The sequence below is a fragment of the Acanthochromis polyacanthus genome, chromosome 16, assembly GCF_021347895.1.
Source record: "Acanthochromis polyacanthus isolate Apoly-LR-REF ecotype Palm Island chromosome 16, KAUST_Apoly_ChrSc, whole genome shotgun sequence".
NCBI lineage: Eukaryota > Metazoa > Chordata > Actinopteri > Pomacentridae > Acanthochromis > Acanthochromis polyacanthus.
Window position 1 is genome coordinate 11,764,694 of NC_067128.1, and position 60,948 is coordinate 11,825,641.

The following is a 60,948-nucleotide window of genomic DNA, read 5'->3' on the forward strand; positions in this document are numbered from 1 at the left end:
TGACCTTTTTGGTTTTTGTCACAGCATTGAAGGCATGTTTGAAATGTCTGTCAGTACATTTCATTAGTTTTCTGGGGTTCTGTTTAAACCCTGACCCCAAGTTCCAATTCAGGAAGGTGGTGGTGAATTAGAACGAAGAAGCAGCAACAGTGATTATCATCGTGATCCTGGGTTCTACACGGTGCTACAACACTGCACGGCCCTGACTTGAATAAAAACGAGCTGATTTCCCAGCAGAGCGTATCTGAAGACAAATGTGGTTTCTGCTTCTTTTTTTTTTTCTCTTGTCTCAAATGAATGCTGGATATTTTTTGTTGTATATGTTAATCTAGTCTGGTTTGCTGCTGTCTGCAGTTGACTCAGCTCATTGTCACATTAACCTCCTGCTGAGGCCTCGGGGCAAAAATGTAGCTCCTCATTTGTGAATATTTGCTTTCAGTGTGAAAGCTCAGCATCTTTGACTGTTGATCAGAGCAAACATTTGAGCGAGTTCATTTGGGCTTCAGCAAAAAATTATTTTCTTTTTTCACTGTTTAGTGATATTTTATACACTGAACAGTCACTTCAATCAGAAAATAATTGTTGGCTGTAGTGATAATGAAAATAATTGTTGGTTCTTTAATGATAAAGTAATGAGAAAAATACAAACTAAACAATGAAGATCAAGAACGCGATGTAGAAGAAATGTTTTTTTGGTTTTTTTTAGCTGATTTGCTAATTTAATGGTGCAAATTTCTATCCGGTTTGTGATGAATCACATCATGTAGGCTTCACCTGCTGCACCCTGCAGACACCGTAGCATGCTGGGAAATAAATATCGTCATGCCCACAGTTCATAGATCTCTGTATCTGCTGTAATGAAGTGGAGTTCGTGTCCCCTGCGGTCACGTCAGCAGAGAATCGATCAAACGAAGGTTGTTAAAGAGTTAATTTGGTAGCAAAGAGGCTGCAGCAGGGTTTCATGTCAGCAGGACACTTCATTACTGTTTGTGTTCACTTTGATTTCTGCTTCTGCCAGTCAGAGGAGGTCCGACTGTCAGCTGACATCAACACTGATTCACTTCAGTACAACGCTGGAAACACAGCCGCCACCTGCATGCTAGAAACTCTGAAGATAGAGTCCAGATTTCCCCGACGCTTCTCTAACCGAGGACTATTTTAAAAGCTACCAAAACATCTCTATATATAGGATTGTTTATGTAGACAGGTGTAAGCAGCTCTGGTGAAAAATGGAATCTATTTTTTTTTTTAATTAATCTTTTTACCTAAAAACATTTAGATTGGGAGATATTTAGAATAACCAGCTTTGAAAATGATTATTTCCAGTATAAGTCCACTGTAGGATGATATGATTTACGGCACTTGGTTGTGTTCCTGGTGTAAATAAATCAACCACACTAACAAAAATGTTAGTTTTCAGACGTCATAATTTTAGTTTTCACTTTTCTAAAAAAGCTAGAGGAAAAAAAACATCAGCTTCAGTCTGACTTAATTTTAAAACTGCACTATTTACCATTTATCGCAATGTACACGTGTACAGCAGTCACATTTCAGAAAATGCACTATAAAGTGAAATCACTTCACTAAAATGCATCATGCTTTAGGTTTTTACTGTTTGATACAAGAAGAACTTGCAGATTCCTCCTTTTCCATGACTAACATACAAGAGAAGCCAGTCGGATAAAACATTGTGTATTCCTATTTAAGGGTTCTTGGGTTATTTTTGCTTTATTGAAACAACACAGAGTTTGTTTACTTTTAGGCTGAGCTTAGGAAAATCAGCAAGAAACAGAAGAGAGAAGATTTAGTTGTAAAAAGGAACGCAGAGTCAGTTCCTGGAAATATTTCAGCTACGGAAAAGATAATGTTGAGAAAAAACAGATGTCTTGTAGGTTTTGCCACCACATGAAGCAAGATAAGTTTCCCCATTTAAATAAGCACGAGAAAGCTCTGCGCCTCTGGCTGTGCTGGTGATCACGACTTATTGACACTAGCTGCGGTGGGTGCACAGCTGGGCCAGATAAACAATCAGGGGCAGATAAAGCCTGACTCGCCCCGTCACTTCATTGTTGCTGCTGACTCCTGTTCAGCCACCCTGCCTTGGCTCTGGTCTGCTTCTCCCCTCGCTCGGGCTCACATTTGTAAGTCGAGTTTTCTTTTGTTAATAAACTCTTGTTTTGAACACCAGTCTGCCTCCTGTGGTGCCTGCGTTTTGGGTTCTAGTCTACCTGCCTCGTGACACCGGCTGCATTAGTTCATAGTTTGGTTGTCAGTTTATAACGTTTCAGATGAGTCCCAGTGAGCTGTGAAAGTAACTTTTTGAAGCATTTTTAGCTGCTGTAGAGCTGATTTGTATTTAAAACAAGCCTCCAGGAACATGGTCCCTTATTTCAGTCAGAGAGATGGGAAACATGGTGGAGGATGGACAGATGATGTGAGGACATTGGATGCTGCAGCTGCTCAACGCCCTGCTGTCATGTGTGTGAATAGGACCAGATTTAAAGCTGGGAGAGCGACACTCTGCTGCTCCTCAGTCAGATGGTTGTTTAGTGTTAAAGCAGCTTCAGGATCTAACTGATGAAGGAAGTGATTAGAAAACTCCAGGACTTGGACATCACAGGTAACCTCCTGTTAGTTCTGACTTTTAGGACTTATGTTCAGATGTTTCACCTCTGAAGGTTATTTTGCTTTGTTTGCAGGCGTCCGTACTTCATTGGCTTGTTTCTGTATTTACAGTCCATCAGGTTGTGACTTTACAAGAGAGATTTAAGTTGAATCAAGCACAACATTAAAGCTTTTCTGTCCTGAAGTTGAAAGATGTTTACCTGCTCCAAACGTTTTGTTCTCATACTTGGATGTTCTGATTTGTCAGGTTCAGGTTGGTGTTATTAATCTGGAATGATGTGTGTCCCACATTTACACTGATTACATTATGTGACAGGTTCTGACTGGAAAGTTGTTTTGGAAAATTAGTGCTACATTTATGATAGTGATTTTAGAAGGCAGGTTTGTAATTAAAAATATTAATTTTCTTCCCCTTCCTACCATTTAACCTAAGTGAACTTTGTCCATTTTTCTTCTTTATCTTTTTGTATTTAATCTTCCTTCTTATCCTCTGTTCCTCCTTTATCTGTCTTCAGATGAATCCAGAGTTGAACAAGTGCAAGGATTCAATTTAGATTCAAAAGAAAAAGTTCAGATGCTGGTTTCAAAATAGAGTGCAGATGACGTGTTAGAATAAATCCTCAGTTTGTGACCTGATGGGTTCATCGTCATGCTGCTGAAAAATGACCAGCTGCTGTGCTGCAGAAACACAGAAGTTCAGAGGTCAAACAAAGAAGCTGTAAAAGTCTGAGTGAACCTGGAGAGTGATTGTTTCTGATGAAGCAGCCTGTTGTTGCTTCACACTGAAATTGACCTCCATGCAGTAAAACCAGGGTTCATCTGTGCAGCAAACAGAGTGCTTTATGGAGGACATAAAGACGTTAAGATGAGATGTGAAAGGAAAATAGAACACAGCGGGTTTAGTTTAACTTCATGATGCAGCTTGATGTTCCTGCAGAATCCAGAGTGAAGCGGAGGAGCTTCCGGAGCTACATTTACAAACTGCATAATGAGCTGTTGTAGAGGAGTCATGCTGTAGAACAGAGATGTGAGATGCAGGAGTTGTAATGTGAAACTGGCTGCTAAAGGAGGAGGATCTATGTTTTGTAGTTTTGTGTGTGAGGAGAAACAGATTTAATCAAGCTGCTGAGCAACACAAGTAAAGTTTGTAACTATAATCATTTTTTCTGTGCTGATTTCCAAAAAACTCAACCTCTGCAAACTACAGATGACATGTTAATGGGATGAGGCTTGGATGTTGCACTTACTGGAGTGGAAAAGATGTTCGTGAATGTGATTTTAATTACATTGTTGGAGTTTGGTGCTCATAATATGGGACATACAGAATGTGAAACTCTTATTTCACTGCATATGTTCTGTAGCTTACAGTGAAGTAGCAGCTGATTTTTATTTTTTTTAAATGGAAATTATGCACTGACCCCTAAAATAAAATCATTTAAGTTCTGCTGGTTACACTGTTGGAGGGTCAGTGAAGGCATCATATCAGAAACAGAACTCTTATATCTGCGCTGTTCCTTCATGGCATGATCCCGTCTGAGTCTCTGAGAACAGAATCTGAAGGTGCTCAGTGTCAGTCTGTCGCTGCTGCGGCTCTCTGGGTGGTTGTGATCCGTCTCAGTGCGAGTGTGAAGTTATCCCACACTGACACTTGTGCTGGGCGACGACCTCCATTGATGATCGGTGACTCGTGTCGACAGGAGGTCACATCCCGACACACCCGACTGTAAATCTGTGACTGGTTCCTCGGACCGCTGACAGGTTTTATGTCCTGCTGCTGCACAAGAATTGTTTCTGTGTGTGTTTGTGTGTCTGTGTGTTGGATTTTCCAGGCTGAGCAGCTGGTTGGTGATGGACCATGGATCAGTCTGTGGAAGAGTCTTTGTGGTGATGAGGAGAGAAAGTTAGTGTTGGAGGATGAATGAACTGAGCAGCTGCTGGATCATAAAGTGCCCAAATGTTCACATAACCAGTACTCTTTACTTTACAGCGACACCAGACGCTTTAGTTTGAGTCTTCTCTACAAAACCAATATGTTTTAATCAGAGGACATGTTAGTTGAGCTGAAAATCTCCTGAAGTGCACTAAAATCTACAAGCTGATTTGTTGTTCTTTGATTCATCTTTAGAGTCCCTGATAAAGCTTCTTCCACCTCCAGCAGGATTTGTTTCTGTGATGTGAAATTACACTAAATGTTTCTGAAGACAGTCTGGGAAGCTGTAGTTAGTGCTTTTACAATTTTCTGACATTTTACAGTTTAAAGGCTGGCAGTAAATGAATTCTCATCTGCTAATGGTGTGTAATCAACAGCAGGGGGTAAAGTGGCAAAATACCGTCCTCTAAAAGACAGTAAAGGTGGCATGAATGCCTCTTTAAGGTATCACTTTGTATTGTACTTCATATATGAATTACAGTCTCCTAATGTAGGAGAAGGCTGCAATTTAAAAAAAAGAAGGCCTTTGAAAATATAGATGTATACTGACAGTTAATAGAAACTTTGAGGTACAAATGTATGCAGAATTCTACTTGTAGGGGGGTTGTAATTATTCATTGTGGATTTACTGATGATCTAGTGCCCTGGTAGTTGAGATAATGATGAGTTGTCATTTTGTCATCATTCATTGCACATGGGTTGGTCACTTTGCAAAAGTGAACCAAATACACACCAAGCAATACTCAGTATCTGCACAATTTGAGAATGGGTTTTGAAGGCCTATATAAAGGCCCAAAAAAGGCCACCATTGTTAGTCCAGTGAACAGCATCATGCCGCGTCTATCACATGAACAACGTCTCCGGGCACTGGGTATGGTGGAGGCCGGTTCGAGCTACAGTGATGTAGCCAGGCGTACGGGCTGTTCCCAACCCACAATCAGAAGCCTGGTCCAAAGCATGCGCCGACGGATTGCTGCCTGCGTCGAAGCAAATGGAGGCCATACCCGGTATTGACTGTTGTGACTTTGTGTTTGGCAGGTGCCGTTTTCTTTTGTGAAATTCTTTATTTTGAAATCATTCTTGAAACTTTAGATTTTTGTTTCTGTATGCCAATATGCTAAACAAATGATTCATATGAAGAAAATCCAGTTTCGGGCTTCAAAATAAAAATTATGTTGAAAAATATGGTCTCAAAGTTTTTAATGACTGTCAGTGTACATTTATTTCAACCATTTCAAAGTTCTTGAAAGGCTTTCAGGCACTGTTCCTAAATCAGTGTGAGCCTATATGAGAACAAGACTCAATATGTCCAATCAAAGCTCTAGAGGTTATGGTGTAAAAAAACAACTCCTCAATAGCAGTATATTCATCAGCAGATTAATCATTTTTAAGATTTTGTCTTTTGGTGAGTTTTTGATGCGAGTTCTGTACAGATAGATTCGGTCTGATATAAATTTTTATTAAACCGAGGTGAAGTTGGAGAACACTGAATGATCTTAATCTCCCTGTTGTCTCTTTACCCCCCCAGGACCCTTCCTACGCCTCCTTCCTCTTCGATAAACTCCAGCGCCTCCAGCTGCCTCGTCGCGGCTGCCATGCTTCTGTCGACACCCACTGTGACGTGTGCTCCGCCTCCTTCCAGCAGCTGAGGCGTCTCGCTCTGCGTCGGGCTCTGGGCTTCAGCAGGGAGATGACTCCTCGCCCCGCTACCCCCAGCGGCCCCCCAACCTCGGCCCCCTGCACCCCGCTGGCCTCGGAGAGCTGCTGGGTGGGTGACGAGCTGCCGGTGAAGCAGCAGAGATGGACGTATGATGAGCAGCAGCAGGGAGGCGGTTGCTCAGGATGGGGTGGAGTACAGAGCACCTATCTGGGTGGGGGCGGAGCTAAAGGGCTCGCCACTGTAACGCCCCTCCCTCTGAATGCACACAACTACCTGGAGGGGGTGTGGAGGGTCTCCTGCTGCAGACCTGAACTCCAACACAGTACGGTAAGCAAGGAGGGACAAACTACTAGTAAGATGATGATGGTGCAGCACACAGACAGGAAATAGCTTATACATATTTGGGGTGTTGATAATGTTTTAGGACAGAGGTTTACATTTGATTTTCATTCATTTCATTTTGCGTGAAGTCCCCGGTTCCACTCCCGGATGAGCCCCCAATTGTTTGGCCGCAATAAAGAATCAAGATCAGTTCAGTTATCAAATGACTACAAGTCATAGAGCTCAATTCAAAGACATAAAATGACCAAAAAGGGATACAAACCACCAAAATTTTGAACAAACAGTCCAATGACCAGTCTGAGCTCTCACTGGGACGTCAGCAATAACAATACCTACTGACTACAGTCTATTGTTTAGGGTTTGGTTTTTTATGTTTTAATGATTTTTGATTCATATTTTTTGAATGGCAGGTATTCAGGGTTACTACAATCGTAAAAATCTGCTTTTACATTAAAGCACTACTATCATTAGTCTGATATAATAATCTAATGATAATGTTGACTCGTCCACTGATCTTTATCACAGTGTCCTCACTCGTGTTTGTCAGCTCTAGCCACTTCCTATGTCTCCCTGCTCAGATCAAACCTCACACTCAGATGAGACATCGATACTCCTCTCAGTGTGGAGGCGTTCGAGGTTGACTCGAATACGTAGCAGCTGCTCCTCTATAGATCTGCCCTCTCAGTACTGATTATAATGCCGCTGTAATGAGGAGCTGTGATCAATAGGACGTGATTAAAGATGCAAATATAATATGAGGTCACTGCAGGGAGAAGAGGAGGTTATCGATCAGAGCGATGGGGTCGCTTGCAGACATCACAACACACGAAGACAATGAGGTTGACAGGATCCTTCTCAACACCGCTGCTGGGAAGTAACTGAGGAAGGGAGGGGAGTGAGGAAGACAAACTGACAGTTTATAGGATGACATCAATGGTTTGCCTTTTAACTTCACATTATTGGTGCTTTAGACCTCCATCGATCAGTTTTTCCAGTCATATTGTGTTTTTTTAGGTGTATTTCTGTGCAGGAGATTTAAGTTCATGTCTGAACATCATGAAAATAACCAGCAGCGATGAAGTCAGCAGTGCTCAAATCAATTACAGCTCATCATGATGAAATGGTTATTGGTTTTTAGCTCTTCCATCAATAATGTACTCCAACAAATGTGGATTAATCCCACATACATTTTTTATGAATGAATATAGTCGGGATGTTAGGATAACATGTCTTTCAGGAGAAGTCAAATTTCTAATCTTGTCTTTTTGCTTAAGAAACACTTTTTGTGTCGTGAGAATCAGAGATGAAAGTGTAATTTTAAAGCAGAGAGGCTGAAGGAAATGTTAAAATGTCCTTGGTATCGTGTGTTCGCATTTTGAGAAAAAAATTCACTTTACAAAAACAACTCCCGAACTCGATTCCATTTTGCAAAAATGTCCTTAATTTATATAAAATGACCTCACATAGTAAAACTGTTTTAACTTCTCAAAGTGTCCTCGCTTTGTCTACAAATATCAATAGAGATAATTATTGGTCATCTTTAATGATCTATTTTCCACAAAGACTTAGGAGAAAAAGGTTTATTTTGAATCTAATATTAATTTAAATGAAACCACTTTATTAATCACGAAACATAGGTAATGATATGAAATACACAAGGCAATGAAACACAAACACACAAATATTTACAAACAAGTAAATCTAAATATAGATGAAGAAACATCTCACTTTCATACACATTAAACAAAGAAAGCAGGTAAAACCCAGAAGGGCACGGAGGGAGACCAGGGAAAGCTGCCACACTGAACTAAGATTTGGGTTCAGAGTGGTTGCTTTGGATTTGAAATCGGAGGTTTGACGGCCTTGACGTTGGTGGAGTCAAGCCCATCAAACCTCTGAGCAGCTGTCTGGAATTCGCCCTAAGGTGGAGGAAGTAGGGGACACTGGGGAGGTTGGTGTTTTTGAACCACAAATTTCGTCTCACAATGGAAACCACTCCATCAGGGAGGGCTGCAGGCAAGGAAGGGCCGAAACAAGAGTACTGGGCAGCCACAAACTAGCATGCCTCAGGAGACCTGCACAGCCGTCATCTTTACAGTGACGAGGGGTGAATCATGAAATGACATGACAGACTGTTTATGAACCAAGGAGGGAGCCGCTTTGAGTTTGTTCGTACAACACAGACTTCAATTAAAACTGTTGAACATTCTATCAAACAGGTTTCTTATTGTTGTGTCTACCGTTCTACAAATCGCTCTTTATAATGCTCAGGCCTCATCAGCTCACAGGGACTTTAGTGAGAAGCAACAGGACTCAGGCGTCAAGGCTTCAGTTAAATTCAACCTCTTTGTTCAGTGATTTGCATACAGAAGCGTCCCTCAGTCACACTTTAACAAATAAACTTGTGCAGTTGCTCCGGCTCCATTTGTGACCTTGTGTTGCATTGGTGCAGAGTTGTAGTCGCCCTGAGAATCCCATATGACCACTGTGACCTCCAGCGGCTCCTTACATAATTCATAAAGGTCCGTATGGATTCATCACCTCAACCGTGTACCTGACACCCCCGACCCGTCCTTACACCCTGACCGCCGTCACATCGTTATAGATGGAGTGTCAGTTCTGAAGCCGTCGCTGCTCACTGTGACCCCTGCTGAGTGCTAACAAGAAAACATATGTGGGTACTAATGTAAAAAAAAAAATATGGAGGAACAGACTTCTGATTCCATACAGGCACAACTGTGGGTATTTTTTTACATGGATCTGGAAGATTGTGGGCTCTTTTATTATTGGGAAATTCAGCTGGGATTATCAATGTTGTAGCGGCATGCCAAACATGCCTTGTCTTGAATTACTCAAATACAGAAGTTCGACATAACTAGTTATGTTTGTCCCTCATTTTTCAAACATCTTCTACCTGTGGAATAATGTCCTGACTTTCTGAAAATGACATCATTGTGATTCACGCTCAGCCTGCTTTCTCATTTCTCGGGGACTCCAGGTGAAAAAGATGATTTTCTTCTGTCCTGTGAGTCACCGGGTTTTTGATGGAGCAGCTGTTAAAGTAGGATGACGGCAGTTTTCTGCTTTCTCACAGCCGGTAAACTCTCCAACCGCTGCAGGAAGCTGCGTCTTCATTATCAGCCTCATTATCCTCCATCAGCATGCTGAGAGGAACCACAACCACATCAGATCCTCCACAACAGCTCCGACTCTGCAGACTGTAGCTGAGGCTGAAACCCAAACAGAAACCTGTTTCAGTTTTCAACAAACAGATGGAGATCAACATTGTGCTAAAATAACCCTGAAATCTGAGCTCTGATGTCTCACTATGACTGCAGTGGGAAAACAGTGAGACTTCAAATCAATATCTACATCTACTTTAAAAGAATATTCTGGATTTTTAATTTACATTTTTTTTTTAACATAGGACTTTGTTTTTTCTTTTGCCATCTATTCCGTCCTCACAGTTAATAACTAAAAGGCAGTCAGGACCAGTTGGAAACAAACATGCACAAGATTATCCAAACCACTTTATTTTGCGGTCAAATTGAAAATGAGCTCAATCCTGTTCATACATTATAGCTGTCAGTCATTTTCTGAGTAGGTGTGAGTGTTTTCAAATGGTGAAAATGTCATTTTAGATGCTGTACCATCCTTATCTCTGTGTTTCAGTGGCTGCTTCCTTTAGAGAAGCTTTGGAGGAGCTGCAGGTTTTCAGTTCAGAGAACAGAAAGTGAAACAGGAACAGGTGGCACTAAGCTGATTATTCTGCCAGCAGCCAAGAGGGAGCTCACATGACCTGCACTTTGGCAAGAAACAGCTGACTGACAACCTTCCTCACCAAAATGTAACTAACCCAAATCAGACACGTTAAGGCAGACAGTCAGGTACTAAAGAAGAACCATTTATCATAACAACCACATTAAACAAAGCTGAATCTGGTCAGCTAACTCTAACCAGCGTCTCTGAGTCTGAACTCAACGAAACAAAGGCAACTAAAATAATCCAAATGGACTACACCCCAAAACTATAATCAAACTAAGCAATGCAAATCAAACCAAAATAAACATTAACCAAGACAAATTACAAGCAATCAAACCAACCCCAACAAACTTGAGTTCAGAGCTGAACTAAACTAGCCCTCAGACGAAACCAAATCTGACACGCCTGTTAGGATCCTGCTCCAGGTCCTGCCCTTCTTCCCCCTTCTTTCTTCCTTGGTTCCTGATCTGTTTCTGTTTTGATCTCTTTTTGGCTTCCTCAGTCTGTTGTCTCTCTCTCTCACCCTGCCACTCGTCCTCCTGCTCTCCCTGCTTCACCTGCCTGCACTCTACCTGCTGATTACTGCAGGGAGTGTCAGCTCCCGTAATTAGCTGAACTCAATTCACCTGTTCTCCACCTCACCTCTAGCTATTTAAGCTCTGTGCGTTCAGTTACACTTCACCGGCTCATCAATTCACATCCCTTCAGAGATTCTGCTCACTTTTGGACTTCGTTTCCCTCTGGCTCCTGGATTTCCCCTTTTAGGACTCTGCTCCTCTTCACCTGGATTCCCTGAGCTTGCTTCCCTGTCTCATCCGTCTAGTTTTCCCCTGGTTTGTGAGTTCCCTTCCTTAGCTTAGTTCTGGTAATTCAGTTTAGTTTTGTGGTCTTCCGTTTTGAGTTCATAGTGTTATCATATTGTTTGTTAATAGTTGCCTGGTTTAGTTTGATTTCCCCCAGTTCAGTTCTCCCTGTATGTATTGTTTTAGTTTTCTGGTTAAAAAAAAAAAAATCCTTTCCTGATTTCACCAGTTTGCCAGTCTCTCTGTGTCTGCGCCTGGGTTCTCCAGCTCCCCACATAACGGCAACTAAAGCCTTGAAGTCTAAACTTTGCCAGTCTAAACTGTGTAAACCAATTCAAGACAAACTGCACCCAGCAATTTACCCTTTTCACCATTTACCTACTAAACACCAGAACGCAAAGTAAACTAAACAACAGCAACAAGTTCAGAGCAAACCACCAACTCAAACTTGAATCCTAAAACAACTGTAACCAAACTAAACCGTTAGTAACTGAATCAAACCATTGTGATCCAAAACAAATCAATATATTTCTAAAATATTTAAACAAATTTATTGAAACTGACCAAAGCACACCAGTCAAACATAGCTATACTAACCTTAAGCTAACCCCCCACAAAACTGCTATAACTGAACTGAACCAATATTAACCACATTATCTGAACAGAACTAAACTAAAATCAACATCATAAACTAAACTTTACCAAACAAATAAAACTTAATGAGGTACAAACTACAAGGACTGAATAAATTTAACCAGATACACCAAACTTAACCTACTAAACTAAGCTACCAACACAAACATAAGGAAACCAACAAACTGTCAAATCCAAACAAGTAGAACTAAATAAACCACTTAATTCAACCACGTCAAACCTGATAATTCAACAAAGCATGCCACAGCAAATCAAACTAACCCAAGCAAATTAACCCCCCCCCCCCCCCCCCCCCCCCAAAAATGGCGAAGGTGAGCCAAACCTCAACAGACTTAACTGAGGAACAGTGAAGCAAAACTAAATAAAGGACACAAATTCAGCCAGACTAATGAAATGAGAAAACAAAAACCCAAACAATTCAATCACAACAGTGTTTCAATCAAAAACAGACTAAGAAAAGTCAAACCAGACCATGTACGTGTGATTTACTGTAACTGGTTCAAACCAAACACGCCTGCTGTCCTTTGCTGCCGACGTTGTGTCCGTGTTTGATTTGTCTCGGCTCAGGTTTATGTTTTGGTGCCGGCGGTTGCCTCATCCTGCCGCTGGCTCTCTGTGTAATCCTGTTAGCTGGCCGAGCATGTCCCAGCCAAACAGCCGAATAATGGATCCTCCTGTTAGCGCTTCCGGTTCCCACGATAATCCACCATAACCAGGCCACAGATTTGAGCCCAGAGATGAACCACCAGAGAAACTGAGAGAATTGAAAGAGGTTCTGCTCCTCGAAGCTGCAACAAAAGGCTAATAGGTCATTGATACAGTTTGCAATTCACGTTTTGCTGGTGATAATAAACTGCGGTTGATACTCACTTTGTATGTGTGACATCATAGTACTGCAAAACTGAAGTGTAGCATTGCATTTTAGAATTAAACTTCACACAAAAGCTCAAAACAACTTGTACTGATGAGGAAATTAAACCAACAGCGAAACAAGCCTCCAGTGCCCTCCGGGCATTAGCGCTGCCCGGCAGGATTAGCCATTAGCTACAGCGAACCGGAAAAAAGCCTTCAGTTCTTGACTAAGCAGCCATACTGTGATGGAGCAGAATGAGAAGATTGGATGCCAGCGATCAGGCTAATGACCAGAGCTAATTACTTAATGACCTTCTCATCCAGAGCTTCCTCCCCCAGCAGCTAATAGCACGTTTAGCTAACAGACCACCAGCAGCCGCTATGTTTTCCTGCTGTGGATTCTCCGGTGGGACTGGAAGAGTTGCTGGGTGTCGTCTCAGTTAGAGGATGTTAAAGTGCAATTTGTAACCGATCAACAGGGTTTCAGTCAGAGAACTGAGAACATCCGGTTCAAGAGAACCGATTTATTGAAATGCGGCAACTTTTGTAATGTACACAGAGTAAAATGGCAAAATAAACGCCAATTCATGCCATCTGCACGTCTGTAGGGGTACATGTGGCATAAATGACTTTATCCACCTAACTTCAAAAGGGTCTTCATGGACCCTTCTGCAGACGTCTGCATGCAGCCCACAATTTGTTCCTATGCCGACTGTTCGCACTTGAAATGCACCAACTGCACATGCACTAGGAAAACAAAGAAGCTTAAAATAAATGCTAAGAGGAAATACTCTACAAGGAGATTGTCCTTCATCCACATTATTAAAATTCATAATTCAGGATTAGAAGACACTTTGAATTTGAACGGGTTTTAATTTTTGCATTCTTTCATCAATAATCCTCAAACGAGTTCTATCCACAGCTGTGCTCGACACACCTCAGAAATAATCGCATTGACACAGAGCTAGAGCATACACTGCTTCTATATCCTGGAAAAAAGTGGAGTCACAACCTTACAGACACATTCCTGGGAGCCCTGAGTGTTTTCTGTTTTCAGTTATAATACCATCTGTCTAGTAGGCTAAAACTAGAATTGGCCTTAAACTGTTACGTTCCCAGTTATAACAGATGTACAGATGTTTTAGGATAAAACACAGTTTTTGTAAAGTTGGAACCTAAATAGTCCGTTTATAATTATGGAGGTGTTTTTCTTTCATCTTCTAATGTATCCCAGCTAACAGTCTCCCACCTCTTCCAGTTTTCATGCTAAGCTCTTCACATGTTGTGGTCACCTCTGCTCCCTCAGTGGAAGTGACGTTAGTCCTCATGTTTCCATGCGCTGTAAAGACTTTGTCCTCTGTGTCTTACCTGACAGGGTCTGACTTCAGATGGAGGTCATGTGGCCACGAAGACTTCAACTCAGGATGTTAAACCAGCGGCTCACAGCATTGCCACCCAAACCAGCCAGCAACCGTCTGCTGCAGCTGCTTTCTTCATGAGGTCAGTGAATGCAACACTCCTTTAACTAATATCAAGAATCACATGGTAAAATGAACTATAAATGCACTGAAACTTCCCTTTATTGACCTCTTAAACATGTGAGGTGTGTCATCAGGTGAAACAGGAAGTATAGAAAGAATTACAGAATGTAATAAGATATTTAATGTCATTATTATCATTTAAGGGCATTTGGTGCATCAGCTGCCAACCTAATTTTACCTTCTACTTTTAATATATTAGCGTTTAAAAATCACAGCACTGCAGTTAATGGCTTTAAATGAAGAACAAACTTGAACCGTTAAATGTAGAAACATATATTGGTTCATTTAATTAACTGCATGAAAATACACAATGGTCTGGTAAAAACGTATTCATATTTTTGTTGCGAACCTACAGAGATCTGAATTATAAAGCTCCTTACATTTGACATTATTCCAGTTCCCACACTTCTTGTTCACCAGTAAACCAGATTTAATGTTGATGTATTAAAGTACTTAGTTTTAATGTCCGTGTGATACTCTCAGCTGTAATAAAACTAGAAGGGTGATGAAAGATGCTTCTGTGAATCACAAAATGGCAGCAGCACCTATAAATGTCTAATTTCACACATTTGCAGCTTATGAGTTGCTAATAATTCTCAGAGCTTTATGATGCTTAATGAGCAACTTGTTTCACAATAAAAACCGACTGTTAGACCCTTGAGTTCACACATTAGGAGCCGCTGCAGAAGGGATTCATGTAAAAAGTAAATCTATGTAAACACCTTAAGATTCATTCATTCCTTTTCTGTACTTTAATTGAAAAGACAAGGAAAACTTAGAACAGATTTTGAAGTAGGTTAATGCAAAAAGTCAGCAAAGTAGTGCAAGTTCAGAGACCAATTTCCTTTAACCACATCTCATGATGAATCCAGTCAGCTCTCCTTGTCTTTATTTAAATTCAAATTTCGAAACATCTCCAGCGTGTCAGGATGAAATGTGTCAAAGCAGCCGACTTGTAGAATATTTATTTTTGAATGTGATGGAAGCAAACTCAAAGAGTCTGTGGCTTAAATATTTCAAGTGTCATATCCTTCTCTACTTTAGAGGATATTAAGGGGAATATTGTGCTTTAAAGGCTTTGAGTTTGAATCTGAAAGCAACTTGGACACCCATATTCAACTGAACTTGTGTCAGCTTTCAGCAAAATGGGAAATATCCGTGCAGTAAAACAGACTGAACCTCATGAATTCTCCCTCAGGCATCAATAAAAGGTTTCCCATCATTTAATCCTTCCCGATTCAGATTCAGCCGAGAGAACTCAGTTCAAAAGTCAAAGCCTGACTCTTCTCTCTGCGTGCAGAATCTAATTGGCAGATTTACTATTTTTATCCTGTTTGGGTGGTTGGAGCTGTCAGAGCTGGTCTTCGGGGTTCAGGAAGGTTTGACTCCATGTGCTGCTCATGTTCGGGCGTCTAACCTGGATTTACTGCTGCTGATGTAACTTAGTGTCACCAAGGTAACGTGTTGCCACAGTCTGCTAAGCAAATGATGCTTTTCCTCCAAACATTTCTACCAAACTGTGAGACAGAATGAAGGCAGCACAGGGGTCAAATTTAACATCCTGTCAGACTGAAATAACACGAAGGAAGGAGTCCACCGTCTGTCTGACATTTCACGGTCTTACAGTCTAATTGCACAGAGAAGCTGCTCAGACTGAAACCTGTGGAGCGCTTTGTTGTTAAATGTCTGCCTGCAGTTGCAAAGCCTTTTCTGCTGTGCATGAATTTATCGGAAAAGTGTCACAAGAAACAAAGAATTTCTGGAAATGATACTTGAAAATTTAAAAAGTAAACTTAAGATTATTTTAAAACCGGGGTCATGCAGATGAAGTCAATTAGGTATTTTTTATTTAGGTTCACATTCTTTACTTAAATAAAAGTACAGATGCAACATCTATTATAGTCTTTTGTTCAAATTCTACTAAATCCTGCAAACTGTACTTCAAGTAATATCATGATTTTAGGCTTAGATTTGGATCATTTTCCCAGTGGAGTGACACTTAACGGATGTAGGACTGTGAAAAAGTTGATAATCTGGTGATTATTTCTGTTTTTACAGTTTCTGGCTCTGATTAAATTGGTAATTTTGGCGATTGTTCAAAATGAGATAGCATACCTTTCACACCAGCAAGCATGTTGGGTCTCTGAGGGCTATAAATTCACACTTTTGCAACAATATTTGGTGTTTTGTTGATGTTGAGAGCTGGACAGCTGCACGGCAATTAGCACTGTTGCCGTGCAGCTAGAAGATCCCCGGTTCGTGTCCCAGCCTGTGATCTTTCTGCATGGAGTTTGCATGTTCTTCCTGTGCATGTGTGGGTTTTCTCTGAGTACTCCAGCATCCTCCCACAGTCCAATAGGATACATATAAGGTATGTACAGGTAATGGATGGATGGTTGATATTGTGTGACTGCTTATTTACAGCTAGTTTAGCTACTTTCCTGGATCAGAGCTGGTTGATTATCTACAATAGATCAGATGAAGTAGTTGAGTCATATTTTGGTTGCACTGAATGCAGGTTTAGATGGATGCTCCACCTATGAAATCAGGTCTTTAGACTGTGATTAGTGTTTTCCTGGATACAGATATTGGTCTTTATAAGAACTAAATCACAGAATGCTGGTTGGTCTCAGCACTGACTAGAAGCAGAACCCACATTTTTTCTTTTGTACTGTGGAATGTCAAATACACACTTGAATGCAAACTCGGTGTATAAATTCCTCTCTGATTAAAGCAACAGTAAACAGAAAAACTCCCACCTTGGTTATTGTAAAGTGTTTTGTTCGGCTCCTACATCAGCAGCAGCTCCGTGCTGTTCAAACACCTGAGCTTGGCTGAAGCCCTTTCGATGCGTCTTGGGGTCGGAATTACCCAGCATTCACTTCAAAGGTTTCCCAGCATGCATCTGTTGGGGGACGGTGAGGGCTGAGAGGAGCGGGCCAAGAGTCGCTCTGCTTTTATCTGAAGATCTTTGAAGGCTAGATTAGCCTGCAGCTCCCTGTAGAGAGCGCGCACACACACACATACACCTCTGTTCACGCTGGACTCATCTTGTTTCTTTTGTGTTCATATGAATCAGTTGTTCAGGGTCAAACTCAGTTGATCCAGTGACATACTGAAAGATATCGCTTGTATTCATTTAATTTACATCCAACAGTTTCTCTTTCTTAAGCACCAGCCTGCTGTTATAATGTAATAGTAGCCACAGCAGTCACACAAACAACACCATTGAAGCTGGATTTACAGCAGTAGTTCTGCAGCAGGTACCTACAGTGCAGGTTTTGGTTTATAATCAATCCTCGTAGAAACATTTCTTTGTCGCCAAAGAAATGTTTCAAGGATTTAGTCATTTAGTCAGGTCAGACCAATATACTTCATGTTTCTGCTGACTTATGTTATGCACTGCTGCTATTTCTTTTCATAGAGTGACACCTAACAAATCCATATCAGTCAGAACTGTAATCACTAATCACAGTTTCATGTTGGAGGTTTTTTGCAGCCTGGTCATCGCACAGAGCTGCAGCATCTCTCTGGTGTCTGAGCGAGGATGGACAGTTGAAGTGATTCCAGTGTTTGTTTTTCTGGGAGCTCTTTGCCTGAAGTAGTTCTGTGGGGGTTTTTTTCAAACAAAAGACTTTTAGAAGCTCCATCTCTTTTTTGTAGTTGTCTCCTCTTTCGTGTTCTGCAGTCGTGGCCACAGCAGCTTCAGGTTTTCTAGGAGAGTTTATGAGATCTTCTAACTTTACAAGCTGGAAAACTACTTGTGGGTTTATAGCAGAAGGGCTGAGGCGGCTGAGGGACGATATGAGATGCATCGCTGGTCTGAACTTGTTCTGGGATCCTCACTGGACGAGTTCTTCACTCCATTATCAGGTTCCCATTTTAGTTCATCTGATTGATGAACAGCATAGAATATAACTCATCCTCCTTATCGTAATCATCATCATCTTCAGGTTCATCTTCATCTGCTGGGCTGTTGTGAAAATGCTGCTCTGAACTAAACCTGTAACCAGCTGCAGCTCCATCATGTTACTGTGACAGTAAGACAGACACATTTCTGTATCACTGTGTCTGACTTTAGGTGCTGAAACAGTGAAACAGCACTGTCCTCTAGAGGTTAATAAAAAATCTATTGCATATCTCAAACAATGTTCAGAAGAAAAAATGGTGTTTTTTAAAATATTTTGACATTTTTCAGGTAGTTAAGGTTCTGCATGTAGGCTAATGAATCAGTGTTATAGCAACAGGTCAGTAAAGAGTTAAGCAATGGAGGTGTTTTGTAAGCTGTTCTGCTCAGCAAGACAGTGTAACTAAATATTAATCCACAATATTTCCCTGCATTTTAAGAGGCCTCACAGCCTGTAAACATGCAAGGAAAATCTGTTAGAAAGACTTGAAATAACTCGGATTGTTGAACTTCACAGCCAAAATGAGAAGCAGGAACGATAACACACCCCAATAACTCTGAATACACATGAGCATGTGAGTGTTTTATTAGGAGAGATGTGTTTGGTTCTTTGTTGTTTGTTCTGTAATAATCCTCAGTGAGTCTGTCTGCAGTCACTGCGAGCCAAACCAGACTTCAGTTTCCTCTCAGAAACTATCAGGATGTGTAATTGGTGCTGCGGAGGCTGAAACAGTCCACTGAGCAGCTGTAATTTCTACCTTCATGCTGGTGAAGAGGTCAAATTAAAAATGCTGCTTGTGCTTACAAACCTCTCTGCGGGTTTCACTTTCAAATTTAAGGATTTTACTGATTTACTAGTGGTTTATTTTTATTCTGAAATTAAAGGGGAAATCAGACGATTAACTAATTCTCTTGGAGTAACTCAAGATGATTTTTATGAGCGATCGGTGTCACCAATCAGTCAGCGTGGAGTCTTTAAAGACAGCAGTGGATACTTCATCCACAGCAGATGTGGCCTTGCTGGGCTCCTGTAGTTCAAAGTTGGCTCAAGTGATGTGAACACAACTGACAGATGTTAAGAGCAGCAGCCGAGTCAAGTGGAGTCAAGTCACTGAGTCAAGTAGAGACACCTGGACAACCTGTGAGCCTTCTTAACCCAAATGAATTATATATTGACATAAAAAGTTAGGATTTGTAGTATATTAAATCATTTTAACCTGGTTATTTTTATACTTAAATAACTACAGACTCAAAACAGACCATTTTGCACCTGCCCATATTCATAAATATGATTTCTGAACATAGAACGATGTCAGCTGGTGATCTAAGCACAATAACTAATGAAGAATGCAATGCAGACAAGTTAGCCTAATGATTTCAGATTATCTGTCATGTTGAACTGCGAGACGCAAAATGCTGTTTGAGAAGTTTTCTAACAAAATGCAACTACACAGATGACTTCCCTGACATGGTGGGAGTTCTGGAGTCAACTAAGAAAGCATTCATGTAACATTAAACATGCTAGTCTCCACTGAGGGGAGAAGGTCAGTTGAAAGCTATAAAACCATAGGGCTGGTAGTCTGTTCCTCCTACCGTCAGATCGATAGATTAAATTTGGAATCTTCTTTCTTCTGATTTAAGTAACTCAGGTGATTGTCTGGCCTGTACAGTGACTTTTTGATTAGCATCATCACCTTGCAGCTAGTAGAGCCCCAATTCGCATCCCGGTTCGAATTTGAGTGTAGCCTTGTGATAGACTGGCGCCCTGTCCAGGATGTCCCCTGTTTTCGCCCTAAATCAGCTGGTATAGACTCCAGCCGCATCATGACTCCAATGAGGATTAGGTTGTGGGTGGGTGGATGGTGATTGTCTGCTTCGACCTTTGAGAATGTGGTTGGATTAGAGTATCTAGTAACCAATGAACCAGTCCACATGGACACTACAACACGAGTTTGAGTTGAGTTGATCCTTGTTGTCGAGTCGAGGCGGCCTTGAATATCCAGGTTTGCAGAGCTGAACATTCTCAACAGTGAACATTTTGAAAAGCTAAATGTTTTAACGCTTCTATTGATGTAGCTGTCAGTCTGGAACAGATGAAATTAGATCCTGTAGAGGAAGGTGAGAGCTTTTCACATCAGACCTCAGAGTGCGAGTACATGGCTGTACCTGTGCAGGCCCAGTTTCCACCAATAACACCAGTCAAATACCTGTGCTGCCTCAGTTAAGTAAACCTCCATGTGTGCACCTTGCAATCTGTCCCAGACACCAAAATATTAAAATATGTTGCAAAAATCAGATTGGCCCCAGACCCCTTGCAACTACTCAGACTCGTTCTTACACAAGCTGGGCCTCATATCTGCACCTACAGCACCCCTCTATCAGCAACGTCCATCGCAACCATCCTGATGTGTCCGTTGACGGAGACGCTCTTCCTCAAAAATGATTCGTCTCACTCTGTCTTCTGAATTATGAAGAACTCCTCCGACTCTTTCCTCCTTCATGTTTCTGGTTGTGACGGAGCTTGAAGCCGAATGTGGGATGAGCTTCGTTCTGGGGAGTCTGTTTCATGTGAGAGACATTCAACTTTAATACTTTCATTATCTCATACACACAGCGCTCCTCCTTTTTGTATCAGCAGGCTGAATTAAAACCAGATGAAGTCCTGTGAGGCAAAAATGCTGAGATTCTTTATTCTCTCTGTTCAAAGGCACTTTGTCCTCTGTGCTCTCTGTACCATGAACTGCATGCAGCAGCTAATGCATACCATATCAGCTGTGGAGAAGGAGGGGGAACTTTGCCTCTGTGGGGTTTGTCACTGATAATTATAACTGAAGTCAAGCAGCTTCCAAACAGAGACAAGGTAGTATCAGCCAAACGTCCAACAGCAGCTGCACCAACGATACCAGTAGCTCCCACTCCTTCCATACTGATGCCTTCCCACAGCTGCTTTCATGCTGCATGACGTCAGGTCGCCTCATTGTAAACCAAACCCAGCACCTGCTGTGCAGAGCCCTCAAGGCAAGAGCATGTTTTGTTGCAGCATCAGGGATCCATCAGGGGCTCATGTTGAAGTGATCGACCCCCCAGTGAGCCTCCATGGCCAGACTGGATGGAGGGATTTCACATAGATTACCAACTTGTTCATGCACACCTGTGACTACGTGTGGAAATGGCCAGACAGCTTGGTGAACAAAGTTTATCCAACACAGTGAAGCCCATTTTCCATCAAAATACCAGTAGCTTTCTTTGTGTTAATTCGTTGCAGTGAAACTCCGTCCTGTTAGGTCTTCTGTCAGAGTTTCACTTTCTACACAGCTACAAGCTGATCCCCAAAATCTAAAAGTGATGGAGTAGTTCTATCACTACTCAAACACCTGACATTTGTGAGATGTGCATGTCATATCTACATCATGTCGATGGTCCAGACCCTCTTGGGTTTGTTTGACATGTATCACATGTATGTGCCTGGCAGGTTTTACGGTATGAAACCTCCATGGATACAAATTTTAATCATGTAAAACCACCTTGTTTGCAGCTGGACGTGTCCCGTCACAGATGTCGCTTTTTTAAGTGTGGCCTGATTTTATTTTTTGGGCTCTTATTATAGAGGACAGTGGAGAGAGACCCAGGAAATGTGGGTAGAAGAGTGGAGGAAGGACATGCAGCAAATGACAATGGGTCAGACTCAAACCTATGGCTGCTGCATCGGGGACTATAGCCCCTATTTATGGGTTGTCCGCTCAACCGGTTGAGCTACTGGAGCCTCTGTGGCCTAATTTTTGTAACAATTCTCCAAGTAATCACCAGTAAAAACTCCCAGTCAGGCTCTTGTGGATGCTACAGGTTCCATATCTGGTCATCTGGCTAGGAATCCTCTTCTACATGTGTAGATGTATAGTATGCTATAGGTTAGGGATTCAGATTTTAAACAGTTTCCTGAAACTATAGTTGGACATGTTTACAGTCACTAATCAATTAACAGTTGAAATGAATGACAAACAGTGGATGTTTGTCCATATATCAATAATAATGCTATTTTTTACTGCTTACACTTTGTTTCCTGGAAAATTAGCTCACTTACACCAGTTTATTTTAACTGTAAATCTAATGGCAAAATGTAATAATTTAATTTAAAACTGCCTGTCAGCACTTCAGATGATTTAGTATTAAACACAGCAAACGAGCTTCAGTATTAGACAGTAAATAACCTGGAATATTATAACAATAAGTATTCCTCACCTGATCTACATGGTGGAGGGACTTGTTCACTGTAGTTAATAATAATCCAGCTGGACTATATGTACTCAAATACTGTCACTGCAACTGAAAAAGTCCTGGAAAACTATTAGAATTTACCGCCACCTCTAAAATGTATTTATACTCGGACCAGTGCACCGTCGATAAACTTCATCAATTTAGTTGGAATTCATTTCAAAGTATGTAATTAGAATTCTGCTGCTCCTGAATATTAGCAGCGTTTTCTGTTGACAGATCCTTAGCGCCGGCCCTGAGTTTGTTTGACAATCGGAGTTTACGTGAGTTAGCACAACTGGACAGCCTTCAGAGACCTTTTTCACAAATGGATGCTGCAGAGTTCATCAACACGACGGGCACATTTTTCAGCTGGACAAAAGGAAGGTGCGTTTACTTTATGAACCCTCACGGGTGCCCAGCAAACACACCTGTAACTCCACCCTATTAAACTGAAGCTCCACCTGGTGGTACAAACGGGTATTACTGTAACTCTGCAATACATTTTTTTAAAACCACATGCCTCATGTCTTCTGCTATATATTTTGATTGTTTTTTTGTTTGTTTTTTTACAGTACTTAATTGACTAAAAATTAATCATTTAAATCCCGACTGAAGTTCTGGTGTCTGGATGATTTGTTAGAATCCATTATGGACATCTATGGATGCACAAAAATAATGTAATATTAGACCTTTTCAGCTGCGATTAGCTGAATATACTCATGTTTTTCAAGACATTTTTCCCACCCTTTGTCTGAAATAACTTCTGATTCATCAGGAGGACGCTACTTGAACGTCTGAGAAAGTCATAAACATAGAGGTTTTTGTGTCTGTCTCCAGTGTGTAGCATCTGTAATCTCATTTCTGAATGTAAAGATATTCATTATGAACAACATAATCACATTACTGTAGCATAATAATGCAATCCCAAACTGAGTTAAGAGCTAACTGAAATCCTGTTCTTATTAAATAAAACATGATGACTTATTTATATCTGGTATGTGTTTATTTGTAATGAGGCTAAAAACGAGGCTAAAAACAGGATTATTAAAAAAAAAAAACTATTAAATTAATGGCAGAATCAAAAGTTTTGAATTTGTGGTTTTGGGATTGCTCATTTTCTGAACAGTTCGTATTTAAAGTTAAATTATTACCATTTATATCGAAGTGTTTTTCACCGAGGATTTATAAAGTCAATAAAAATGCTGATGCGTTCTGAATGTTTATCTAGTCTTCTGCAGCTCCAGCGGACTGTTGTGTGTTTTCAGAGGGGATTGTAGGATTTCTGAACATGGAAACAAGCTAATTGTCAAACAGATGGAGTGAAAAAAAAAAACTGTGGCATTGTTGGCTGCCATACTGTAATAAGCCGCGCTCCTCTGCTACTGTTTTCATATTGCTATGCTAATGCGGTCGTCCCCTGTTGAATCTCCAACTGTCGACTCCTCGCTGTCTTCTGGCAGAAAGCCTGAAATCTTATGCTCCTCTCAGTTTCTGGCAGTTCTCCAGACTCGACATTTTCTCTAGTTGCAGTTTGACTCAGTTTCCTGTGCTGCATTTATCCAGGCTTCTGCTTTCCCATTCACAAATGTCATTTTTGATGCAGCAGTTTTTTGAGCTTCTGACATTTTGTTAAATTCTAGTTTCTGCTTTTGCAGGTAGTTTCACATGATGGGAAGAAAACATTTTGCAGTGTTAAAATTCCCAGTAGGATTCACTAGAGTGCTCATCTTCCAAAATTATCCATCCATCCATTATCTATACGCCGCTTAATCCTCATTAGGACCATGAGGGGCTGGAGTCTATCCCAGCTGAGTGAAGGCAGGTGACACCCTGGACAGGTCACCAGTCTATCACAGGGCTACAAGTAGAGACAATCACATTCACTCATCTGGACAATTTAGAATCACCAATTCACCTCAACATATTTTTGGACTGTTGGAGGAAGTCGGAGAACCTGGAGAAAACCTCTCCAAAATTATTACATTTTTAGTTCTGTCAGACTAAGTTGATCATCAGCTTCGTAGTGTGGGTGGCCTCTATTTATTTCAGTGTTCAGGGAACCATACTGCACAATCTCCTCTGAGAAACGACACAGAATATTTGGGTGAAATTCTTTCATTTAAAGCTAAAAGATCTGCCATTATCACACTTTCTAAAAGTGTTAAGATTCAGCTTCAGCCTGTGTAGATTCATTCATAAGCAAGGAACTCAATGAAATTCTACTTAACTCTTCTTTTTTCCTGCTGATCAAATTGACCTATCACAAGGCTGTTTTTAAAATGTGGGAAAAATATATATATATTTTCACAGTGAAAACTTCCACATTTTCCAAAAAAATTTTTAGGAAATTTTTGAACATTTTTAGTGGAAAAAAACAAATTTAAAAAATGTTTAAGACATTCAGAAAAAAAATCAACCATAATGCAGTGAATTTTGCTGTAAAATTTGGGGATTTTTTAATTTAAAAAAATAAAACTTTTGAAGGAAACTTTCCAGGAATTTTCTTCCTGAAGATTTTGCAAATTTTTATAAATTTGGGGCAATTTTCTCTGGAGTTTTGGACTTTTTCAGACAAGGCAACAACATTTTTTGGTAAGGACAACACGAGGGTTAAAAATGCCTTTAAACTCCTCTCAGTTCAGAAGGTAATCGGGGGTTTCTCCTTTTTAGAAATCTAAAATATCACACGACAGTGGAGTGGTTAAACTCTGAGCAGCAAATCTTCAGTTTAATTATCAGCTGGATGGTCTTTCTCTGCTGTTACATCACGTATCTCAGTAAGGTGTTCTACCATCATGTGCTGACCATTCTTCCAAAAGTTTCTCCTTCATTTGATGCTTATCCGACTGACACGTTGATCCAAAGTTTCCAACAGGTGTTCAGTTGGGTTGAGATAAAAGCCAAAACATTTTATTCACATCGTTTTTATTAAACCAGTCAATGAGTCCTCCTGCACTATGGATGGAAGTGTCGTCATCCTAGAAGAGATCACTCCCATGAAGATAGAAATGTTTGATCGTAGGACAAAGCTGCTCAATCAGAACAAGTTTTGTACTGATTTATGGTGACCAGGCCAGGAAAAAAAAAAAAATAGAGCATAGTAGATCCACCAGATCTTCTCACTGCAGGGGTCAAAGGTTCAGGTTTTTCCTTTAAGCTATTACCTGTCTGTCCTTTAATTCAGCTGAGTCACCAACCAGTGTCATAAATGTTAGTTAACTTGATGCAGTCTAATAACTGGGGGTATTTGGTTCAGAATTATTTATCTTTAATTAAAAAAGTAGGACTTAATCCGTCTTAATGAAACCTGAACTTTTATAAAAAAAATTGCCGTGCCGGTTACAAACTGAAAATCTTACCCTTTAGTTTCCTGCTGTCTTGTATTCACTTCTGCAACAGTTGGCTCAGTATTTGTTTTTACACATTTTTATTTATTTTTTTTAACTTGCTTCAAGCCAGATTTCACTGCTCTACCTGCTGAACCCAGAAGAACAGCAAACACACTCAGTCACCATGTTAGCCTGTTGGCTTATTACCTGACAGGCTGTAAGTAGTCACCTGATACTGAGCTGTGCTGCTTCTCTGTGATTTGCTCAGCTGTTTCGGAGCATGAAACCAGTGATGTGACTTATTGAGAGCATATCTGATTATCTTCACACCCTCTGATCTACAGTACAGTGACCTTCATCCAGCTCTTAAACACCTTTTGCAGCTGCACCTTCATGAACCAAAGCAGCAGGTACAGACGCCCACTCAGTCTGTGCTTCTGCAGTTTGCACTTGTGTGATTATTCCCAGAATGTGTCTGTTTTGCAGTGAGAAGCCAAAATGAACTAATAACAAAACCAGCTCCCCACTGAGGAAGGTCGAGTTCCCCAAAGTGGATTTCTGGCTTTTGGCCCGAGCTTTTCTATTGACCTCCTGGATGGAGGAGCGTCTCTCCTGAATCCTTCAGCCCAAACACAGGCGCTGCAGGGATTCTCTGCATCAGTCTGTGGTCTCGCCAGTCCCGCTGCAGATGACTGAATGAGCTCCACAGCTGCAGCATTGCACCAAAATATGACCTGAAAATGGCTGCTAACAACAAGCCTATTAACCATGCAGGGTCTGATGTCAGTGAAACTCAATCAGAGCCACTGTGACTTTGAAAAGTTGCAGGAAAGTGACTGAACACAGAGAAGCAACTCATCTATTGTACATATAAAAATATTAAACACAGTTTCCTCAGTAATTCTGGGTTCAGACTAGGGCTGGACGATATAATTAAAAAGTTTATCATGATAAATGTTTTATATCAGCAGATATTGATAGTCGATGGTCATTTTTTTGTGATGGATTTTTAATAAATGCCAGAAAACAGACTTTGTTAGATATTAAACTACCTGTTATAGGTATATACAAATAGACCAAAACAATCAGCTAATGAAGTCATTAGGCAGCTGGAAGAATATGACTTTGAAATTGTTCAGATAAAAATTTCAGTAGTTTTTCATGTAAAATACCAAATATTTGACATCATCATCATTATTATTTTGAATACATAACATGGTTCTAGTGATTTTAGTCTTATTTGGTCATTATCATCCACATGAAGACTGTGCAGGTCCAAACGTTGTGTTCATCAAAGAACATTTTCTGGCAAATTTAAGTGTGACGTCAGCGTCTGCTTTTCATGGAAGCGTAAAAATGGACTACAAAAATCCACAGAAACCTAATTTAAGATGGTAAAACAGAGCAGAGAATAGGCCTGAAGAGCTCTGTTGGGACTCAAACTCTCAACCCTGAGAGCACCGTGTTAATATACGAGCAGCGGGAGGAGGTCAGCCGGCTGCCCGAGGAGCGCCGAGGAATAATGTGACCCACATCCAGAGTGTCTGCTGCAGGCATGAAAGCCTCCCTGAATCTGGCGTCCTGCTGAGACCCAAACCTGGATGTTTTATTTCCTCAGTGCAGAGCTCTTAACAGATGAAAGCCTGAAGGAAACGGAGAGACCCGCTGCTTCTGTAATTCACTGCCGTCCACCTGAGGACTCCTCTGTGTGGAGCTTTAGCAGGTCTGTGTTGAGAGTTGCCTTCATTCTTCACCTCACATAATGGTCCATGTCCAGTACCAGCATCTTTGTGTTCAAGACAGCAGAAATGATCCTTAAATCTTATTGATGTGTAGGGAATTATATGTATTTGAACATAAACAGATTGAATATACAGATAAAACTGAACTTCACTGACAATCAGAGGCTCAAATTATGGCAATCTGAGGAAAAACTGTGATTTTAACCGATCTGTTTCCTCACTAAAACCCATTAGGGAATCGGCTGTCAGGGAAAGTTCTGATCACCCATTTTGGATGTTTTCCACTCATACAGTGAGCATTATAACTGTGCAACAATCCCAATCTAGTATCTCATAGCCAGACTATTCTGTAGTACAGAACAGTCACAGATTGTGTTAGATTGTGACAAAAGAAAAACGTTCTCAATACAACGTTAAAAGAATGTTTTCAAGATGTTATCAAAGCTTCAGACGACTGAACATTAACTAAATTATAATGTTCGTGTAATGTGACATGACAACAGGGTAAAACATACTTTGAAGATGATTGGGGGGTGTTATTGAGGTAACTCATTTTATAACATTCTTCTATAAAACAGTGAAGCAATGCTACGTGATAACAAACAAAAGACATTCTCAATGATACGAGAACATTTGGACACACTAATTGTGTTTTCAGATTGTCTTTAGACATCGAAGGAGAACCTTATTGAAACTAAGAAAACTTCCAGCTGAAGTTATTTTCTGGGGAAGTTGAATGTGTTATTTAAAGAAATAAGACAACAAAAATAATCTAGTTGCTAAGTTTGCTTGTCTAAATATCACCTGTTAAAGTGCGACTACCAGATTTGTTACAGAAAGTGATCACTGCAGCACTGTAGCTGAGCCAGCAGTGTTTAGTAGCTGGAGTTTCTATGCACTAAATACATCAACCACAATGTACTGTACTTTTTTTTTTTTTTTTTTGCTGTAATGTGAATACTAGAGATGCAAAAGTCCAGCCTTCATTTCAGCCTTCACACCTCTGTTTCCGCTCCCTTACATTTCAAAATACAGTCCACTTGAGGGACAAAAAGTGTTTCTCAAGTTCTCTCATCTATTTTTGCTCTCATCATTCTGACCCTCAGATCTCTGCAGGGAGTTGAACCTTCTGTCTCCATCAGACTGCTGCAGAGGGTGGAGGACAGAGTCTAAGTTTAGACCTGCAGACGCTCTGCTATGTGGCAGGATAATTAGCGGGAGGATAAAAGCTGACGGTGCAGAGGTGGAGCTGCTGACAAGCTAACGGCTGCCCAGGCTAACAAGGGCTGAACCTGACGTCTGATTTGACGCCCTGAGAACATGTTGAACTGGAGCAGCCCCAAAGCCACACAGATCTGACTTTATCTGCACATATGACACACCTGGTTTGCCAGTTATGTTTAGTGGAACTGCAAAGTGTTAAGTCAGAGGTCCTCAGTTATATTGTCAGAATAAAGCCAGCGTTATGAGAAACTCTCCCCACACGAAACCTGAATACAGACAGTGTCTTTTTCAGGAGGGGGTGAAGAAGCTGCAGCAGCCTCTCATGATTTTTTTTTTTTTCCCTCAGTGAGAATGTAATGAAGTTATTTTTCAGTGTGACAGGGAGAGGAGCTGTGGACACCACGACTCTGAGCTATGAGGAAAAATATAAACCTGAGGAGGCTCTGCTGACATTTCAGGTCAGAACTGAGTGGGTGATGTCACCATCTCTGACTGGACTGAACTGCGCAGATTAGGGTTTGTTTTCATAGGTCCATGTAGTACCTCTTTTTAGCAAATTAATCAAAGTATTGCATATATTTTCAGCTCAAAAATACAGCAAATGTGGTTTATTTCACCATGAGACTACAACACCTGCTTTTAGGCTTGGTCTAAATGAGCTGTTTTGCTCAAAAAATACAAAATAGAAAAGAGGAGCTTATGCTGGTCCCGCTTCCTTCAGGAAGAAGACTCTCTGCACCTGTTTAAGTTGGACGACTGTTGGTTAGCTGAGTGTTACATATTGTTAATGTATCATATTCTTACTAGCTTGTAAAGCTGGTAGGCTAACGCACCACTTTAACTTTTGCCTTTTCTTGGGGCTTGAGGAATGGCAGAAGTATGTCTTTATATCTTCACAGCTTTCATTTGCTGCTTTGGGTTTATAACAACCACAGAGCACAATTAAAGCTTCACTGTATGGGATGGGATGATGGTCATAATGGCTTGTGATGAAACTCTAAATCTTTGAACGTCTAAGGTTTTCATGTAGCTCTGTGATGGGTGTGCAAACAACATAAAACAGAGGAAACAAAGTGTTAAACTGATTTAATGAACCATTGACAGTTTTACTTGCACATAAACCTAATCCCTGACATATGAGATATATACCTCCACAAATCTGAGAGACAGTAATCAGCAAAAGAGAAGAGTTTCGAGCCATATGCTGTTCTGAAATCACTTTTCTTTGCTGATCCTCACCTCTCTGCAGGTTAACTCTGACAGATTGCCTCGGGCTGCTCACCTCGTATTGATCGGTGTCTGGTTCGGAGTATTGATCTGAACTGGCTTGGTTATGGATCTGTGGACCCGCACCGACAGACGATACTTTGACTCTGTGGCTCTCTGCAGAGATGATACAGTTTTTCTGGCAGATTTCCTCCACTCATCACTAATCATCTGTTGGTCACATGTTGCACATTTGAGTCCAACAGCAGCAGCAGGTGGGAACCAAAAGTCCTCTGAGGGACATTATAGAGCATCTCCACACAGTGCAGACTTTAATAACTTGTTTTTTCCTGGTATTAATTAACTTGCATTGCAGTAAATATGTGTGCGATACCAGGTCAACATTATTTTACGCTCTCTGCTACTTAACTGTATCAGTCCTCAGTCACTGAAGCACCAAATGTGAATTAATCTGAAAATAATCCCCAATGAATGCACAATTTCCTGCATGAAAACACCTTCAGTGATTCAGAGCACCAGGAGCCTGACTGGAGAGAGGAGAGTGTGTGACTAACATGGGTCTGATGTACTTCTCTTGTTGCACAGAAAACTCTCTCCTCCTTGGATTAACAGGGAAACTTTCCCAACAGGACGAGTGTCAAAGTGCTGCTCGTCCTCAAAGTCTTTCTGGTGCGTCCTATGTTTGGAACTATAAAGTACATTTAATACAGCAACACCATCAGCTTTTATTGAAGTTACCCCTTTTCATTGAACAGTCTGACGCCTGAAGATGCTTATCTGTCATAGAAAACCTACAGAAACCTTAAATGTTTTAAATTCATGTTTGTGAACAAATTCGATCAGTTCTTGCTTCATTTGACTTAATCTTCTTTTGTCTGATATTCTATTATCTTCATGTCACACACCAGATGTTTGTCTTGTTGAGGTCAGAGGACTGTAGAAACATCAGGGACAATCATTTGACCTTGTTTGTTAAATGGACTTTTGATCAGACGTAAGTGCTTATTAATAAAACCTTCCCTTGAAAGGATCTTATCTCGAAGCAAAGTCTAGGCCTGACATATCTGATGTCTCTGCTAGTTCAGATGGAGAGTGTCCGTCGAAGACGGACACGAACTGCGTGTGAACTTTATGAACGGGTTGAAAAGATCATCTACTAGCTGCAGATGTTTTAAATTAAAAAATGGATGTAATGTGTGTCAAATTGGAAAAATGTAGTTGTGGCTAAATGATTCCTTTTGTTCTGGGAAATTTAAAGTCAGAACATTTCTTTTTGTTTCAGCCAGAGTTCTGTCTTTCTGCAACGCCTCGTCCACTGCAGTGGAAACCCCTCGATCACGGGTGATCTCGTTTTACAAACTCTTTGCTTCTGTCTTTTGCTTCATGGCATTTTCTGACTAATTTATCATTTGTACCGCATTTTATAAAGAGAAATCACAAAGCGGGAGCCACCAGTTTAGGTTGATTTGAGAATTATACTTCACAGGTGTCTCAAATGGGAATTTTAGCATCTTTTATAACTCAAATGGGAATAACTGCATAAATAACTTCATTTGTTAAGCACCTCTAGAAAAATTCTAATTTTCCACAGAGTTATTAATTATGGAGATAAACTTGGCTAATGTAATAACATAGTGAGACACTATGCACACCAGTGGGAGTTAAGTAAAGACTAAATTCAAGTATATAAGAACAATTTTATATGTAAATGAGGAGATCCAGGATTTCATGACTATCTTATAACATTGTCAGCATGATTTTTACGGAAATGTAACAGAGATGTTGACTCAGACATGAAGCTGAAACACTAAGTAGCCGTCAAATTAACAGAATGGAGCACATATCTGAAAGAGGCTTCAGCCTGTTGGGGTGAAAAAAAAGAATATATGTCACATTTTATTTTACAACCATACAACAGAATAGTTTTTTTTTTGGCCCTAGAAAGATTGACTCAAAGCAAGTTAATCATGTGTCAGTTGACTAATAATGAATTAATTGACAAATGGATGCAGCTCTAACTGAAGTTACAGCGTCTATTTTCCCGGTTTGCTCGCCATCATCTCCCTTATCCATCAGGAAATCCGTTGTTTCGTATCAGCCGCACAACCTGCAGGTTCTCAGCAAGGTTACAAAACACACACACACACACACACACACACACACACACACACACACACACACACACACACACACACACACACACACACATATGCTGAGTGTCTTTGAAGTCCAGCAGTGGGGGTGTCTGTCATCTCATGAAGTATTCATGTAGCATGTCAAGTGTGTGTGTGTGTTGGGGGGGTTTAAAACAGTGGTTTTCACGGCTGCCTTGAGTCGACATGGTGAGAAGGCGGGGCTGTGAAGAGAGAGAGGAGAGGCAGGGAGGGGCAAGCGAGGAGGGAGGAGAGGGAGGGAAGGTGAGGGAGGCAGACGGTTGGAGGGGAGGGGGAGGGAGGGAGGGAGGAAGATTGGAGCTTCGCCAGTGTTTCCGAGCAACAACCGCAGCGAGAGGCAGGAATCCACCCGCTCTTCATTCACTCGTTTATTTCTACCTCTTGTTTCAGTCCTCTATCCCTCCTGTGCTGCTGCTGCTGCCGCCTCCTTTCATCCCTCTCTCTCTCTCTCTCTCTCTCTCTCTCTCTCTCGCTCTCTCGCTCTCTCTCTCGCTCTCTCGTAGTTGGAGGAGGAAGAGGAGGAGGAAGGCAGGAGGGGTGGAGAGGAATAGCATTGCGATACTGCAGGAACAGACTGAGGAGCTACAGGAGAGAAGAGAGAGGGAGAGGAGAAGGAGAGGTAGAAGAAAGGAGGAAAAGAAAAGGAAAATCAGGGAGGTAAATTAAAAGAAATGAGCCGTTAAAGAGGAAAAATTGAGGATGGAGGATGGGAAAACGGGGGAAATGAAGTAAAGTGAGAGGATATAGAGTGGAGAAAAGATGGGGAAAGATACACAAAGGTAAAGAACAGCAAAAAAAGGTTAAAGAGGAAAAGAAATAGAAGAAGAGAGGTAGGGTGGGAAAAGTGGAATGAGAGACTGACGAAGAGGAAAAGAATGAGTTGGGAAAGTAGAAATGTGGTTGAGGAAGAGGGGAAAAAGAAAACTGGAATAAAAGAAGAGATGTGAACGATTTCATCTACTTGCGGGACAAAAAGAAGAGGTGAAGCCAGAGCTTCGTGATCGGACGGAGAACCTGAAGGTTTACAGGTGAAGATCTGGTGCAGTGTTCGGCTGAAGGATGGAAGGATCGATGTGAAGATGGATCACTACAAGAAGGATTGAACTGTCAGATTCTTGGCAGTGAAAGCATTTTCCATTGACAAACGCAGCCAAAGCTCCCTAAATCTCTGCAGAACTTTGCTCCGTTTTTCTCCAGATCTTGTTTAAACATGAAACTGAAACTTGAACAATTTTTCCCTGAAAACTTCCAGCCGTCGGACCGACTCTGCTCCACGTGTGAGAGATGAAACTGGAGGACACAGACGGACGGAAAGTTACTGATCTGTGAAGGATGAAGAGATGTGATCGTTGTTCTGATTAACAAATTAAAACCTGTTGGAATGTTCTCTGTGGCGTTCGGTGCTTAAATCAAGAGACATCGATTTACAGATGAGACCTGAAATTTTGAGGTTTGATCAGTTGGATGTGTTGTCTGATTTGTCAGATTTCTTTTGGACTTCAGTGACAATAGAAATATTTGAATTACCTGATGGATGGGAGGTCAGTTAAAGAAAGACTTGGACATATTGGACACATGTTTGTGTGACGAAGATAAGAGTGGAGAGGAACGAGGGAGGAGATTGTAGGTATTTGGCATGAATTACTCCCATAAGAGGAAACAAGTGGGCAAATGAATGGCTGGAAAATGAAAGTGATGTGAGTAGTTTTAGTTAAGAAATCAGGAAGAATCTCGAAAAACTCATATTTCTGTAGGAGTTGTTGATATTTTGAGACTTAATTTGGATTGTTGAACTATTTCCTGATTATTGGGCAGAGTAAAATCAAGGAAAGCTTCTATATTTTTTGACATATTTGACAAAAATGACCAACAACCTATCATGCTATCCAAGAGTCGAAATGGCTTGAGTTGCTTTGACCAGTGAAATATTGGAAGAATTGGAGAGTCATCTAAATATCATTTTAAGACAAGTTATTGATGGATGGATGTCATTTACAACAATCAATGGAACAAATTCCAGGAAAAATAGCATATTCCTAAAGATATCTTTGATGAAAACAAAAATGTTGTTGAAAACTCCCAAATTCCTTTAGAGTTTGCAAAAAAACTCACTTACTGGTGAATTGACAACCAGTTTACTGCTATTTTAAGAATAAATTGATGCTGTAAATTATATATACTAATTGATTTATTTGATAATTTTAAAGAATTTTCCCAAGGAGTTTGGTGAGCATGATTCATGTTAATTAGATTTCTACAATGGATTGAGGAACAGGTCATGTAAAGTCAAATGGATGGATGGATCAGATACATTTCTATTGCTGGATGTTTGTGGGAGCATGGTAAATTGTTTTTGAACTGCAAATTGAGCGAAATCTTAGAAACTCACAAATTTTCACAAGCCAATTTCCTGATATTTTAGAGCTACAGTTACATTTTATGACCTACAGACTGACAGCTGTTGTAGCTGTTAGTATTCTAAAGAAAACTGTTGATTGGTTTGATGGGAACAACTCAAGGATCCATTTATTCCATTGGATTTCTGCTGGAAGAGAACTTTCCCAGAACTTTTTCGGCCAAGAAAGTTTCTGACAACTGGACTAATCCCAATAAACAACTGATACAGTAGAAGTTTGTTCATATGATTCACAATGGCAACACATTTTCAACGAAAACAAATGTGGATGACTGTGAAAATATCTTTGGGAACAATGACCTGTCAACTGGTTATTGATGGACTCTGACCAGACACTTTTGGATGCTTGTTGCACAGAACACGTTTTGAAGATACAGACACGTTTTTGGATCCAACAGCTGCTCTAAACCTCTGTGAAAACTCTATTTTCTGGATACTGTTTAATCTCTGATTTGGAAAGTTCAATTTTCTGGGACCACTGGCTCCACATGCTGATTTTTGTCACTGCCATGTTCCACCGCTGAACGGTTTCCATCGCTGCTCAGCCTTGATGATGATTCATCAGATTCTTCTCCTGTAAATCCATGATTTTGTGCTTCTTGTTGGAATAAGTGCGGTTCTTTGCAATGGATGAGAACAGGTTCGGACACAGTTCCTCTTCAAGGCGAAGAACTCTGAGCAGATAATGGATTGGAAGGAACTGTGAGTAATCATTTTTACATCTTTTTCAACAGGAAACATTGATTTAATTTGATCTGGTTTAAAGAAGCATGCGATTTAAGAGTGTTGTTGGGCTCAAAGGAATAAAAAAGATGTGCTCATGGGGCAAATAAAGATGTACTCCAAGTGTAGTGAGTACAGCTGAAGATTCAATCTTAAAGTGAGAGAATGTTAACATTAATGCTCAGCTGTAAAATAAACCCAGCCCCATCAGATCATCAGATTCTCCCTCCAAGGCTGCCTTATTTATTGCAGTCACATTATTAACAGCATCTCTTTAAAATGTTTCTCTCCTGTGAATGTCTTCAGCTCACATGAAACACATTGAACAAAAAGGGTTTTCTCGGGCTAGAAAAATCCTTTGGATTCTTCTACTCATCTGAGTTTCTGCAGGTTTTTCACGAGTTGGAAACTTTCTACCCTGCTGATTGATGACTTGCTAAGTCCTCATCGGAAATTCTTAATAGGCCTCCATGTGATTTTTACTATTTGATTATCTCTGCATCCTCAAGATAGATCCACTTTGGAGTCGGGTGTGGCAAAGTGTCCACGCAAAACTGACTGAATGTGTTAGTTTTAAGTGTTTCACGGTCCATCAGGTTAATGAAGACCTGAAATGTTGTAGAATCAAAGCATAAAGGTGGAAGATCAAAAACAAATCAACCAACTGATCCACTCCTGCTCTTCTTTCTCACCGTGTCTTCATAATGAAGCTTCATACTAAAGTCAGCCAAGACACTGACATCATAAAAGGCAGCTGTATACAGTTAATCCTGTTTCCTTTAAGTGGTGGTCTCTGGTGTCGGATATAAGTGGACACTTTGGTGCTGTAGATCAAACATCCACAGGTGACCCAGAGGAAGGAGATCTCTTCGCTGAATGGATATTTTAGTTGAATCCAGCTTGTGGTGTCATACCATAAACACAAAGTCAACTGTCTTAAAACGTATTAAGGTTTCCCATGTTATAATCATGGTAGGGACATTTAATTGACATCCCTTAACCAGGTTAGTGATTTTCTGTGTGAACACAGTCTGATATTCCTGAGACATTTTCATTTTAATTAGCTACAAGCATTCACATAAACTCATTTAGATAAGTGTGCCAGCTGAATAATGCTGCTCACAGCTCATGATTTCCTATTATATTTACATGGTACCATGTCCTGTAGTATTTTTACACGACATTCACAGAGGATGTTGACTCTTCAGCCTCACCATCAGCAAAGTGTGTTTTCAGCCAACGGTTTTCAGCAGCAGAGATGTGAATCACCCAGAAAATGACACAGCAATAAACACAAAAGAAGTCAACACAGAAGCAGACGCTGTGGTTTTATGAAATCCAAATAATGGATGATTGGATTTAGTGGAGCACAAGTGTTCGACTGCATAGCTGATACCAGGAGCTTACTGTATAAATCCAAAGTGTGTGGGACTGCCCACTGGGCACGCTCGTCAGTGTCTGTCTCAGTTGGGCCTGTAGACCTGCATGACTTTCTGTCGCCTTCGCACACGCAACAATGAGATGAAAATAAAGAATCAGAGCTTTTTGAGACTTTTCAAATGGATCATTCTGAAAATAAAAAGTGCACAGGAAAAATGTTCACTGTTTTATAGTTGCTCATTTTCTAATCATTGTGCATGGGAGAAAGTCTTTTTGGGCCAGTGTGGTTTACAAGATGAACACTACAGTTTTTGTTGCGCTGTTTGGTCACTTGACAAAATCATTGTTCAGGCCAGTTGTGATTCCAGGAGTTTGTCATCGTGAGATCCTCCAAAAATACCTGAGTTGTGATGAGATGCTGCAAAAAATATTAATCTGTGTAGTCAAATTAGAGACTCAAAATCAGGTGTGTCATACAGTGGGACTTAGGCTTGGATGATGAAACAATCCTATGTGGTAGACACTTTGTCAATTGCAGAAAGAAATATGTTCAATAGAATCTTTGCTAGTTTAATCTAAATGTATTAGATGTAAACAGGCATAAATGCAAAAAGCAAGGATGCAACATTTGGATGCATGAACATACCTCCCTGAATCATAACAGCTTATCATCCCTTTGAAAATGGAGCTTCTGCACCTTCCCTTGCTTTCCCCATTGCTTGACAACCTGGGCCTCTGGTCTCCCAGGTCTGCATTGGTGGTGAGGGTCATCCTGTTGATTGGCCTCGTGAGATGGGCTTTATGATCTATGAATGCCAATGACCCTCTGTTCCCCACCAGCTCTACGTATTAGTGAAGTTCTTTGGGTAGCTGATGGACATGATGTAGGGATATGGCCAGAAGCTGATGCCCGGTCCTGATCAGTCAGTGTCACCATTAGATTTATTTAGTAAACTGAGGGTTTAAAACCATTCACCGATCAGACCACAAACCTCACACGCACGCCCGAAGTCTAAATGTTCTGCCTTTTTTCACCTGCTCACCGCCTCCTGGTCGACTATCGCTAACCTCTTTACAGTCGATGTCTGGTGTACGAATACTTCCAGATGCACATTTTCCCAGAATCATGCTGATGCTTTTGTTCTGAGTAGTTGAAAGTCTCTGCTGTGCTGCTGTAGATCCAGATAAGCTCAGAGCAGCTGAGTCATGGCGTCAGGCTGCAGTTTGATGGGTGCTGGAGGTTTTAAGCCTCTTTCCTTCTTCACATTCCGCTTTACAGCTTCCACCATTGTACTCTTTCTCCTTCATCTTCTCTCCATTTCCCTGTTTGCTCAGTTCCCTTCTTCCAACTTTGAGCTCTCTACTTTTCTCTGTCTTTTATTCTGTATTGATTGAAGTCTCCCCTTTTCTTCTTTTTCCTGCTCTTTGTTATTCACCTGGTTTACCGTCTGCCAAATGAGTACTCCGACTGAAGCTGTTAACTGTGTTTCTGCATGGAAATGCTGATGTTTTAATGCTGTGAGCAGCAGAAACTTCATTCAACTCTCCCGAAGGTGAACAGGCCCAGGGGAATGCAGTAAAACCCAAATAGCTACATTATACAGAAATGCCCAGCCATATGTTGCTGTAATTGAACTAAACATGATGATTTTTGTCTCTCCTTTTCTCTTTTCATTTCTGTGTTTTGCTTGAATCAACACACCCAGTTCCCAGCGCTGAAGTGTAAATGTCAGCGTTTAACACACACCCACATGTACACGTTCACCTTGCAGCGCTGCAGTTTGTGTTTCCAGGGTTTGTTGGTGATAAACGTTCGACTGGCTGAAATAACACACACTCTGAGTGAATCCCCCGAGGCTGCTCCCCGCCGTCCTTCATGGAAGCTGTAATTACACGCTCTGTTTTCTGATTGGCCTCAGTGAGGAGGACGAAGGGATGAAGAGGAGGAGGAGGAGTGCAGGGGAAATCTCTCCTTCTCTAATGATCTGAGTTTGAGCCTCCTCGACCCCCCACTTACCCAACACTCCTCCTCCTCTTCTTCTCACCTTGTGTTTGACATTTTCTGTCATCAGAACCTGTTAAGTCCTGCAGGGTGAAATTCATCTGTTCATATCACAACCCATCAAATGTGAGCTGCAACAACACAGAAATTAGCATTAAGCAAAAATATGACTTAGAACATGAGGTAAATCCAAAGAAGTAGCTGGTGTTGCCTGTTTGCTTGTTTTTGTGTCAGGTTCCTTATTTTTACTTTGTATTTAATTGTGTTGTTTGTGTTTCTTATTTTTGTACGAGTTTCTTTTCATTTTTATTTTTTTTCTCTTTTCTTTAGTTTATATTTTGTTCTTTAGTTTATGCCTTTCTTTTCTGCGACTGTTGCACACGTCGACTGTTATCAACCTTTTTACTATTTTTTTGAGTAAAACACCATAATTCTTTGCTGAGCAACACAGCACAGATCTTGCTGCATGTTGGTCGAGCTGCATTCTTATCTACGGATTTCACTTGCAGTGCTTTTTCCTTAGTTTTAACCTGATGAACTGATGATAAACTGATCAAACTCCCTCAGTGTGGTTAAACTTCAGCCACTCAGCAGTTATCATCACAAACAGATTATTGCAGCTGTAAAATATGGAGACTCTGTGTTTTCATTTTCTACCAGATCAGTTAAGAGGAGTTTTTGGTTGTTTTTCCAGAAACTTTGATGTCAGTAGGTCATCAACTAGTTTTCACTTCCTGATCCATCTTTTTAATTGTTTTATTTATCTTTAAAACTCCACTGTAAGAGCCAGGTGAATAACTGCAGCTACTAACAGCAAACAGTAACTTATTGTAAGACAGTTACGTAGAAAATTTCTAGGAGATATGTTGCAACACATAGAAAATGAACAAATAGAATTTAACATTTTTTTGTGTTTTTTGCTCCTGTCATATTTTTAGTCAAGTCCTGCATCTCAACAGAAACGGTAAAAACCATAGCTTGATGGGACAAAGTTTTGATGCCAAAAATGATACAAAAAAAACAAAAACTTGTGGTGATTTTGTTTGATGGCTTATTTTGGAAAAACTGAGAAAATCACAGGTGTTACCAATACTGGAAAAACATGGGGGCTCAACATCCTATAGATTTTACTACTTATATGTTTACTTAACACAGCCTGCAATTCAACCAGGAAGTTCTTGAGTTTTTATTAAATGATTTTTGGTAACAAATATTTGCACACTTTCATTTTTGTGTTTTTGCAGATTTTGGTTAATATATTTTGTTTATTTAAAGATGAGGCATGCAGATTGCATTAAATAGTTATGAAATATCATGATTTTAAGATGAGACTCAATTATTTTCTCCAACCAAAGTTTACTCATGGTCCATCCAAAAATTGAAAAAGGGTAAATTTATAATTGAGGGACTTTTGAAGTCCATGGGATATATGTTGCATTTTTTTTAAAATCAAAAATAATATATATATATATATATATATATATATATATATATTCTGTTTATTATGATCATGTCTTTACAAATTGTATAATTATTTATTATGGAAATGATCACTTATTAATAAAAAATAACTGGATATGACTAAAATGTCAAATAACTCTCCGAATTTAATACCAACCATCTTCTAATTAACTAAACAACAATAAAATGAGCTTATTCAAAAGTTGTTTTGATTGTGTTCTTTTTATTAAGTTGAGATAATCATGACAGATATTTCTTTTTTGGCAATATATCAGATTTTATATGGAAAATGACAAATTGTATCCGTGTCCAAGAAATCACTTTCAGCTAAGTTACCCGTTATAAAAAAAATAACTTCTCAAAGAAGTGTGTTAATTCCAGATCACATGACCTGCCCCATATGATGTAATTTCCTCCTGAAGTAAAGACTGGCAAGACTCCAAAGCTTCCTTAGTTATGTAATATAAAGTAGTGTGTGATTCAAGTGTGGATTCATCGCATGTCAACAGGTTTACTACAATATCTTTAGAAATAACTTTCAATTTCAATTTTACTCAATTGTATATATAATATTTAGAAGAGTCTTTCTCTAAAAATGCCATGAGGTGTTTGTTTACAGGCGGCCATGTTGATAGTAGGCCTAAAAACAGCAAACATGTCAACTATGTTAGAACAATCCTGCAATCCCAAAAAATCTTATAAATGGTATCAGACTTTATGCCTTTTGAACTTGTCAGCATATTTTGGGTTTGGAGGTTAAATGACAGTCAGGTTTACGTGCATTAGTGCAGCAGTTTTAAACATGAAGGTGTCTTTAAGGAGAGCATAAGACTTCTAGCTGAATCTTTGTGTCTCTGGTGTTTTCTGTCTGCAGGGCGGCTCAGAAGCTCAGTCTGTCCCGCAGGAAGAAGTCCCAGGCCGGCCCGCCCTCCTCGCCTGGTGAAGCTCCGGGACTGCTGCTGTACACCGGCGGCTTCAGCGGGGCCCTGCAGCTCTCCCCTCCTGCCGTCCCACCATGCCTCCTTCGAGCCGGGTCGAAGGTCAAGGACACGCCGGGGATGGGGAAGGTAAGAAGCTGTTACCTAGAAAACCCTGCAGCAGATCAGAGCCCAGATCTGATGGTTCTCAGGCTGTTGGAATCTCATGAATCCGGTTTGGTCGACCGGCAGGTTGTGAGAAACGTCTGGAGCAGAGGGATCGGTGGGCAGGGAGGGGTCACAGGGTCAACTGGATGAAGGAGCTTCCTGTTTCAGCGTGAGGGGGCTGAAAGACTGCTGAGTCAATGTGACGGAGGAGAAGAAGCACTCAACGTCTTTGTTTCATTCAGCGGGTTTATGACAGTTTACAGAGCAAATAGATTCATAGTGTTGATGCTCAGACGTTTATGTTACTGAACACTCAAAAGCACCGTTCAGGTTGATTTTCTGTCTGTAGAGGGAGATTTTATCATCACCTGCTCTGCTCAGTGATTTTAATCCAGTCTACAGCGTATGTGGGTCATTTATCAGCCCCTCCTCAGTAATAATTACTGCCACAGTGAGCTGCTCCTGTCATTTAAATCTCCAGAGCCTTGTCGATGTTTTTACTCTGACCTGACAGCCTTCTGAATGTTCATAATTACACTTGTCTTGGTCTACAACTATGACTTTAAGCTCCTCTGCTTATATCTTATCATAACCAGCTGCATATCAAAGTACAAGTCACATGCAAGGAATTTGACGTTGGGGCATTACAAAAAAGCAGACAAGTAGAGAAATCTTAATGAGGTCAATAGACATTAAGTGTTCCAAGTCAAATAAACAGCAAGTGTAGCAATACCAGGGAATCTGAAGTGATAAAAAAGTAAGAGATATTTACATGTGTAAAAAGGCAAAAATAGTCGCCTGAGAATATGCAAATGTGCATATCACATGCTGTTATCTCTGCGTAAAGATGTTCAGACGCTCGTAGGTGTTTCAACTGGAACTTGTCTTGGCCCTGTGAATGGATGACAGTGTTTCTATCGGGGTGAATGAGAGGTAAAGGCTGTCTGATAGTGGACAAATGTGCTTTATAAATGCAGATCTTCTAACTTATGGTTTGATTCAGTTTTTCCTCCCACTTGTATAAGTTTTTACTTCGATTTGTGTCAAGAATTGAGTTGGCAACTTATTCAGCAAGTCTCTTCTTACTCTTGTCTTCCTACTCTTTTAAAAAGTGCTCATGTTACTTTACCTATGCCACTGTATCAGTCATAATTAGTTGACATATTCGTTTTTGGTTAGCTGATACTGACAGAAGCCCTGTTTAACCTGCATCCACTTTCTGCAGTCTGTCTTAGCAAATATATTCACAAACATTATCCTGTCTTCACAATGACACCTAGAAGACCAGCTGTTGTCCTCCTGAAGGTGTCTTTTAAAGCAGATGTTACCATCAGGACTTTAATGGTCAGCAAGAATGTCCGACAGCAACAGTTATCCCCTTGCAAAATGTCCATAGCGACATGACGAAGCAGTCCTCTAACAGAAATCTCTGGTGCACAAATTATTGTTCATGGGAATTTTAATTTCTGGATCTGGCCTCGACTCTGACTTTTCTCGTCTTTCTTTGATATTCAGACTCTAACTTGTCTTAGAGTTTTGCTTGGGCCCATATTCTGCACATATATAGGTTTATAATATCAATTCTTGGCTCTGTTTAATTGCTTTAATGTTCAAAAACACCTCAGTTTTCTAATTCTGTACATTGCCGCAGTGCATCTTGTACTCCTGTCTGGAGCACTCCTGTCTCTTTAAAGCCTTCCCTCCAAGAAGCTCTGTGATTGGTCAGCTGACCCAACGAAAGGTAGCATAACCTCAGATCTCTGTGTGGACAGTGAGATGTAACAGAAACAGCTGGACCGAGGAAATAATTGTGGACTTTGAGGCAGCTGCTCATTCACTTGAGGGTCAAACTAGCCGTGATGCAGATGTGTTACATGGTGATGTAATTAGGTAACAGAAGAAACACCAGACTTCAAACAAAGTGTTTCAGGCGGGTGTAGAGCAGAGATTAACTCCCCTTTATGTGGACTTTGGATTTTGTAAGTTTGAAGATTTTTTACAAGTAAGAAAACTATGACACACTAAAAAAAAAGCTTTGAAAAAATCCCACACAGCATATTCAGATCAGCAGTAACTGTCCGCCTGTTTTCCACAGGATGAACCCTTTTGGGTTTGACTGACTCCATGATGCCACCGTCTGGATCAGTCTCAGAACAGAGATGTTATTTGATCAGACTTTAAGCTCCTCTGCAGCCTGTAGCGGCGCTAACGGGGCTTTCTGGGTTTCTTTGGATCCAGCAGGACTCCTGCCTCCTGACATTATGTAATGTCTTTATGGACACGGTTAGCGATGTTTGGACTCTGCTGCTGGCTGCAGATCAGACGATGGCTGTCGGAGCTCACGGTGTTGCCAGATCTGCTGCCGTCGGCTCAGCGTGAAGTGATTAACGTCTGACCCGACACACTGGACTGAAACCAGCTCAGAACAGGTCAAAACCAAATGACCCCAATCACACACTTAACCTCCGGACGGCTTTTCAAATATCCCCTTAATTTACTTCGAAGAGCCACATGTTGTTGTGTGTTTTCTGGATGTGTGCTGAAGCTGGCAGTGACTGTCTGGAGCCAGTTTACAGTTTGCTGGAAGCATATTGCGATGATAGCAAGTGTCTCACTGTTGTTCACAAGTCTGTCAGATCTCCTCTCTCAACCCTTCTGGTTCCCCTCAAACAAGGAATCATTTGAATGAAGGCGCCATGTTTTTGTCTCAGTCCTCTGGCTTGAGGGTTCCTGTAGTGTTTGCCAAATTAAAATTCAGGCTGCTGAATACTGTAGAGAAATTAATAAAATAGCTTGTTCGCAGTTTTAGAAATAGATGACAATATTCTAACAGCAACTATGCCAAAAACATATATGCTTCTAAATACTGTGAAATGAGTGGAAAATAATGGCAAAGGTTAATTAAATAATTAAATTTTTGGCTGATTAAAGTACAGTAAAATTATGTATTTTTAATGCCAGATGTTTTAAAACAAAAACCGATAATTTTTTTTAATACTTTTTTTTTTTTTTTAAGGGGACAAATATTTACAGTTTTGGTCTGTTTTTGTATAGTTAATAGTAAAATTAATACCTTAAGTATTTTTTTTACTAATAATTTACTGTGATCTTACGAGGGTTAATCAGCTATTTGAAGTAACTTAGAATCTGTAAAATTACACAATTTTTCTAACAAATACAGTTAAAACTGTTAAACTTTTATTTTTACAGTGTACTGGTCGAACGTGAAGAACGACAGGAAACAAATTGCAACATTTAGCAGACTTTACAAATTACATGAACTTCATAACATTTATATCATGTTTTTGTCAGGAGTTTGCAGCTATATGTGGGGTTTCTTCACCTAAAGTCTCAAAGACTGCAAGGCCAGAGAACTTTTGAACTGGAAGAGTCGAGGGCCTTTGTCTGATAATCTGTCTGTAGCTGAGATGAGCAGCAGAAAAGCGAAAGACAAAATAAGAATTTAAGTAATTTGTCAATTGAAGCTTTTACTAAAATCAACATATTGTGAATGGTTGATCTTCTCAGCGACTGTCTGATTTCACTCTTAGTCCTTCGAAGTTTACTGTAGTGGAGTGTTTATTGGTATTCGGGCATACGGTGGGTCTACCAACACAGAGCATCAGTCTGCGAAGGTAAACCGACCCAGAACATTTGGAAAGTACATATTTTATAGGGATGGTCAAAGAGTAGGGAGGGGAGCTGTGTGTAAATACAAGGGTGAATAGTGGTTAATTTGCGTTTGGTTGCCAATCAATAGCAGATTAATACAACAAGGAGCAAAAGGTAACTGAATCAAGAGGTCTGGCAGACAGATGCGAATAGCAAAGGTGCGACAACAAAATGTAAGAGGGAGGTCTGACCGTAATAAATGATAAAAGATAAAACTGTAGCAAAAGGTGTGCAGTTTTCTTCATCAGGCTCATGTTACCATGTAAAGCAGCTACGAAACAACATTCAAGACCTTTGTAAAGGGACCGAATGTGATGCTTATTAAGACGCGTAAAGACCTGCAGAAGGCCGGTGGTTCGTTAAGTAGAAAAATGTTCCCTCTCCTCCTCCCTGGCTGCCTTCTGCAGCTGCTAATCACTGCATGTCTGTAGTTCAGCTTTAAAGTCTTCATGAGCCAGTCTGGACTCTCCCTGATCTGATTCTCCTTCATCTGTCATCCAACTGGCATCTCCAGGAGTTTAGATCTTCTTCCTCCTAATAGAACATCTGTGCTCCAGTTAATGAGCTGCAGCGTCGAGGAACAAGAAATAAAACGGCATTTTAATGAGCTAAAATTACAAAGCTCTGCAGAACCGTGACAGAGCTAAGCTAACAAGCTAACTACTTAATTTATTCCCCCTCTTCATTAAGTTTTTATTGAATGAAATGATCAGCAGTGGTGAACGAAACGTAGCAGTAAAATTTGATGCAGTTGCTGGACTAAAAAACACCAGGTGACTCTACAAGATCTAGTGTTATAACTCTGAAAGCACTTGGCAGCCTTCAAACTAGCCATCATGCATCAGTCACTGCTACTTTAATTGTCTCTGACATTTAAGACCACCTCTTGCTGCTTTAAACTTCATTGCAGGAAAAACCTCCCTCATATTCAGGTAGGTACGGTGAGGATGATGGTCCGGTTTAAAGGCCCACTGAGGGTTTCTAACTGAGGCTCAGACCACTCAGAGCTCCTCTCAGACGCTTTTTATTGTTGCCTTTCGGTCATAAACTGTGAAGCAGTTTGTATTTACAGCAGAGGAAACGTCCCTCTGTGACTGGCTCATAAACACTCTGATGGACTGAGCTGAGAGGAAACTGTTCGCTGCTGCCACCATCGTTATAGATATATCATTATTTACTCAGCAGCTCATTAAACTGAGGAGTAGCTTGTTTTAATGCAACATGAGACAACTCATTTTTAAGTTAATATTTGTTTGACAGTAGTTCCCTGTTATGAAATCCATATGTGACAAACTTGCTGCAGGCTTTTCTGACAGAGGTTCTGTAAATGCACATACAACTGCATGAACAATGATGATCGTGTTCATCTGATGAATCCTCAGATTTATCTGCCTTCCCTGTTTATGGAACTGTTTCTAAAGTAGTTTTATTGGCCCCACCTACAGCAGCTACAACAATAACACACTGATGATTCACTGTTAATAATCTAATGGTGTCATTTATTATTTTAAATCAGTTACACTGTAAAAAAGAAGAAAGAAGTTACTTTTATGGCAAAATTCCAGAACGCTACTGTAAATTCATGGTAAAACATTTTCTTCATCTACAGTAAAGAAATGTCTTGATACTGTTGATTTTACGGTTAAATAATGTGCTTCATTCCATATTGTGCTGTGAAGTTTTAACCTGTAAAGAAATTTTAGTTTTACATTAAAATTTGCGTGAAAAAAACCACCATTAAAAAATAAAGTTTATATTATCTATTATACATATTATAGCATTTTCCCATTATCAACACAACAGTCAGTGTATTTATCTTTTAATATGTGTATTTTTTAGCAAACATTACAGTTATAGCTGTCGTAAATATTAAACCATATGTCCGTTCATCAATTTGACAGACCCAAACTGTATATTTTTTACATGAAATAAATGCAAAATTCCCCATGTTACTTGTTAAAATTATTACAGCATGTTTTCATTATCAGTAGAAAGTGTGAAAACTGATATTCTTTTTGAGAAATAAATGCAGAAATTACAGTATTGTTGATATATATATATATATATATATATATATATATATATATATATATATATGGCATGCCGTTTAGGAAATTATATATATAATGAAAGTCGATATATATATAATGAAACTTGATATATATATAATGAAAGTCGATATATATATAATGAAACTTGATATATATATAATGAAAGTCGATATATATATAATGAAACTTGATATATATATATAATGAAACTTGATATATATATATAATGAAAGTCGATATATATATAATGAAACTTGATATATATATAATGAAACTTGATATATATATAATGAAAGTCGATATATATAATGAAACTTGATATATATATAATGAAACTTGATATATATATAATGAAAGTTGATATATATATATAATGAAAGTTGAGATATATATATAATGAAAGTCGGAATATAGAATGTTCAGATTTTCATTCCATCTATTCAAAGTTTCATTCCATATATTCAGACTTTTTCCTACTGAGCCCTGGAAGGACATGGCAAACAAAAACAGGAACCTTATTGGACATTTGCTCTTCAGATGAGCTCTTCTGTGATTATCTGTCTTCATGGTTGTCACAGGGAACGGCGACTACGTTTGAGAAAACAGGTAATTTTTAGAGATGTTTTGATTCTGAACACTGAACGTGTTAGCATTAGCTTAGCTACTTAGCTTCGACTACATTTGCATCCCTACATAGCTTAAAGGTTAAACACATGCACCATATGTTGATGATAATGATAATATCTATGTTTATCTTTATAGCTGGTCTTAAGGCTAATTACGAGGCAGAGGTCAGCTGCTGCCTGGACACATCCATGATCACGCCACTGGTGGGACACAATTGTACTGGATTTCAGCTGAAGGCTGCTGTTCTGTCCAAACTGAGACATTTTATTGTGACATACCCTCCACTGTTGTTAGCTTTTGATTCAATAAATTTTTTTGAGATGAGGAAATCACTATTGCATGTTTCTAGTTAAATATCCTATTTTTATGATATATCACTAAAGCATGCACTTTTTATATTTTCCATCAATTTCACCCAAAAGTTGAATAACTATTTGTGAGCAGTGTATGTAGACACATAATAGAAGCACATTTCAATAATATGTCTGCTGCAGTAGTGCAGTTTATCTACCTAGATTGGTGTAACAGTAAAAAAAACATATGCTACTGATGTTTCTGACTAAAATCTGCTTGAAAAGCACAACTGCTTATCTGTCAAAATGTGTGTAACAAAAGTGTGCACTGAACACTGAATAAAGTCTCTGTAGATTATAGACAAAATTTGCATCTCTCATCACAAATTTCTGTTTATTCACCCAAAGTGCATGAGTAAAATACAAAACAGGTGAAGTACTAAAAAAGATTTATTTTCTAGAAAAGCCAATAGTCAACAATGCAGTTTAATTCTGGACAGTTGCTCCAGCACCGACGCCATGCGTCCCATCAGTGCAACCAAGGTTTTCATTCATCTTCTGGATGTTCTGGAGAATGGCAGAGGTCACGTCTTGGTGTCTTCCGATCTGTTCCAAGAACCGTTCCTCTGACCTCTCCAGATACTGCAGAGGATCCAAAGCAGCTTCCTGGTTCCCTTTTCCTGCATAAAAGCACCAAAAAGTACTAGTTGTCAGTAATTATTTTCTATTTTCATAAACACAGTTAACTTAAAGTAAATGTTCTATTTTGTGATTTTAGGATGGGTCAAAAGATAACATACTGATCATGTTGATGTCTGCATAGTCTAAACAGATCTTACTTGATTTGGTCTGTAGAGAGGAGGACGGCGTGGAGGAGCTGCAGGACGGAACCAGTAAGCTGCAGACTAGTGCTCCTGGTAACTGGACCTCATCATCCAAGGCCGACAACTAAATAAAATGAACAAGACATGCTGTTGATAGCATCTGTAATACAAATGATTTTATCCATTAACTGATTTATTGCTTTGTCCATACAATGTTAGAAAGTGTTACAAATAATACCTGTAATAATTTCCAACAGTGATAAATGCCTTGTTTTATTTTACAACAAAAAACACCAAAAGCATCTGTGTATAAGAAATCAGTGCATTGGATTTCCACATCTGCAAAGCTAGAAAATCACACATCAGAATTTTACCTTGAAATTATGAAAATAGCTGCAGATTACCAGTACTCTTTACTTCATTGTGTTAACTTGATCATTTGAACCAGTTTTTTAGACTTGTATTACTGATACGAAACATAATCAACACATAAATTAAAATGTGTTCGCAAAGAGTTCACTGGTTCTTCAAGGAAAATTTCAATGATAACCATATAGTTCAGTAATATGATTAATGGGTCATTGTGTAACAGCGTGGGAGGTTCTGAATACAGGTCTTGGACTGAAATATTGCTGCTGCTTTCCTCCGGTTTTATAAGGAGTTGTTTCATAGCTTGTTAGCTTACCAGCGGCTAACTGGCTGGCAAACAATAGTTCAACGCCAACCTCTAATCAGTGATCCGGTGTCCGGACCGCTTTAGCTGGCGGAACGTTCATAATACTGATGTGGGACTGTTGTAGCTAGCGTATTCATAGTAGGATAACAGCAGGATGTTGGAGAAATAAAACTTACCATTATCAGGATCGCTGGTCTGCATAGCAGACTCTTAGCGCATCGCACTGCTTGAATGTCTGTGTATTTCAGGCCGATTTCAAAATAAAACTCAATAAAATTCTCGTCCGGGTGAGTGTCCTTCATTGTCGCTTCGCCATACGGACATGTCCCTTCCGGGGCTCGGTAGGAAAAAAAGATTTGATATATATATAATGAAAGTTGATATATATATATATATATATATATATATATATATATATATATATAATGAAAGTCGATATATATATATAATGAAAGTCGATATATATATATAATGAAAGTCGATATATATATAATGAAAGTTGATATATATATAATGAAAGTCGATATATATATAATGAAACTTGATATATATATAATGAAAGTTGATATATATATAATGAAAGTCGATATATATATATATATATATATATATATATATCAAGTTTCATTATATATATATCAAGTTTCATTATATATATATCGACTTTCATTATATATATATATCAAGTTTCATTATATATATCGACTTTCATTATATATATATATCAAGTTTCATTATATATATATCAAGTTTCGTTATATATATATCAACTTTCATTATATATATATATCAAGTTTCATTATATATATATCAAGTTTCATTATATATATAATTTCCTAAACGGCATGTATGGCATCTCGACTTTCATTATATATATATATATCGACTTTCATTATATATATATATCGACTTTCACTATATATATATCGACTTTCATTATATATATATCAAGTTTCATTATATATATATATCAACTTTCATTATATATATATCAAGTTTCATTATATATATATCGACTTTCATTATATATATATATCAACTTTCATTATATATATATAAATCTTTTTTTCCTACCGAGCCCCGGAAGGGACATGTCCGTATGGCGAAGCGACAACGAAGGACACTCACCCGGACGAGAATTTTATTGAGTTTTATTTTAAAATCGGCCTGAAACACACAGACATTCAAGCAGTGCGATGCGCTAAGAGTCTGCCATGCAGACCAGCGATCCTGATAATGGTAAGTTTTATTTCTCCAACATCCTGCTGTTATCCTACTATGAATACGCTAGCTACAACAGTCCCACATCAGTATTATGAACGTTCCGCCAGCTAACGCGGTCCGGACACCGGATCAGTGATTAGAGGTTGGCGTTCAACTATTGTTTGCCAGCCAGTTAGCCGCTGGTAAGCTAACAAGCTATGAAACAACTCCTTATAAAACCGGAGGAAAGCAGCAGCAATATTTCAGTCCAAGACCTGTATTCAGAACCTCCCACGCTGTTGCACAATGACCCATTAATCATATTACTGAACTATATGGTTATCATTGAAATTTCCCTTGAAGAACCAGTGAACTCTTTGCGAACACATTTTAATTTATGTGTTGATTATGTTTCGTATCAGTAATACAAGTCTAAAAAACTGATTGAAATGATCAAGTTAACACAATGAAGTAAAGAGTACTGGTAATCTGCAGCTATTTTCATAATTTCAAGGTGAAATTCTGATGTGTGATTTTCTAGCTTTGCAGATGTGGAAATCCAATGCACTGATTTCTTATACACAGATGCTTTTGGTGTTTTTTGTTGTAAAATAAAACAAGGCATTTATCACTGTTGGAAATTATTACAGGTATTATTTGTAACACTTTCTAACATTGTATGGACAAAGCAATAAATCAGTTAATGGATAAAATCATTTGTATTACAGATGCTATCAACAGCATGTCTTGTTCATTTTATTTAGTTGTCGGCCTTGGATGATGAGGTCCAGTTACCAGGAGCACTAGTCTGCAGCTTACTGGTTCCGTCCTGCAGCTCCTCCACGCTGTCCTCCTCTCTACAGACCAAATCAAGTAAGATCTGTTTAGACTATGCAGACATCAACATGATCAGTATGTTATCTTTTGACCCATCCTAAAATCACAAAATAGAACATTTACTTTAAGTTAACTGTGTTTATGAAAATAGAAAATAATTACTGACAACTAGTACTTTTTGGTGCTTTTATGCAGGAAAAGGGAACCAGGAAGCTGCTGTGGATCCTCTGCAGTATCTGGAGAGGTCAGAGGAACGGTTCTTGGAACAGATCGGAAGACACCAAGACGTGACCTCTGCCATGCTCCAGAACATCCAGAAGATGAATGAAAACCTTGGTTGCACTGATGGGACGCATGGTGTCGGTGCTGGAGCAACTGTCCCAGAATTAAACTGCATTGTTGACTATTGGCTTTTCTAGAAAATAAATCTTTTTTAGTACTTCACCTGTTTTGTATTTTACTCATGCACTTTGGATGAATGAACAGAAATTTGTGATGAGAGATGCAAATTTTGTCTATAATCTACAGAGACTTTATTCAGTGTTCAGTGCACACTTTTGTTACACACATTTTGACAGATAAGCAGTTGTGCTTTTCAAGCAGATTTTAGTCAGAAACATCAGTAGCATACGTTGTTGTTTTTTTACTGTTACACCAATCTAGGTAGATAAACTGCACTACTGCAGCAGACATATTATTGAAATGTGCTTCTATTATGTGTCTACATACACTGCTCACAAATAGTTATTCAACTTTTGGGTGAAATTGATGGAAAATATAAAAAGTGCATGCTGTAGTGATATATCATAAAAGTAGGGTATTTAACTAGAAACATGCAATAGTGATTTCCTCATCTCAAAAAAAATTATTGAATCAAAAGCTAACAACAGTGGAGGGTATGTCACAATAAAAATGTCTCAGTTTGGACAGAACAGCAGCCTTCAGCTGAAATCCAGTACAATTGTGTCCCACCAGTGGCGTGATCATGGATGTGTCCAGGCAGCAGCTGACCTCTGCCTCGTAATTAGCCTTAAGACCAGCTATAAAGATAAACATAGATATTATCATTATCATCAACATATGGTGCATGTGTTTAACCTTTAAGCTATGTAGGGATGCAAATGTAGTCGAAGCTAAGTAGCTAAGCTAATGCTAACACGTTCAGTGTTCAGAATCAAAACATCTCTAAAAATTACCTGTTTTCTCAAACGTAGTCGCCATTCCCTGTGACAACCATGAAGACAGATAGATAATCACAGAAGAGCTCATCTGAAGAGCAAATGTCCAATAAGGTTCCTGTTTTTGTTTGCCATGTCCTTCCAGGGCTCAGTAGGAAAAAGTCTGAATATATGGAATGAAACTTTGAATAGATGGAATGAAAATCTGAACATTCTATATTCCGACTTTCATTATATATATATCAAGTTTCATTATATATATATCAACTTTCATTATATATATATATCAACTTTCATTATATATATATCAATTTTCATTATATATATATCAAGTTTCATTATATATATATCGACTTTCATTATATATATATCGACTTTCATTATATATATATCAACTTTCATTATATATATATATATATATCAACTTTCATTATATATATATCAACTTTCATTATATATATATCAACTTTCATTATATATATATATCAAGTTTCATTATATATATATCAATTTTCATTATATATATATCAAGTTTCATTATATATATATCGAGTTTCATTATATATATATCAAGTTTCATTATATATATATCGAGTTTCATTATATATATATCAAGTTTCATTATATATATATCGAGTTTCATTATATATATATCAAGTTTCATTATATATATAATTTCCTAAACGGCATGCCATAGGCATGCCATATATATATATATATATATATATATATATAAAACATTTTTCTATTAATTAACTGCAAGAGAGGGGAAATGTAATTTTTTTTAAGAGACCTTTTATTTTTAACAAAATACAGTTTTTTCCTGATTTACTTATGGTGATTCAGTGTTAAATAAACCATATCAGACTGTTTTAGATTTTTACTGTCATGGTTTGACAGTTTTTCAACATAAAATTGTAGCATTTTTACAGTGTCTAAAAAATCAAATCAATACTTTGACTTTAATGTTTTAACTGCATTTTGCTGGTAATAAGTAGGTTAGTTGTATTTTTTTTTTTAACTTCTTTTGCACTGTATTGGTACTCTTTCCTGAATAAAGCATCTAAATGCTTCAGTCACACCTCAGCTGCTGTGTGAAGCTCTGTTCTCCTGCATACTCCGGTGCTTCATTTGACTCTAGAAATCAAAATCCACCCTCTGGACATCCACTGTCAAGGATCTGTGTAGGTGTAACCATGGAAACACACATGTGCACGAGAGTGAAACAGCCGTTGAAGCAGCTCTGTGCTGTCAGTCTGCAGGAAATAGTCATGAAACCTCTGGAACATGATGCTGACATCTTCTTGTTTTTCAAGCTGCTGCAGCTGATGTCATTGTGTCTTTTTGCTTTGTTCAAGATTTTTTTGTTGTTGTAAAAATCTGAGTAAAAATTGTTCATCACGGTGGCACCAACAAGATGCTGGAGTTCACTGATCTGAAACACAAGATCAGATTTTTAAGGAGTTTTCTGTTCTTCTTTCTGTCTTTCTAGTCTTAATATAAAGGTGTTTCCTTTCTGTCAGTTCCTTTATTTGTTATTTTATCCTTTTTCTTTCATTCATCTTTCTGTAACTCAAACAAACGTTTTACAAAATGAAGAAATTTCACGGAAAACATTTTTTCTTAATATTTCCTTCTTTCAAGCTATTTCCACAAAACTGACTTTCATTAAAAAGAGAAGAAACTTTTTGGAAACTGATGAACTGACTCTTTGACCAACATTTGGAAGCTAAAATAGGACGAGGTGATCAGAGGAAGTTGTTCGTTAGCGGTTTGTGATGAACTCTTCACGTCCTCTTTTCTCTCATTAACATTCAGAGCAGCTTTTCATCCCTCCAAACCAACAGCACTTAATGAGTTTAATAAATTAAAATGAGTCTTTTTTTCTGTGGACTCTAGCTGCTCTCTGTGTGGGCTGGATAGCTTCATCATGAATGAAGCAGCCCTCGCTTTTCGAGAACAAAACCAAAGCCGATTTTGAGTGTAAAGACTTCATTATCAGCTCACAGAGATGTCAGGCGGAGTTCAGACCGACAGTTTCTGCTGTTTAAAGCTCAGCGGTATCACCATCCTCCTCCAGACTTCTACATTTACTTTATTGATTCATCTGAAATATGTTCATGTCAAATCAACATGCAGATGAGATCCTGGGACGATCCAATGGCCTGCACTTTTCCTGCTTTTTCCTGTTGATACCTGTGGTTACCGTGGTAACAGCAGCTGGCTTCAGGTTTCGTAAATGATCCTGTTCAGTCCTGAAACTGTTTGCTGTGGCCACCAAAAAGCAGACACTGATTGGGGTTCAGAAGTTTACGCTGAATTCTGACATAGTTTGCCTTGGCCTGTCTCAGAGTTTGCTGTGGTTTCACTTCACTCCCTACTATCAGCTCGGCACAGCTGGGACCTCATGAGGTAGCACCAAAGAAGTTCGAGGTACCATCTGCAATGAAAAGTCAAGCAACGTTGAACCGTCCTGTGCAGTGGAAATAAAGCAAGAGAGCTGCAAAAGTCACATTACTGGGAAATTTGTGTTGTGGGAATCTGGATGAACTGTAGAAAAAGTGCAGCAGTATTTGTCTGTTGTTTCTCAGACATCAAGGAAGTGCAGATGTTGAAGAAAATGTCCGTTGACACTGACTTGTTTACATAAAATAAGTTTATTACAAAGCAGACTAGCATCGATCAGGCAGCACGGATACTCGGGAGCATTCTCAGCCGATATGAACAACTCGTCTTGAATCACATAGATGACCAACTTATATAGGTTTGTGTATGGAGAGTTCTCTTCACGTTTTTCATCTATATTAGGTCTTCACTTCCTCCATTTAAGGTACACCATTCCAGAATGTCCCAGGAACATGGATCTGTTCTATCTAAACATTTCTAGGAGTAACAAACATTCCTCAACTATTGTATAAAGAACATTTCAGACATATGGGTTCTGTAACGCATCCCAAGATGACCCAAACTGCAGCCAACACCACACAAATAAAACCAAACTGAATCAAACATATATCTCTGGTCAGATACTACATGTCATTTGTATTTTATGAAAGTCCAATAAAGAATATTAAAGATGAGAAATGTAGAGTGAATATTCCAGCTGAGAGGGCAGAGCTCATTCAACAGGATCAGAGGTCTGACCAAGACAACGTAAGCTATCGTAGCAGCCGTCCTGCAAACACTACAGCCTCAGCTTTCTCATGAAAATAACAGGAACTCCTCAGCCAAAGAATGTAAATTATACAGAGTGCTGTCAAAAGCAGACTGTGACAATAGTGAGATCAAGGTTATAGTTGTTGGGTAATAAATTCACCACAAGAACATTATGAAAAGTTGAAATCATCCAGAATTCTTCCTTAATTTTAGAAATCCTGCAGAAATTTTAGATTTTTTTAGAAATAGCACTGATTAGTTTGAATTCAATTCAATTTTATTTGTATAGCGTCAATTAGTCAAATTGTCTCAAGACGCTTTACAGAACCCATTTGCCTGACCTATGTTTGACTTTAGTTAAGGTGCCGGTTACTGTCTGTGTGAACCAGAGCAGCTGTGTTTCCTCACTATGACAGCTGAATCACCTGTTCTTATGCTGGTACTAACCACGTTCTGAATACAAAAAGGCAAATATAATTCAACCACAGTAGGAGATGTTAGCAGTAAGCTTTCCCAGCTGTTGGACAGTTGTAGAAACTACAAAAAGAAGTTGTTGCTGAATGTAAATGCATGGAGTGGTTTTGTGATGAAAGCGACCAACAGAGAAGAAAACCAGAAATTCCATTAAAATCTGTCAGATTGTGACTAAAGGACGCGCAGCTGTTCCAGACTCACCTCCTTCCTGTCTGGTGACAGAGGAGCTGATGATTCGCTCCGCTGGATCGCAACGACACATCATTTAAAAAGTGCTGCGTCTCAGATTGTTATTGGCTTTAAACTTGACCTCCTCAATGCCGACTCAGCAGCTGTGTGACAGGCCAATAAAAACCCATCAGAGTCACGATGCGACACCGCAGGCTGATCTCTGCTGAGAGGGACAAACCGCTGCAGGTCGGAGGTCAGAAAGAGGTTGCTAGCTTGAATCCCTGCTCGGTCGAACATTTAGATTACAGAAAGCTGTCTCCAAGTTAGGGATCGACCAATATATAGATACAGATGCTGATTATTGGCAATCACGAAGGACTGATCACGATATTTGGAATTGAATACCATGTGATAGTGGGGAACCTGTCATTCATAAATAGACTTCTTTAATAAGATTGACTGTAAATGAATATGTAAAATACAAATAGGATTGATTCAATTTCCTGTTTATGTTGGATCGACTGAGATTGATCAGTTTGTCTCCTGCAGCTACATCTGCTGTTCTTAACCCTTTTCTTATCTTTCACTGTTTGATCACTTTTATTACCCACTAAGGTCCAAATCTCAAAGAATTGTTAATTATTGTTTTCCAGACTGTTTCAGGGTAAATTCTTCCTAACTAGCTGTTAGCGTAGCTGTAGCCACTGTGAAATTGTTCAGTTTTCGTACTTCAGAGACATTTCTGAAACCACAGAGTGACAACGGGCAAAGAGAAGAGGCCGCCTCCCACCTGAAGTAGCACATTTAATTCATCAATAATTGGCCAATAATCTACCAATACGATAATCGGAGAAATGCTAAATTTCGGCCACAATAATCGCCAGGACCGATGATCCGTTTATCACTCCTTTCAATTGCACCTAAAATACTTAGAATATGAGATGTGGTGTGTGAAATGAAGTAGTCAGCATCAAACAGCTGAAAACCAAAGTTTTTATTCATTTATCATCTTCAGATGAGAAAATGCTTCAAAGCGTAAAGCTCAGGTCGCTTTTGAAGGTTAAGACTCGGATCAGTGGGTCCCAACCAGGGGAACAAAGTGAGGCCTGACATTGATAACCTTTAGTGAAGAGCTTATTTACCCAGATGTCTGTTCTTTAGCATGCTTTGGACTCGCAGTGTGGTCGTCCTGCCTGTCTGACATGGACTTCCTGTCTGTCTGCAGGTCAGAGTGATGGTCCGGATCTGTTCGGTCCACAGCAGCGAGTCCTCAGAGTCCATGTCCTTCCTGAAGGTCGACGGCAGAAAGAAGCAGCTCACTCTGTGCGAGACTGGTGGACTCTCTGCTGCCCAGAGACGATCCTCGGCCTCCGCACCCAAGACCTTCACCTTCGATGCAGTCTTCTCACAGGACGCCTCACAGGTGGGACCAAAACTGAAAAACAAGTACTCACATCATGGGATCAGTAACTTCATTTGCAAAGTCCTGTTCAAAAAAATTGAGCCTGTGAGCCGCAAAACCTACCAGTGGGTTTGAAAAGCATGCTGTCTTTACAAAATCAATGAAATAAAATGACACCATTTATCAGAGGCAGAAACTGTAATAACAGTTGGATTTGGAACTCTCTGATGATGCATGAACTGCTCATCTGTGTTGGTCGATCAGGAAATGTGACCAAATCCAAGCTTAAAATGGTGATATTTCATAAAAGTCCTTTTATTTTACATTTCTCATTTTAAATGTTGCCAAAAATGAAAGGTTTGCTCTAATCAAAGTCTGTAAAAACCTAAAAATTCTGCACTCCCTGACAAAACAAAGAAGTTATTTGTGAATCAGCTGTCACCTACAGTTATGCAACTAAAATTCAAGGACTTGTATGAACTGCAGACTATGATTACACAGAACAGATAGGAGAAGTAAGGAAGCAAATTAAAAATGCAGGCAGTGAAATATCTGCAGTTGAGCCAACATTCTTATTTCACAGAACTGGTAACACTGGTGGGCTCTTGGAAAAATGTTGTGGATGTTGATTCCAGGCATTTTTAAACTTTGTAAAAATAAGTAAACAAGATAATGTAACGTATTTTCTGATTTACGGCATTTTAACTTTGTTAAGCTTCGCAAAAGGCATTTCTGAGTTGTCTGTTTCCATGGTTGTGCTATTTTCATAGAGTTGCCAGACCTTACATGTCAGTGAAAAATGGGCCCACAGTGAGTAAAATATGACGGCAGCAAAAACAGAAACTGATTGGGCTTCAGAAGTTTGTGCTGGAAACTAACATACTGTATGCTTTATATGGAAATGTTACAGACAAATGTAGTGAAGAGAAAAGTACATTATCCTCTGACAGTAGTACATTTAAGCATGAAGTGCCTTAAAAGTGAAGTAGAAATACTGTTCATGAAATCTGCACTTTAGTACTTTGCAGCACTGAAGCTTTCAGATGTGACAGAACGTATGAAGGAATCTGCTGAACAGACACCTCATAATGAAGATGGAGAAGAATTTGAGCATGATAAATGACTAAAACAGTTTTTACACACAGTTCTGTATACGTCTAGACATATACATTCAAGGCACACAGCCAAAGTTTGAGCTCTTCATCAGCGAGGTGTCACCTCTGCAGCATGTTCTGTTTCCCCAGAGACTAAGACGACAGCAGGAGGTGCAGCTACATCAGAGTGTGTGTGATAGTTAATCTGTGTGAGATGAGATCAGACCTCCACAGCAGTGAGGAACCGTCAGGAAGCAGCAGATGTGCAGATAGATGGGAACAGTTGGAGTTAGGAAAGCATGTTGGTTTATATTTCAGCTGCTAAAACAATATTTTACTCTGGATTCTGTGTTGTATTAATATCTTTAGATTTAGACAGAGCTCTACCTGGCATGGATTAATCACAGACGTTTATTTAATATAACGCCCGTTTGATCAATAGTTATACAGAGCAGCATCGTCAGCATGTTGGTAAACAACCAAGATGGCTGCTGTCTTTTGAATCTGATTATGTCAGTACTGCAAGAACTGAAGATTCCTTAAAGCCTGCTAACATTCGACCATTTCTCAGCGCTACATCACAGAGGCTCCAGACTAATCATCATTAATTTGGCAGTGCCAGATTTCATCTCATCAAAAATGTGTCAAATCCCATCATATTGTATATACTGAAGAAACTAAAATGTTGTCACAGCAACCAGACCTAAACACGCCCAAAGGCCTTAACCCTTTAATAACCAGCAGCAAAGGAATCGAGCTGCAAAACCCTTGAATCTGACCTCTACTGTTAGACACCTTGCTCTCCATCTGGCCAGTTATATGCAACCATGCAATCTAACATTATCATAATGCACTCACAACTCACGACAATATTACACACTTCACTGTACACCATTTAATGTAGCACAATGTAGCGTGACAAATATAATGCATTGTAGTGCAACCCACTGCAGCTGGAAATAGTTTTGCATAATTAAATGTGACACGGTGCAGTGAAACACCAGACTGCAGCTTTACAAACTGCAAGTATCAGATTGTGTTGTGTTGTGCTACTTTACTCTGCCACCATTTGTTGTATGTTTTTTTTTTCCCTCATTGCGTCTATTCTTAAGTCTAACACGATCTGAACTCAAACATGATTGGTGGATTCTAACTCTCCTCTGACAGGCTGAGGTGTGTTCAGGGACGGTGGGCAGAAGTCATCCAGTCGGTGGTGAACGGAGCAGACGGCTGCATCTTCTGCTTTGGACATGCTAATCTGGGTAACACCACAATACACTACTCTCACACACAAGCACGTAATTTTGACAAGTCATGTGACTGTTGTGCTGACTCCGCCCACCCCAGGGAAGACGTACACCATGATTGGTCGAGACTGCTCCACCCAGAGTCTGGGCGTGGCTCCGACTGCCATCTCCTGGCTCTTTAAGGTGATCGAGGAGCGTAAAGAAAAGTCCGGAGGGCATTTCTCTGTCAGAGTGTCGGCTGTGGAGATCTCCGGTCGGAGGAGACGCTCACCGACCTCCTGGCTGAAGCATCCTCCTCAGCTGGCGGCCACCAAGAGGCTCCGGGCCCCGCAGTTTCCCTCAGAGAAGATCCTGTCTGTGGATCCCAGGTAGAGACATAAAAAATCGTAAACGTCCTCCTAAATCACGTCTTATTTCTTACTCTCACCTCATCAGAAAAGATTGAAGAACAGTAACTGGATTTTCAAAGTAAAAGATTTGCACACTCAGGATTTATGACTAGTTTCCTCTTCGGTGACTGTTCAATAAAACCACATTAGATGGAGGCAGATGTGATATCGGCTCACTGGAGAGATGATTGACAGCCAGGCAAACAAGCAATTCACTGAGCTGTCAGTAGTGTCATCTTTAAGCTGAAGATGAAGTACTGTTTGCTGTACACAAAGAAGAAAGTGATTAAAGAGAATATGTTTAAAAAGCTTCCACCCACTATTATTTGATAAATTGACACAGGCGCTGTGTCACATCAGGAAGAGTTTCCAGCCTTTTACCTGCATTTTAAAAAGCATTGTAACATAGCATGTTCATAACAGGACAGGTAATGTAATTCAGCACTTTGAGGCACTATAGACATCAATACAATGCACTGTAACAATATGATGCAGTGCAATGATTAACAGTTTAACAAACTGTAATGTAATGGGCTGCAACAATATGCACTACGGTGCAGT

General features: G+C 39.5%; 1 protein-coding gene and 1 long non-coding RNA gene across 3 annotated transcripts; both read left to right on the top strand.

Annotated features, from left to right (window-relative positions):
• The first annotated feature begins 32,326 nt into the window (after positions 1 to 32,326).
• LOC127537668 (kinesin-like protein KIF26B) lies at positions 32,327 to 60,370 on the top strand. Its single transcript, XM_051960603.1, is given in 6 exon segments — positions 32,327 to 35,144; positions 40,883 to 41,075; positions 57,481 to 57,678; positions 59,919 to 59,942; positions 59,944 to 60,013; positions 60,099 to 60,370. Coding segments are annotated over 6 exon segments (774 nt in total). The 5' UTR covers positions 32,327 to 35,127.
• On the top strand, positions 50,300 to 52,121 carry LOC127537671 (uncharacterized). 2 transcript variants are annotated; one of them, XR_007947462.1, is made up of 3 exons: positions 50,313 to 50,475; positions 51,204 to 51,312; positions 51,472 to 52,121. It is a non-coding gene; the product is annotated as an uncharacterized LOC127537671 (long non-coding RNA). The 2 variants fall into 2 exon arrangements; XR_007947463.1 differs by having other exon boundaries at positions 50,300 to 51,312.
• Positions 60,371 to 60,948: the final 578 nt, after the last annotated feature.